This window comes from Jaculus jaculus, chromosome 4 (assembly GCF_020740685.1).
Source record: "Jaculus jaculus isolate mJacJac1 chromosome 4, mJacJac1.mat.Y.cur, whole genome shotgun sequence".
NCBI lineage: Eukaryota > Metazoa > Chordata > Mammalia > Rodentia > Dipodidae > Jaculus > Jaculus jaculus.
In genome coordinates this window covers 112,297,612-112,369,700 of record NC_059105.1, presented here as the reverse complement: position 1 = coordinate 112,369,700, position 72,089 = coordinate 112,297,612, and the positions used below count along the sequence as shown (strand labels likewise).

The following is a 72,089-nucleotide window of genomic DNA, read 5'->3' as shown; positions in this document are numbered from 1 at the left end:
AGACGGGAAGAAATAATAAAGATTAGGGCAGAAATTAATGAAATAGAAACAAAAAGAACAATCCAAAGAATTAATGAAACAAAGAGTTGGTTCTTTGAAAGGATAAACAAGATTGATAAACCCTTAGCAAATCTGACCAAAAGAAAGAGAGAAGAGACACAAATTAATAAAATCAGAGATGAACAAGGTAACATCACAACAGATTCCAGAGAAATTCAAAAAATCATAGGGACATACTATAAAAGCATATACTCCACAAAGTACGAAAATCTGAAAGAAATGGATGATTTCCTTGATGTATATGACCTACCTAAATTAAATCAAAATGAGATTAATCACTTAAATAGACATATAACAAACATGGAGATCTGAACAGTTATCAATAATCTCCCAACTAAAAAAATCCCAGGCCCGGATGGATTCACTGCTGAATTTTACCAGACTTTTAAGGAAGAGCTAACACCATTGCTTCTTAAGCTTTTCCAGGAAATAAAAAAAGAAGGAATTCTACCAAACTCCTTCTATGAGGCCAGCATCACCCTGATACCAAAACCAGACAAAGATAGAACACAAAAAGAAAATTACAGACCAATCTCCCTCATGAACATAGATGCAAAAATTCTCAACAAAATATTGGCAAACAGAATAAAAGAGTATATCAAAAAGATCATTCACCCTGACCAAGTAGGCTTTATCCCAGAGATGCAGGGATGGTTCAACATACGCAAATCTATAAATGTAATACATTACATAAACGGGTTGAAGGACAAAAATCACATGATCATCTCATTAGATGCAGAGAAAGCATTTGACAAAATCCAACATCCCTTCATGATAAAAGTCCTACAGAGACTGGGAATAGAAGGAACATATCTCAATATAATAAAGGCTATTTATGACAAGCCTACAGCCAACATATTACTAAATGGGGAAAAACTGGAAGCTTTTCCACTAAAATCAGGAACAAGACAAGGGTGTCCACTGTCCCCACTTTTATTTAATATAGTTTTGGAAGTCTTAGCCATAGCAATAAGGCAAAAGACACACATAAAAGGGATACAAATTGGAAAGGAAGAAATCAAGTTATCATTATTTGCAGATGACATGATTCTATACATAAAGGACCCTAGAGACTCTACTAGCAAGCTGTTAGAGCTGATCAAAACCTACAGCAATGTAGCAGGATACAAAATAAATACACAGAAATCAGTAGCCTTCATATATGCTAACAACAAACACACAGAGGATGAATTCAGAGAATCACTCCCATTCACAATTGCATCAAAAAAAATAAAATACCTTGGAATAAACCTAACCAAGGAAGTAAAGAATCTATACAATGAGAACTTTAAAACACTCAAGCGAGAAATTGCAGAAGACACTAGAAAGTGGAGAAACATCCCTTGTTCCTGGCTTGGAAGAATCAATATCGTGAAAATGGCAATCTTACCTAAAGCAATCTACACATTTAATGCAATCCCTATCAAAATTCCAAAGGCTTTCTTCATGGAAATAGAAAAAACAATCCAAAAATTCATTTGGAATCACAAAAAACCTCGAATATCTAAAATAATACTGAGCAACAAAAAAGAGGCTGGTGGTATCACCATACCTGATTTTAACCTATACTACATAGCCATAGTAACAAAAACAGCATGGTACTGGCACAAAAACAGACATGTAGATCAGTGGAACAGAATAGAGGACCCAGATGTAAGCCCAAGTAGCTATAGCCACTTGATATTCGATAAAAATGCCAAAAATACTCACTGGAGAAGAGACAGCCTCTTCAGCAAATGGTGTTTTGAAAACTGGATAAATATCTGCAGAAGGATGAAAATAGATTCTTCTCTCTCGCCATGCACAAGAATTAAATCCAAATGGATTAAAGACATTAACATCAGACCGGAAACTTTGAAACTGGTAGAGGAAAAAGTAGGGGAAACCCTTCAACATATTGGTCTTGGCAAAGACTTTCTGAATACAACCCCAATTGCTCAGGCAATAAAACCACAGATTAACCACTGGGACCTAATGATATTACAAAGATTTTGCCCTGCAAAGGACACAGTGAAAAAAGCAAAGAGGCAACCTACAGAATGGGAAAAAATCTTCGCCAGCTATATATCTGATAGAGGATTAATATCTAGGATATACAAAGAACTCAAAAAGTTAAATAATAAGGAATCAAACAAGCCAATCAAAAAATGGGCTATGGAGCTAAATAGAGAGTTCTCAAAGGAAGAAATACGAATGGCATATAAGCATCTAAAAAAATGTTCTATGTCACTAGTCATCAGGGAAATGCAGATTAAAACTACATTGAGATTCCATCTCACTCCTGTCAGATTGGCCACCATCATGAAAACAAATGATCATAAATGTTGGCGGGGATGTGGAAAAAAAGGAACCCTTCTGCACTGCTGGTGGGAATGCAATCTGGTCCAGCCATTGTGGAAAACAGTGTGGAGGTTCCTAAAACAGCTAGAGATTGATCTACCATATGACCCAGCTATAGCGCTCCTAGGCATATATCCAAAGGACTCATCTCATTTCCTTAGAAGTACATGCTCAACCATGTTTATTGCTGCTTAATTTATAATAGCTGGGAAATGGAACCAGCCTAGATGTCCCTCAACAGATGAGTGGATAATGAAGATGTGGTACATTTATACAATGGAGTTCTACTCAGCGGTAAAGAAAAATGAAGTTATGAAATTTGCAGAAAAATGGATGGACCTGGAAAGTATTATACTAAGTCAGGTAACCCAGGCCCAGAAAGCCAAGCGCCACATGTTTTCTCTCATATGTGGATCCTAGCTACAGATGACTGGGCTTCTGCATGAGAATGAAAATACTTAGTAGCAGAGGCCAGTAAGTTTCAAAGGAGACATAAAGGGTGGAGAAAGGAAGGGAGGAGGATACTTAATAGGTTGATATTGTATATATGTAATTACAATGATTGTAATGGGGAGGTAATATGATGGAGAATGGAATTTCAAATGGGAAAGTGTGGGGGTGGGGAGGTCGGGAATTACCATGGGATATATTTTATAATCATGGAAAATGTTAATAAAAATTAAAAAAAAAAAAGAAAAAGAAAAAGAAAAAAAAAAGGGCCAGACTTGGTGACACACACCATTAATCCCACCTTTTGGGAGGCAGAGGGAAGAGAATTGTCATGATTTTGAGGCTGCTCTGAGACTACATAGTATATTCCAAATCAGCCTAAAACCCTACTTCAAGAAAACCAAGAACAAAAAAACAAAAACAAAAACAAAACAAAAAATGTGGATCATATATATCTCTGATGTACAACACCTGAAGTTGTCCTTGGGTCTTCATAAGCATGTGCAGATATGTGCACCCACATGCAGACACATGAATGTGTACACACACATATACCCACACGCATTAAAAAGAAAGACCTGAGTTATAAGTCCACAAGCACCTGACTATTTTGAACTCTATAGTTTTGTCATTTGTAAACAGGACTTCCTATATTACAAGGTGTTTATTTGTTGATCCTCCATTCTGTACCTGGGATAGAATCTCATAATATATCTTCTTAATTTTACCACTTGATGAATTGGTGAAGTGAATGAATTTTCCCCTTTCACTAAAATTCATAAATGAATCACTAGAGTGACAAGAACTCATGGAACAGGAAGCAAAGAAGAGACGTGGGAAGGGAGTTCTTTGAGTGTAATAACATTTACTTTATAAACAAAGCATGTGTGCTTGTGTGCAGGTTTTAAGGAAAGGAAAAAATTACAGGAAACAGATATTTATATAAGGACTATCTTTCTAAAACACAACAAAACAAAAAAACCCATACTCTCCTTATCACAGGTTGCTCAGGGGCTGCATCTGGGCAAGGCTTATCTGATTCATGTGCATAAATACTGTACAATCACTGAATTTGAAGTCCGGATACAGACTAGGCTCTAAATTTATAGCTGTTCGACCAGTTGAGCCTGTATTACTTGAATCCAGGCTCACAGGTTCCTAGTGACATTTCTGAATGTGGTCATCTGCTTGGAAGCACTGTTTACTCACACAGGGAAAGACCACGAAGCTTTTCTTTGACCTGGAAGTGATTCCAAGTGCTTCACCATCCAGGACTGTCTTCACTGATAGTAATTCCACAGTTTGTTGGTTTTCCCTTTTCATTCAGCATGTCCTAGGAATGGGATTTCTCAGATTTCTTTGGTGAGAAGATTGCATATCTCACAGCTCATGTGGGAACCCATCTCTGACCTTGTATGTAGTGAATTCTGCCCTGGCTTCTACTCCGTGATCTGTCCTCAGCCATTGTCTTTGCTGGTCTTACTTAGGGGAGTCAGACCTTCCTTCTCATTTGCTGTCAAGACTGTGCATAATCACTATTTGGAGCACAGTTTACGTAAATGACATTCCTCATTCTGCTTGATTACTTTTGAATTTTCATCTTAACTCAGGCAAGATGCATGTCCTTCCCCAAATTTTCATGTTTGTTCTTAAGCTTATTTTTTTTAAGATTTTTTTTCGAGAGATTTTTAAAAAATATTTTATTTATTTATTTATTTGAGAGTGACAGACACAGAGAGAAAGACAGATAGAGGGAGAGAGAGAGAATGGGCGTGCCAGGGCTTCCAGCCACTGCAAACCAACTCCAGACACGTGCGCCCCCTTGTGCATCTGGCTAACGTGGGACCTGGGGAACCGAGCCTTGAACCAGGGTCCTTAGGCTTCACAGGCAAGCGCTTAACTGCTAAGCCATCTCTCCAGCTCTCAAGCTTATTTTTATATCTTTTCAGAAGTGTTACATTTGCACCTGAAATACTGAGAACACAAAATAGGAAAAAAGCTTGTTAAAGCCAGCTAGAGTGTAAAAACAGTGTAGAAAACAGATTTTCAAGAAACAAACTCATGCCCTTACCAGTATACACAGAATTCCTACGTAGGCAAGGAAATACTCCTCAAGGGTTGGTCTTTGGCTGTTTTTGCAACTCTCCACGTTTGATAGCAGCACCAGGCAGTGTCACAAGTCTTGTGCGGGCCTCCTCAGGTACCTTATCTCTCTACAAGTTAGAACTCTTGTGTAGGAAGAGGACATCAGGCTTTCTTAACTTTTGGGAGAGTCTGGTATGTAGCTTCTAGGCAGGATTCCCCAACCCCTAACAGAGGCCAGTGTTTCAGCTCATGAGCTTGGGGTGTCTGAGAGGTTTGGTCTCAAAAGCTTGAGAGTTTTCTGGAACTCCAGTGACCATGCCCTGCAGTTTCTCTTCTCTGGCTTTTATAGCCACCTGTACTGCAGCCTGAACTGTCCGTCCTCTCCTGCCACCCCCATTTTGAAGCAGTCAGATAGGCACCTAGTCACTCTTGCAGCCTGGCCTGCTAATAGCTCAGCTCCGCCCCTTCTTCAGATGTCAAGCATCCAGCTGCCTTGGCACTTTTGCAATCTAGTCTGTCAAGTGCTCAGTTCAGTATCTGCTTTTTTCTTCACACTAGAGCTCAGCCTTCACTACAAGAAAAGATCACTCAAGAGAAGCCTTTTATTAGCAGCTGTGAGCTTATGCAGATTTCTCAAGGAGTGTTCAAAACAGCCAGTGCTGGTATAATTATAGTCCCACTGACTACTTGATATTCTTTTTGCTCAAGGCAGCCAAGGCAATAAGGAAGAATTCAACTGCTGCAATTAGGTCACCAAATTGCACCACCCCTAACACCATTCCTTATTTACAAGAAGTGATCAGAAGAAGCACTTACAATAGTAGCTTAAAAGTTTAGCATTGGGGCTGGGGAGTGGGCAGAGCCTGAAATCCTGGGTTTTATTCCCTTTACCTATGCGAAGCACAAGGTCACACATTTCTGGAGTTCCTTTGCAGGGGCAGGAGGTCTTGGCATCCTCTCTCTCTGTCTTTGTGTCCCTTTCTCAAATAAAAAATAAACATTAAAAAAGAACTTAGCGGGCTGGAGAGATTGCTTAGTGGTTAAGCACTTGCCTGTGAAGCCTAAGGACCCTGGTTAGAGGCTCGGTTCCCCAGGTCCCACGTTAGCCAGACGCACAAGGGAGCGCACACGTCTGGAGTTCGTTTGCAGAGGCTGGAAGCCCTGGCGCGCCCATTCTCTCTCTCTCCCTCTGTCTGTCTTTCTCTCTGTGTCTGTCGCTCTCAAATCAATTTTAAAAAAAATTTAAAAAAAGAACTTAGCATGAGCACAATAGTAATTTTTAAATGCCTAGAGAGATGGGTCCTCTTCAACCATTTCAACATGATCAGGGTCTTATCCATTGGAATAGGTATTTGGGAGCTATGAAGATATATTGGTAAGAAGCACATGAGACACAGATAAATAAGGTGACACGATTTTGAGTGGAATAAAAGGGAATAAGGGTTCAGGATGTAGTTCAATCATAGAGTACTTGCTTAACATGCACAATCACCCTCCCCCCATAAGACAAAAAAGGTGAAAGGAATGCCATTAGGTAGTTGCTATATTATTCCCTGTGAGTAGATTACACTGGAAATGTTCTTAAAAAATTCAAAAGTCTGTTTGTCTTATAGAAGCAATGTTGTGAGAATAAATATAGAAATGTCTAAAATGTATAAAGAAGAAGAAGTTCCTCATCCCCTTTCAACCTAAAGATAATCCTGACATTGAATTATCATCCTATGGATGTTACTGAGATCATACATGTAGCTTAACATTCTAACTTTCAAAAACAACACAAATCCGTGACTCTATTGTTGCTATATTTGAAGGCTGCTCTGTGGGTTGTGCTTAAGGCTAGACAATGGAAAGCACATGAGTTTGCATTCTGTTTTCATTGACTATCTAGATTATTTGTAGTTTTTAGCTATCCAAGACAAAATGATGAAGTCATCCTCGCCAGACTATCTTTGGCCTCTTTCTCTGGTAATTTGCTCTCACTATAATCTCAAAAGGTGATGAGCCTTTTCAGATCCCTAACTATATTCCATAGACTTTGCTCTTATCTCTCAAAATCTATGTGGCAGGCAATACAAATATTCATTTATAAGTCCCTGCTAATTTGCTAGACAAGATAGCCTCTGATATGGACATGTACTTTTGCTAGTCAAAATTAATATGCTTAAAAGTTTTACTTAAAACTGTCTAGTCCTATGGAAAGGCAGACCTCCTCACTATTCAACACAGCTTTTGCTAGTGAGCAAGCAGGTGTTCCAACTCCTAAATACATAGATTCTCTCTTTAATCATCTGTTTTCACTGCATTGCTTTAACTAAGGATAAATGTGAGGTCTGTCATGTTTGGTAAGGAAAGTATGTGCGAATAAGTAGACAAAGTGTATTGGCAGTAGCAAGTACATAATTCAGGGTGTTAATAAACAGAATCCCTAAGAGAATGAGTATAAGTGTCCACAAAATCAAACTAGAACAAGCTTCACAAGCATGAGGCATGTGAACATGAGTGTCACCTAGAGAATGAAGGGATCCTCTGAGCTTGAGAGGCCTGCTGTCAGGTGAGTGGCCTTTGAGGTCTGTTTGCACCTTGATTCTTTGTCTGGAGTAGAGGATTGTATGAGGAACCTCAACAACATTGGACTCACCACCATGCCCTGCTTTCTAATGGCCCAGAGGATACAAGAGTCCCTAACTGAAGCCATAGCACAAGGTTTCCTCTTTCCACAGGATGGAGTAATTTGCTAATAGGACTTTAGTTTAGAATAAGCTATCTTGGAGGCAGTGGATTCCCTCAAGCCTAGGCTGAAGGAACAGTCACATGTGTGGGTGTGTGAGTGTATAGATAAGCACAACATAAAAAGCAGTACATTGTGAGGGCTTAATAAGCTTAGTATTGTATTATGCAGTGTCCCATATGGTATATCCAAGAGGGGGCCAAACCTTAGGCTCTACTTCAACCCTGCGGTTTTGTAATTAAATTGGATTAAAATTGAGACATTTAAATGGACTTCCAATGTGTCAATATATACTCATCCCCACTATTACTGATAAGCTCCAGTCACATAACCTTTTGCTTTTAGTATTCAAGAGCCTCTTTAGCCAGAGCCCTGATTCCTCTTCTTGTCACCTAATCCCTCACAACTAGTTATTCACACAGGATTTTCCTTGGCATTATGGAAGCAGGTGCACATTTAAAGGGAGCCCATGTTATGAGTGAGCACATCCATGTCACCACCGTCCAGATTGAGAAGGGATGATGACCAGCCTAACATATTGGGTCTCCTTGTAAGCACCCACACTCCTGTCCCAAGGGAACCCACCATCCCTATGTTTAGCAGCACACACTAATTTTGCCTGGTTGTAAGTGTTAGGTGAATTATTTTATAATTATGTATCATGATATCCCATTTATCCATTTCTCTTTTGCTGGATATTATGTTTGTGACTACATAGTGTTTCATCGTGACCACACCTGTTTCAGCCATTCTATCGTTGATGAGAATGTTACCATTTCTTTTCTTTTTCTTTTTCTTTTTTTTTTTTTTTGGCTAATCTGAATACTGTAGCTAAGAACATTGCAGAAAGTATATCTTTTGGTTACCATCTCCACATATTGATATTTGAAGTAGCTTCCAAGTTTTATTTACTAAGTTAGCTTTAGTAGACCCTACTGCTAGAAAAAAGAGAAAGACAGGTAGGAATCTCTACCACAGAGGGATTAGACTTTATTTGAGCTGAGACTCGGCAAATTCAAGATGTCCCCAAGCATTGGGATGGGGGTTATGTTTAAGGAGAGGGGATGGCAGCAGCATTAGTACGTGTGAAGGCAGAGGACTTCTTTGAACTCCTTTCTTCCCAGATCCTCAGCCAGGCATCCAGCTCCCCTGGGTTCTATTTCAATAGAAGAGGGGCAGTCTCCAGACAAACTTCTTGGCATTCTCCAGTTGTATTTCAGACATGCTAACTCCTTCAACTACCAGATGGTTTGCCTAGGTGACTGTGACAACTTCTACTCCGGGAAGGTGCCATCAGTACCCTCATATGTACTGAAAGCTCTGTTGTTCCACGACTCCATCAGCACTTTACAGTTTTACCCATGTTAGTGATCGTTAGTGGTAAGGACAACATTCAAACAATGCAAGCGAGTAAACAGTTTTCCTGCTTTAAATCTTCTAATAGATTTCTTTTTTTGAGGCAATCCCAACAGACCGGATTTTTTTTTTTTTTTTTATGAGAGAGTGGTGGCACATCAGGGCCTCCAGCCAGTGTAATCGAACTCCAGATGTGTGCCCCACCTTGTGTGCATGTGTGACCTTATGCACATGGGTCGCCTTGTGCATCTGGTTTACATGGGATCTGGAGAGTTGAATATGGCATACTTCACTGGCAAGTCTCTTAACCCTCCAGCCCTCTGAATAGCTTTTTAATTTTTCTTAGAATCAAACCCCTCTGTATTTTTGCCTACCTGATACTGTGCTCTCTAGCTCCTTCCTACCACACTGGCCTTATTTCTATTATTTGGAAATTCCCAAGCTCTTCCCTTCTTCAGAGATATGGCACTAGCCATTCTTTCTTAAAGAGAGCTCTTCCTCCATCTATATGGTGGGGCCTATGCCATTGTTCAGGTGCTACACTGAGACTGCTGGCTCCCTTCTGTCATGGCATTGTATGTGACATCTAACATTACCAGGCAAAAATTGCTCTTGAGTTTTCTTATTTTCCACACAACAGAATGACTGTGAGCTTCAGTAGGACCTGCCTTCTCTACAGCTGTGTTTCAAACACTCATTATATCATCTCGCACAAAGCGGGGCCTGTTTTGACATATAAGGAGGGAGTGAATGCAGTGGAATTCAGATATTATAGAGGCCCCAACAACCAAATACTTTTGCATTGCTCTGTGGTCTTCCCTCTGCTTCTTCTCTCTCCACAAGTTCATTGCATTCCAACAACCAAAGAGTACCAAGGAACTGCTGCTATATATTCAAACCTCATGGGGTGGGGGGATCAGATGTGAGAACTCAAGGTACAAGGATTCTGATGGATCCTAGCCTAATGCTGGGCTTATAACATTCATTACATTATACATTGAATTATGTAATTTGGGCATTTCATCAGAACCTGATTACATTCTGAGTATGCTTACTCTGAGGTTCATGTAGAGTGAAGGCAAAATTAAACCATTCAGAATTCTTTGATGCCCCCATCACACAGATATGTGTATACCCCTATTATCAACAAGAGGAATGAGTCTTAGAAGAAGCCGATGTACTTTATAAAAATCACAAAATAATTGGAAGTGTCAATTACTTATTACTAGTGACTAATGATTTAAGTGAGACTAAGAATATTGATGTAAGGCTCATGAGTGACCAAAGACCACGCAGGACCACTCCGAGGCAGGGAAAATGCTGTTTATTGGGCCCCGAGCTGCCAGGCTGTCTCGTGAGAGGAGAGAGAGAACAGCTGGCTTGACTCTGGATAGTTTGTGTTTTTATAGTTCTTCATTTTGGGAGGGGGATACAGAAGACAAAGGACTGGGGACTGCAGGGAACAGCAGGGACCAAACAGAGAAGCTAGATAGTCAAGGGGACAGAGATCAAATGGAGGAGGAGAGATGTCAAGAGGAGAGATGTCACCCGGAGAGAAGCCAGGCTAACTCAGATAAGATCAGCAGGAAACTATGGCTGAGGCATTGTTTAGGTCAGGGGAGTAGAGGTTAGGCAGTATAAACATCTCAAGTTGTATCAATCAGGTTGCTGTTGTTATTTTCATTTTGACTCCATCTGGGACTCTTGTCCTCCCTAACGCTCCAGCATTTTATTAAGGATAGGGAGATGTGGTCAGATTTCTCAGTGCTGTTTCCTGCTGTGGGGAGCGTGGTTAGGTATGTCAGGGGAGGCTGTGTCAGTGGCAGCTGGCAAGTTCCTCCTGAGCAAGCAACAGGGAGTCTAGTCTGAGGCTAAAAGTTGGTCTTGAGTGGAAAGGACATAGGTAATAAAAGTTGGTCGAACAAGTGATGTGTGAGATTTTGTACTTGGTTTTGGATGTATTTCTAAAGACGGGGCTATCAAGAGTAAAAGAAATATCTCTATTAATGGCCCAAGTAATGGTAGTAGTCAAGGCCAAATGGTTCCAAAGATATCCCATGGTCCTGAGGACAGTGAGGTGCCAGGATAGATTCTTTCAGCCAGAGTTGGAGTTTTTTAATCTCTAATTTTACATTACCTGATTGGTTTATATGATAACCTTTTTTTGTTTATGAAGAGACAGTTTCCTCCCTTCTCAGCTGTGATGAAATTGAGGGATTGACCACTCTGAAGGACTACTGAGGCGAGTGAGGTGATCTGCTGCTATAGCAGGTGAAGGGCTGTAGCAGTTGTTAATGGCTGTACTCAGTTCTGTGGAAACTGTTGAGAAGAGATTAGGCTGTGTCCCAACCCACCTGCAGCCAGTCCTGTAGCTGTTATAGAGGAGGCAAGACTTATTTATTGGTATAGGTAAACGGTTGTGACAAGTTCAGTTATTTTGGAATGTACTTCCCTTAAATAAAGAGCCAGTCATCTAAAACAACAGCATCTCTTGTTATTAGAGACCCTTGTGGGGTGGTATGTACCAAGTGTGGCTAGGGTCAGGAAGGGGAGACAGTGAAATCCTGGGGTTGTGATAGGTAATATTTTTAACAATATTTTTATTTATTTATTTGAGAGTGACAGACAGAGAGAGAAAGAGGCAGATAGAGAGAGACAGAGAATGGGCACGCAAGGGCCTCCAGCCACTGCAAACTAACTCCAGACGTGTACATGCCCCCTTATGCATCTGGCTAACGTGAGTCCTGGGGAATTGAGCCTAGAACCTGGGTCCTTAGGCTTCTCAGGCAAGCGCTTAACCACTAAGCCATCTCTCCAGCCCGGGAAAAATTTTAAAGTCTCTAAACAGGAGTGTTTAAATAGTTTAGGTAGGAGTACAAGGGTAGCTGGGTTAAGTGGGAGCCAGGAGTTTGAAGCAATGTTTGGGTTGTCTAGAAAGGTAGCATGAAAAATTTGAAGTTTGGATGGGGTTAGGGTTTAAGTAGTCTCTATTTGAACCTGAGTTTTTATTAGCATTTTAGGTCTTGAAGGGCGATCCAGGAGACCCAGGTAGATGAAGTTGGATTGTCACAAAAACATGTGAGTGTGGCCTAACTATGCAGAGAGGTTATAGGTTAAGATTGTAGTTAAATAGACAATCCCAAAGTTCACTGAATTATTACCAGAGACAACAAGCATTATCTATCATCATGAAGATTTAGAAATTTACAAAATGGTGTGATTTATATCTGTTCTTATTAAAGTGAGCATATCTATCTAAAGTTACAGTCTGGGCTGTGATGGTTAAATCTTTTAAGATATACCTAATATTTGGCTGCACTTTTCTACTGAATGTTTAAGACCAAGTAGGTGACCAAAGTTTAATTTTATATTGTAATTTTGAAGGTCTGCTCTGGCTCTTTAGGAGAAACTTTTAGGGATCTGGGAGGAGCTCTAGGGCTCTCTCAGAGATGAGTCAAGGCCATACTGACCATGCAGCTTCACTTCCCTTGGAAGTATGAAGGGTTTTTCCCTCTGTTCTGACTCTCTTTCTGCAGACTGTATAGTGATTGAAACCCATTTTTTGGGTTCTCCATGTCTTCTCTGATCAAGATAGGTGGCTTCCAGGAGCTTTAGGGTCCTCTAGAGAAAGAAGTGTCTTGTTGTTTCTTGAGCCCTTCTGACCTGGAGGGGCTGGGACCAAAATATTGGTTACCCCATTAACCCCAAAGTCCCCATTGGTTCTGGCCACTACATCTGGTTGTTAAGCATCCAGGATAAAAATGGGAATATAGAGTATGTCTGTATATTTTGTCGTTAACAAAACAGATCTAGTTAAAGCATAGTATTAAAAAACCTTAACATTTTGTTGTAACATTTAAATTATGTTGTTTGATGACATGGTAAGCCATATCTGAAAGATAGAAAAAATTTTATTTATACACACACACACACACAAACACACACACACACACACACATATATATATAAAATTTTGCACTTAAAAAAATATATATATGGGCTGGGGAGATGGCTTAGCAGTTAAGTGCTTGCCTGTGAAGCCTAAGGACCCCGGTTCGAGGCTCGGTTCCCCAGGTCCCACGTTAGCCAGATGCACAAGGGGGCGCACGCGTCTGGAGTTCGTTTGCAGAGGCTGGAAGCCCTGGCGCGCCCATTCTCTCTCTCTTCCTCTATCTGTCTTTCTCTCTGTGTCTGTCGCTCTCAAATAAATAAATAAAATTAAAAAAATATATATATATATTAAGTGCAGACAAAATATATTAACAATCCTGGAGACCATTTTTATTAACCAAAATATAAATATGAACTCTGACTTTTATTTTGGGTTAGAGCCAGTTGTGTTTTTACGTTAGAGGATCTGAACTTGAATATGAGAAAAATCTATCAACAAACTCAAATGAAGCAATCTGTCAGAAATTAAGTTAAATTTTGACCGTTTAATTGAATCTATTAATGTAAAATCAGAGTTGAATTTCAGAAATTTTTGAACTTAAAAATCTCTGGCTATTCTAGCAGATATAAATAAGAACTCTGGTTTTAAAGTTGAAAATCTAGAAGTCTGTCTTTAGTAACTTAGAATCACCTTTAAATATATCTATATACCTATGTACATTTTAGTGGCTTTAATCTTTTTGTCTAAACTGGATTGAGCATCAACTTAATCCTGATAGAGAAATCTATAACAATTAATCTGATGCACATTGTTTAGGGTTACCTTGATTAACACAAACCAATTTTATGTCTCATTATTTTTGTTAGCCATGACTATTAAATGAAGCTTGGATTAGATATCTGATGGCTTTATAACTCATTTTGGGCCTAAGCATTGTGAATGGAGCTCCTCAAAAGTTGAGAAAGCACATAGTTTACATAGTTATCAAAACATGGGGAGTCTTTCTTATCTCCCTCAGAACAAAAGTTATAATGAAGCTAGATTATATCTTTTACAAAACTTGAGTTATAAACACAATGACTAATAGAATTCATTTTATAAATGAAAAATCAGTAACTAATAAGTAAATATTAATCTTATTAAGACTCAGATTTTGTAGTTAAAACAAGATAGAAGCATTGCCAATGTAATTAAACATTTGAAGGCAATTTTTATAACTGTCACCATGAGCAAAACAATATCAATGAATCTAATTTTAGATTTTGGAATCTGTTGATATGAGGTTTTTTATCCTATAAAACACATTTTAAAAGCATGGATTTGTAAATGTAGGTAAAACTTAATAACTTGCCCTGGAGATAATATAACATACTTGGAAATTGAGAGAAAAACAAATGACCAATATTCTGAAATACATTTATGATATAACAAATTAAGATTATCTGTTCATAGTGATCTTACACAAGAGAGAAATTGAGAAAGATCAAAGTGACAAATCTGAACTACATTTATGATATAAAAAATTAAGATTAACTGCTAATAATGATCTTACACAAGAAAGAAATTGGGAGAGAATCAAAATTATATGCTGCTTGTCATTTTCCCTTTCCTTGTACAGAGGCAGTAGGACAATTTGCCTAAGGACCAGGTGTGGATGACACAGGGTTTTAAATGTGCTTGGGGTATGAGTTAGGGTGGCCAACCCATTTTTCATAATCCAGTTTAGCATGAATTTAAGTAGCATATCACAATTAATATAATTTACATTACAGTGAAGTAGAAATAATCATTAACAAATAGCTCTAAACATTGAGCAAACCTACCAGTTCCTAGGTGTCTGGGTTTCAGCCTTTACCTGGCAGACTTTAGGATCTAACTTGTTTCTTGAGTCTGTGTGTCTGGCTGTGGCATGGGGTTTCTGTCACCATCCTGTTGTTGTTTGCCATCTAGCATGGGTCATAGCCTTGCTGTGTTTGTGCGTCCCATACACATTATATGCCCGTGTGCACAGTTGTCAGTGTGACTGTCATGTTGTTCGAGTCTATGTCTCAAAGCATCACTGCAGACACAAACCAGGACAGCCAGAATCTGCAGTTTCCACAGATTAGCAGTGGTCATTAGTATCCGAAATTTAGGTTATGTTAAATCTCACATTCAGGCACAATCATTTAGAGTTTAAAATACTTTTTAGCTATTTTTATTAATTTTTGTTGTTTTATCTAAATGGGGTCTATCTCACCTTGGCTAGAAGAGTCTGGTGGGTAGGGCAAGCAGAACAGAGAGAACAGGTGTATAGAGCGAAAGATGTTTGAATATGGAGAATCTTGAACTAACTGCCAGTGCTGTGGTGTTTGTTTAGAATTTGGAAATCAAAAAATATGGATCTATTTTCTAACTTATATTGAGGGTAGGCACTGTTGTAATAAAAGAGTAAATGGCAAGGTTATATATAATCTTGGCGCCTTAATTTCTTTAAGTTTTGAAGTAGACAAGGGGGTAGTGGTGATAGGGACAGTTTTGGGAGTTTTATTTCCCATCTCAGATGAGAGAGAGAAGGAAAGGGTATAGGAAGAGACTCTTGTAAGGTAGACAGAAGGAGAAAAGTAAGGTGTGGTCTTGAAGGAGTAATTACTAGTTTTGGAGAATGAGATCTCATGAGGAAGGGAGGGGGGAGAGAGAGAGGGAGAGCGAGAAAGAGAGCGAGAGAGCGAGAGCGAGAGCGTGAGAGAGAGAGAGGAGAGAGAGGGAGGAGAGAGCACGTGCAGGCAGCTGCGGTCCAGCCTGGGGAGCGCAGACCAGAGCGGTTTTGGAGATTAAACTTTAAGCCAGCGGGAGCATATAAATTACAGTGGTGACTGAGAAACCCTGCAGAGAGGACAGAAAGGAAAAAAAAAAAAAAAAAAAGGAAGAAGGGAGGGGCGAGTTGGTCCCTCTTTGTGCCTGCTGATCAAGCTCACCGGGTACTGGGAGGAGGGGCAAGAAGCTGCAACTCTCCTCTGCGCTCTGCCGGTAGAAGGAAAGGACTGAGTGTCCCTAAGCCAGGGAACTGATCCTACACGTGCCCCTCTGGACTAAGTGGGAGAGTCCCGAGGTGTTGAGAGTGGGTCTTTCTCAAGACCTGGGGAGCCCAGAAATGGTCGAGGGGTGTGGCCTGATGCACCAGTAGGGTTTAGACTAGAGCGAGGGAGGACGACCAAGGAGAGAAGAGAGCAGAGAGCAGGCCAACCCGGATCATGAGAGACATTCCGAGGGGGAGAGGGGAGAGGGCGAGGGAAGGTTTAGAGGACAGAGAGAGACAGAGGGAGGCAGAGGGATGGAGGGAGAGTACTTCTGAGAGCAAGCCATTTGGTGGAAGACGCTTACTGAGGATAGAGGATGAGGCAAGTAGGAGTGAAGCTGAATCATGCTGGTGGGAGAGCCTTCCCCTGGCAGATGGTGTGCCTTGAGAGCGTTAGTGGCAGCTCCGCGGCCTGATGGGGCTGTGGTGGGGGTGAGGGGGGAAGAGGTCTGGCTGCCCAAGAGGACAACTGGGAGCCTGCCTCCTATCTGAGCCACAACCCCAGATGTAAGGTTCATGAATGACCAAAGACCACGCAGGACCACTCTGAGGCAGGGAAAACGCTGTTTATTGGGCCCCGAGCTGCCAGGCTGTCTCCTGAGAGGAGAGAGAGAACAGCTGGCTGGACTCTGGATAGTCTGGATTTGTATAGAGTTTTTCCTTTTGGGTGGAGGATACAGAAGACAAAGGAATGGGGACTGCAGGGAACAGCAAGGACCAAACAGAGAAGCTAGAAATTCAGGAGGACAGAGAACACATGGAGGTGGAGAGATGTCACCAGGAGAGAAACCAGCCTATCTCTGAGATAGGATTGGCAGGAAACTATGGCTGAGGCACTAAGTCAGGGGAGTAGGAGTTAAGCAATATAAACATCTAAAGGACTATCAATCAGGCTGCTCTTTCCCCTCCTTCATTTCGACTCCATCTCAGACTCTTGTCCAACCTAACAATTACATTAATTTATCTTATATCTTAAGATTATTCATTTTAAAAGGGCTATACTCTAATGAACGCTCTTCCCTGTCCCTATTCCACTGGGATTCTCCTCAGTGCGGTTATTGGTATTCATTATGGGGCCCTGGAGGCCTCAGTCAGTCTGGTGGGAAGGAACTGTGCCTCATGCTAAGTCCACCCGCTCTAAGGCTCTTATGGCCTTTCTACCCCTTCTTCAATGTTCCCTGAGTCCTTTACATACATACATGCACACACACACACACACACACACACACACACACACACACATATGTATATATCTCCACATAAGATTTCTGAGGTAAAATCACAAGAAAAGCAAATGACCAAGCCAGTGAAAGGAGAAACATAGGGGAGGGAATTTTCCACACAATACACTCAAATGGCCAATGCACATGGGTGTACTGTTACCTTTCTCATTGCTGTGAAAAAATATCTGACTGAAACAACTTCAGGAAAGAAAGGTTTATGTTAGCTCACAGTTTGTGGGTATAGTTCATCATGGTGGGCAAGGTGTGGCGGCTGGAATTTTCCACAGCTGGTTTACATTGCATCTGCAGTCAGGAAGCAGAGAGAGATGAAGAACACTGGTGTTCCTTTTTATACAGTTTGCGACCCCAGCTCATGGAATGCCGCTGGCCACAGTTAAGGTGGGTCTTCCCACTACAATTAACATAATCTAGAATATCCCTCAGAGACCTGCACAGTGGTTTGTTTCCATGTTGTTGCTAAATCCCATCAAGTCAACAATATTTACCACTACAATAGGCAAGGATGTTCCACCTCACTAGAATTTACAGAAATGCCTTTCTAAATACTGGTAAGAACATGTGAGCATGAAACTCCTCCTCCTGTAGAGAAAACAATTAGTTTATTATGAAAAGTGAACAAAATGTTATATTTCTCTACATTTCTTTATACTTAGCTTAGAAAAAAAATAGAAGTCACTTCCTTGTAGGAACTCGTAAAAGAATGGAATGTAACACTTGTTTAAACGGATGGGGATGCTAAATAAACAGGAGGTTCTGCTGGTCTGAATAGCATTACCTGGGCCTGCACTGTTGAGCAAACTCCTGGTGGCAGGCCTACCTCACACCACCCAGGCACTTCCTGTAATGACCAACAGACCTGTTTACAAGTTCCTTTTGTCATCTAAGATACACCAAATTCCTCACCATGTTTAAGATTACTTTTATGGCTGTAACTGTTGCATGTAAATTGTGATTTATGGTTTAACTCCCATCCTGTTTTTTTTTCTATAAACGTCAGTATTTCTAATAAAAGCTGACACTCCAAACAGTTTGAGGCTGCACTCTGAGATTCTGGGGTACAGAACTGATATACCAGACTTTCTTCTTTTTCTTTTCTTTCTTTTATACCCAATACAACTTTGCCTCACGTTCTGAGTGTTGATGGTCTTACTTGTGTGACACTGGACTCCATAACAACTACTGCAGGCCAAGACCACTGATTCAATGACCCTGTAGTTGCTTTCAAGTACACGCACAAGAGGACATTACAGTAACATTGTTTATACGAGTGAAATATAAATCTGAAGCAACCAAATGGCCAAAGGGATGGACACATAAGTTAGGGCATGCTCATACAATGGGGTATTCTATAGGAGTGAGTGACCTTATGTTATGTACAGCAACTTTAAATCTTACAAATAGTGTTTTTGAATTTGTTTTGTAAGTTATATATACAGGTATACAATACAGCACTTTTTACATGATGACTAGTACAGAAACCTATATAAGAATAATCTTCTACTGCTCAAGGAACACACACACACAGTGATGAGCAGCATTTAGGACAGGGAGGCTGGGAAGCAGAGGTTGCACACAAGAAGCTTGTAGAATTTTTTTTTTTTCTATGACAAGGATTGCTTGGAATAATGTAACTCGTAACTACCACATGACACTCATTCAAAAAGAAAGAAAAAAGCAAGGTGTGGTGGTGCACACCTTTAATACCAGCACTCAGGAGGCAGAGGTAGGAGGATCGCCATCAGTTCAAGTCCACCCTGAGAGTACATGGTGAATTCCAGGTCAGCCTGGGCTAGAGCGAGACTCTACCTCCAAAAAAAAAAAAAAAAAAGAAAATTAGAAATTTTCAATCTAGAGCATCGTTTCTCACAAAGCAAAACTTAAACTTGCCCACTGGGAACCTCTGTAAAATAAATTTTGTTTGAATTCCTTCCTTTCACATTCTCATTGAATTCCTTCGTGCCCCATTGCCATGGGCACACAATACTGTCCAGTTTCTGGGATTTCTCAGAGTAATTCCTACTGTGCATATGTATTACATATTTCTATTTAAAAATATTTTTTTTACTTATTTATTTGCAAGCATGAGAGATAGAAGAGAGACAGACAGAGAGAATGAGTGTGCCAGGGCCTCCAACTGCTGCAAACAAATGCCACATACGTGTGCCACTTTGTGCATCTGGTTTTATGTGGGTCCCGAGGAATTGAACCAGAGTCATTAGGCTCTGTGGGCAAATGCTTTAACTGCTAAGCCATCTCTCCAGCCCTATTTTTAAGTGCTATTTTAAATTTTTATTGGCATCTATTTGTTGTACATAGTACAGTGAAAGGTTCAGCATACTTCAGTCCATACATACAATGTGCATTGGTCAAATTCAGCCTCCATATTCCCACTGCCCTCCACACCCTCAGTAGCCAGTGTTACATACATATTTTAAACTTCCACACAGACAGAATATACAGTGTATTTCTTGTTTCTGATTTATTTTGCTTAACACGATGTTTTTAATTGTAGGGTCTACAATTTGCTCCACCCACAAAGCCTAGTGACTTATTCTCTATGCATCAGGAAACTGGAGACGTTTTTCAAGTCCTGATAGCTGCCAGCAAAGCCAACAAAGCCCACGTGAAGCAGGCATTGCAAAGGGCTGCAAGCCCAGCCGTCTTAAGTTGCTCAGCTGTGGGGCAGTTGTCTCACTGGAGCTGGCACAGGCCAGTACTCAAACAGTAGAAACCAGGAAGGGCATACGTGAATACGGTTTTCCAATTCCCTATCTTTTTAGGCAGCAGATTCAGAGATTGCTCATACCAATCGTTCCATATGTGTGATATTTTTCAATGGTGTCACCTTTGTTTTGTTTGGAGTGGGCACCCAAACTCTGAAGAATGCAATGGACAAAGAAGTCTCCTTCGGTGTTAGGGGACAATAATAAGGTTCTCCATTAAGTTTAAGGAGGAGGTCCTTGGAGTGTTCCAGGGTGCTTTCCTCTCATTGTCCCTAATCCCACAAAGATCACCAGGGTAAGGGCCTGCTGGATGGAGACTGCATTTGAAGTTTTCCCCTTCCTCTCAGTGCTCGGTGGGAGACCCCTGGTGCCTCTGGCCGCAAGGGCGGGTCCCCTGGACATCGTTCTGTGGAGGGTGTCGGCAGCAAGACACCCCAGCATGTGCAGAAATGCTACTCTGGCAGAGCTATGAAATTCCTCAGAAGCCACGTGAGACGGCTTTTACTTTTGGGACATTCCATGTAGGGCGGTGCTGGGCACATAATATTGTCTGCTCAAATAGGATGTGGAAAGGGGCAATCTGGAGATGCAAGCAGATGTTGCTGATGAACTTGTTGGCTCTCTGGGCCCGGGGCGAAACCGACTTCTAACGCACTTCCTAGTGTGCCATGCGGGCTTCGTTCCTTCCTGCGCTCCGCCCACGGCGGAGAGGCGATGCCAGGTCCCGGAATGTCATGACAGGGTCCGGGTCCCCGTGGGCCTCCGCACGCTCCTCCCCAGGACCCTGCGCGCTCCGATGCCCCAAGCAGGTAGATCTGCGTCCTGAGTCCGCAGCGAGCCAGGCGCGGGCGGGAAAGGCTGGAGGCGGAGAGCTGGCGACCACGCGCCACCGCGAGGCCCGAGATCGCGGCACGCGGGCGGCTCCCGACCGGCTGGGCGACCGAGCTCGAGCCGACTCGACTCTGGCCCCTACCCGGGCGCCGAGGCGGCGTCTGCGCTCGGGTGTGGAGGCGCCGGGACAGCCTCCCTCCTGCCCCGCCCGCGCTTCTCCCGCAGGCCCGCGCTGGCCGCGGGAGCAGCGCACCGGCGCACCCCGGCGCCAGCCGCAGGCTGCCGAGGTCCTCGGGGTCGCCTCCCCCTCCTGGCAGCTAGGGGGCAGAAAAGGATGCTGCCGCGGCTTCCCACGGCGCCCCAGCGCTCCAGGTCCCTCAGGTTGTAAAGGTCGGCCTCGGAAGGGGTTGGGGAGGCGGCCTTGTGGGGAAGGGGAGCGGCGCGAGGGCTCCGCAGGAGGGAGCTGAGGCTGGTGGTCCAGGAGGGTAGTCCTGGCTCGGCGCCTGGCAGGACAGTGCGCTCCCCCGCCGCCTTGCGCCCTTCCTTCTCTCACCCCCTTCTTCTGGTCTCCTAGCACAACATGGGGGTGCGGTCCCTGCTGCTCTGCGGGGTGTCTATCGCGTTTCCACTTCTTGTGACAGCAGGTACGTTCGTAGCATCCCTCGTGGCCCTTCTCCTGGCCAGGTGTGGACCCTCTGCAGCATCCCCTGGGCGACTGCCTAGCTAGTTATTCTTTGCTCAGATGGTCTGGAGGCAAAATTCAAGGAATAAGGACAGGACAAATGTCAGCCCAGGTTCTGGAAAGCGCAGTCCCAGTTGTCACCTTGAGGTTTTGTGGTTGCAACTTAGTTGATGGGACAAATGTGCTAGTCAATTCGGTTTCCAACGCTCAAATGGATATAGGAGTACTGTCTACATGTGATATATATATTTTCACAAACTATCTATCTGGGACGAGAAACCCTATTCAAGGCAGTATTGGTGGCAGAGCAGGAATAAAACGCGACAGTGTCTTAGTGTGAGGAACAAAAGAATTAAGAGGAGAATAGGAGGGAGAGGGGACAACGTCACAAAGGGTGAGATGGTTTGTGGGGAGAAAGTTGAAAAGCTCTGTCCTCAGGATGCAACTTGGAACTGTGTTTTTAAACCAGTGGGCTAGGAAACTCCCAAATAAATTTTCAAATTGCCTAGAAAATGGAGGATGTTCTTGTTAAAACTAGTAACAGACAGCGCTGGTTTTCTTTATGATGGCTCTTGCTTTTCCCTTTCTTTCCTTAGATGCATGCAAAGATGAAAATGTGCAAAATGAAACCGTTGCAGAGGACCAGCCTTTTGCTTTCAATTGCACACTCTTTCCAACAACGAATGGGGTAGTAAATGTGACGTGGCATAAAACTTCTAGCAAGATTGCACTCTCCAAAGACATACAGTTGAGAATTCATCAGGAACATACCTGGATTTTGTTTCTTCCTTTGGCACAGGAGGACTCGGGAATCTACCATTGTGTTATAAAGTAAGCTCCTCATTGCAAGGAGCTAGTTCAAACACATTTCTGTCTCTCCTTTTTCGTATAAATCTTTTAAGAAAACTGGAATTAATAATCTGTTTTTTATATGAAGCAATCTTGTGATATAGCCCAAACTGGCCTCAAACTTGCCTCAAGTCCCCAGAGTTCTGGGATCATGGGTGTGAGCCACCACAACCAGCACAAATATTCTTGATAAGCCTAGAAAATGCATTGAGACAAATAATAATGTGTAGTTTTATAATTTTCACAGGACACATTCTAAATAGCACATTTTAAGTACAACAGATTTACAAACTCTTTTTTTTTTTTTTTGGAACATGAAGTACATCATTTCCAATTGAAATGATTCGTGGGTCATCTTTCTCAGAATGCCAAGAGTGATGTACCAGGTGGCTCATCTACATAGGAATGAGCTCCTTCAACTAGCTTATACTATAAATCTGCTTATGTGGGATTAGAAGATGGTAAGCATAGCAACTATAGTAAGTGTGGTAAGCTTGTACAAAGCCCTGAGCTGAGAAGTAATGTCAATGGAGTGGCATAGAGTTATGGTAGGCCTTCTGACTTGTTTCCAATTTTTGGATATTAGAAATAAAACCAGAAGGAGGCAGTTGAGCTTTAAGTGAACTATGGCTAGTTGGACCAAAATTCATTCTCTTTCCCTCCCTCTCCCTTTTTCCTCTCCCTTTCTCTCTCTCTCTCTCTTGGGAGACTTGAATAAAAACCTTATATAGACCAAATTTGACCAAAGGCTATAATTCTGTCAAGTAGTTTTCTTGACTTTAATAGCCTATTTTATCTCTGAATTGTTTTTCTTATCTGCAAAATGGAAATATGAGTGTCCTGACAATTGAAGACCACTGAGCTCCTGTGTGAAGTACACAGTCCATTCTCCCACTCTTGTTCTGGTGTTGTGACTCCTTTCTGTGACCATGATGGCCTTAAACCCACTGATTTAGGCCAGATTCCTTGTTCCCATGCATCAAGCAGATTCAGTGTCCTGGTAGTTTCTCTCTTTACATAGATGTATGCATGTAAGTTAGTATGTGTGTATGCATGTGTCAGATCATGTTTTTTCTACATAGTTTATTTTATGTACCGTATTTCCAATACCATATGATATTTCAGTGTGTATTTACCAATAAGAATATTCTCTCATGTAATCACTGTATAGTTATCAAATTCAGGAAATGTCCCAATCCTACAAAAGTTGACCCTTATCAATGTCAGTGACCTGGATAGCTTTATCATTTCCTTTCCAGTATGAGATAATGTAGTGTAGTTGGTTTCATAAATCTTTAATCTTTTTAAATCTGGAACAAATCTTTAGCCTTTTATTTTCATGAAATTGATAGTTGAAGGAATATAGCCAGTCATTTTGCATTCGATACCTTCTTTGAATCTGTCAGGTATTTTTGTAGTGATTAGTTGTGGGTAGCTAATGGCTGCAACACTGTGTGTTTTGTGACATTTTCCAGAGTAGCAGCCCTGAAGGCCCATGGTGTCCATGTGCCTGTCCATGATTGACCATGTTGGTTTTGGTCACTTGATGAATGCAGTGTCAGTTTCTCCTCAATATAATTGTTACTTGTCTTTTGGTAATGAGGGATGTGTTCCATTTGAGAAAGTTTAGACAGCATCACAAAGACAATTTGAAGATATGTGAAGATGAAGTGTTGATTCCCTAAGCATGCATGTGGTTTTAACCTGCTGTTTCCTTGCAGGAACACTGATGGTTGTTACAGAATACCTCTAAACCTAACTGTGTTTAAAAAACATTGGTGTGACCCCTCCAGAAGAAGCCCTGCAAACTTATCAGATGATTATATACAAATATTACCCACTGGAAAATCCGGCAGCCTGACATGCCACATGCACTTCCCAAAGAGCTGTGTTTTGGATTCTGTAAAGTGGTATAAGGTAAAAACAAATCTCTGTTGATGTTTTTCCCTCTTATTTAAAATCCTCTTTGATTCCCAAGGCAAGGTGAATCATTCAAGGTAGCTTTGATAAGGATATCTGTGTGCTTAACATAGATTGGTTAGTCTTAATAATTACCAGTGCTACCCTGCCAATTGTTATCTTAAACATTATGATTATTATTGTTTTGACCATTTTTTATCTGTATACCCTTACCCCTCCCATTGTCCTATTTTTTCAGGCTATTCTTGGTATTTTTTTTTCACTAATATTAGTTTGTATGAATGGCTCTACTATGCTTCCAATTAATAAAAGCTACACAATACACAGAATTACCTCAAGAAAGTCTTTGTCCCACTCATGTTTCAGATTTGCTTTGGGTTTACCACACATTTCTTAGTAATGGGGCCATCACTGTCAATCCCTTGTAGCTTCCTTGTTTAATGCAACACCAGGGGATTAAAAATACATTTAGCTTTTCATTTGTTATGTGAACAAAGCTTGTTAGCCTCATCTTACTGCATCTCAGTTTTCACGTTAACATTTTCTTTTCTTGACTGCACGGGTCTGGTATGTATGCACAGGCAAGACAATAATCCACAGCCCAGAGCAGCTCAGGCTATTAAGATCAGAGATCAGTTATTCTTAACTACTTTTCTGGCAGGCAGTACCACTAAATCAGTTGTGAGTTTCTTCTGTTGATTCCATTTCACTTTCATGGCAATAGGATTGTGTAAATGTCTTACTGTTTCATTAATTTGGTAAGGATTTGTTCTCTAGGAAAATGGCCCATTTCATTAAAAGTTGTATATATGCTGGCAAATTATGTGTCACCTCTTTCATATCTGCATCAGGGTGAAGTTTACCTTTAGTCCTTATTCCATACATATATATGCGTGTGTGTGTGTGTATAATGTGTGTGTTCTCTTTCTTCCTAGTTACCAGTACAACCACCTTTACATGGTTGATTTCAAGAGAAACTTATCTTTTCTAGTGGTGTTCTCAGAAAGCCTCTTTTGTTTTTGTTGATTGGCTCTTTTGTGCTTCACATTCACTCAGGTTGTTTTCTCCTAAGGTGGAATATGGAAATGAGCATCCCTATACTGCCTGGCTAGTGTGTCCTTGAGGAAACATGCCTTTCTCAAGGGCATGTGGCCACTAGACCTAAAATTGCTAGACAATATGTATGTATATGAAGAAAGCATTCTACTTTACTGATGTTGCTAAGTAGATCTCCAAATTTGTTTAGTTTTACTCTCACATACTCTCACAAAGAGGGTTTGAGATTCTTTATAACCATGTGTATGTATGTATGTATGTAAAGTTTGTATTATAAAAAGTTGATTTGGTGGGTACAAAATGTTGCCATGTTGTTGTTTTAGTTTGATTCCTTTACTTATTGGTGAGATTGATCACTTGTGTTCTTGTTGATTTTTGTTGGACACTTCTGTGTCTTCTGTAGATGGCCCATATGACCTTTGCTATAATGCTGTTTTCACTTCTTTTGTCATTTTCTGGCTGGCTCATAGGAAATTTTTTATCTTTGTGCTTTAGGTACCAGTAGGCATACATTGAAAATCTTTTCATTGATGTTTAATATCTGTACAGAAAATGGGTAAATCATAAAAGGATAAGCATTGATGGACAGCTGGAAAGTAAACTTCATTTATTTATTTATTTATTTTTGGATTTTCGTGATAGGGTCTTGCTCTAGCCCAGGCTGACCTGGAATTCACTAGGTAGTCACAGAGTAGCCTTGAAATCATAGTGATCCTCCTATTTCTGCCTCCCTAGTGCTGGGATTAAAGGCCTGCACTACCACACCCAGCCCTAAATGCATTGTTTGATTACCACTAATCACCTGAGTTAAGGCATAAACTTTACTAGCAGCTCCAAAAACCTCTGTCTATTATCCTACCAAACTATATCTCCCTTGTTCCTGAAGATCACTTACTTGACCTACATTATTACTAATTAAATTTGTCTATTTTTGGACCTTATATGAGCCATATGTATGTAGTATTTTATATCTTTTGATTCATCCATGCTGTTGCATGCTCCTTTAATGAATCCATTTTTGTTTATGTGCAGTATTTCATAATTAGAAGACTTTGCACTTGCTTCCAATATTAAATATTAAAAGGAAAGATATTATTCTTTGGTTCACGTATACATGAGGTTTTTGGAACCGTTTTGCTTAAGAATGAAGTAGTTACGTCACAGGTAATGTGATCAAAGTTAGAGGACCAAGCCATTTTTAGATTGATGTGTCAATACACAGGTCTTCTACTAGCAGTATATGAGTTAGTTGTGCTTCTACATCTGACAACACACAGGTGACAAGCCTTCATCACTCCTTTCTTCCCTTCCTCCTTCACCCCCTTTATCCCTACCTCCCGTCCTCTTTTCCTTCACTTCTTTACTGCTGGAGATGGACCCCGGGCCTTGCATATGTGCTGTGTGTACACTGACGCACTGCCTGGTCTTTGTGTTCTCTGTTATGCAGAATGCTATCTATATTCCACTTTGACTTCAATCAATCAATATTTCCTTGATAAATCACAAAGTTAATTCCTTTTAAACTTGCCTGTTATTGGGCATATATATGTACTTGTGTGTGTTTGCTTTCCTATAGAGTTTATTTGAAAGTATCTTATTTGTTTTTCAACTTTGTTGCCTTGTCTAAGAATTCCCTGTAAGGAGCTAGGTAATGAACACTTTAGACCGTATGCGCCAGGTGATCTCTGTTTCAACTACCTAGCTGTGTTTTAGAGCCTAACTACAGTTGCAGGAAATATCTTTCTTTGTTTTGGGCATGCCTATTTTAAGCTGCACATATTTGGACTTTTTAAGGTTCTACATTGATATTTTTTACCCTTTGCTTGGAAGGTTCAGTCAGTATATTTGACATGTTTGCCAATGCAGTGCCTTGAAATTTGTTCCTACTAGAGATTTCCTATTTATCATTACTGCCTTGGGTTTTCCCTCTTTATCTTACCTTTTTGTTGAATCATTATCATTTTTATTTTTATTGGTTTGATAGATATTATTTTTTTAAACTTTTTGTTTATTATTTTTATTTATTTATTTGAGAGTGACAGAGGGAGAAAGAGGCAGATAGAGAGAGAGAGAATGGGCGTGCCAGGGCCTCCAGCCACTGCAGACAAACTTCAGATGCGTGCGCCTCCTTGTGCATCTGGCTAACATGGGTCCTAGGGAATTGAGCCTCAAACTGGGGTCCTTAAGCTTCACAGGCAAGCGCTTAACCACTAAGCCATCTCTCCAGCCCGATATGTTTTCTAAACAACTACTTATTGGTTAGTTCAACACCTTTGTCCAATATGAAGTAGTATTTCAATAGTTTTCTGATATATGCACCACCAAGCTAAGCCAGACCTAGCATTTTAATCATTTTCTAAACAAAGGAAAGACCATAGTTTTCAGATTCCCTTTTGCAATTTTTGGCTTACATGCTATTTTGATTTTCTGCTATTTTAAATAACACCAGGGGGGCTGGAGAGATGGCTTAGCAGTTAAGGCACTTGCCTGGGAAACCTAAGGACCTGGTTTCTGTTCCCTAGGACCCACATAAGCCAGATATACATGGTGACACATGTGTCTGGAGTTTCTTTGTAGTGGCTATAGACTCTGGCATGCCCATTCTCTCCCTCTCCCTTCCTTTCTTTCTAATAAATAAAGAATAAATAAATTAATTAAAAGAAATACCACCAGGAATTGTTATTACTACAGTGAATCAATTTTCTTGCATACTTCCCCACATGTTTAATTTTTGCCTTGCTTTCTATTCTAATCAGTATCTCTGGACTTCTGGGTGAATTTTTAAAAATATTCCTTCATTTACTTATTTGTTTGCACATGTATGTATGCACATGACAGTCTTGCTACTCACTGCAAACAAAATCCTATCTGGCTTTTTGTGGGTGGCTGAGGAATTAAACCCAGGCCAACAATTTTTGCAAGCAAGCACTTTAAGCAGCTGAGCCATCTCCTCAATTCTATCATTGTTTTAAAAATGCTTGACTACCAGCCAGACTGGTCCTGGTTTTGTGGCTCACACATTTAATTTCAGCACTGAGTAGGCAGAGTTAGGAGGGTCCCAGTGAGTTCAAGGCAACTTGGGACTTACAGAGTAAGTTCCAGGTCATCCTGGCTAGAGTGACACCTTGCCTTGAAAAGAAGCAAATAAATAAATAAGTAAATAAATAAAAATAAAATACATGACTTCTCTTAAAATTCTTTTAGTGTAAATTTTCTTATAAATTATCTCATTTATCTGCAAGTGTTTTTATTTCACTTTAAATGTTGTGAGCCATTTTTAGTGTCTTGGCCTTAATATTCTTTCTGCATAGTGAGCATATTATTCTATGGTTACCTAGTTTCCAATATTTTTCATGTACAGTGGCCAGAGGCTGTCTTTCTTATTCCTGATCTTTTGAAGATGATAGGCCTCAGTCTCTGAATTTTAAAAGTTTCTCTTTAACTTTGGATTTTAATAGTAAACTTTGGTGAGTTGGGATATAGATTTCTTATCTATTTCTTATCTATTTCTTATCATCATGTGTTTTTAAAATTATGGCTTCTCATCTCTTTTCTTCATTATTTTATCAATTATTAGTTCTTTCCATAATTCAATATTGCCTTATCTCACATTATTTTTTGATGTCTCTTTTGAGTCTCAAATTAAACATATATTTACTCTTCTGTTGTAACTTGTGCAGTTTTGAATCTCACATGCATTTTCTTTGTTTTCAGTTATTTTGTGCATATGCCTTGATGAATAGTTCCTCCTGACCTGCTTTCCAATTTTCTGCTTTTATCTCAGGTGTGTCAAACCTTCTATTAAATTTACTGCTTTATATCTTAATGTTATCCATTGTAGCTTTCAATTCTTTTTATTTGCCTTTTCCACAATTTATCCATACATGGTTTGAACTTTTGAGCATTGCCTTTAACCCCGTGTTAAGTTAAATACAATTACTTTGAAGGCCCTGTATGATGATTTCCTTACTAGGTTTTCCTGTGTGTCTGCCATTTCTCTTAGATTGTGTGTAAATTGGGGCCATGGGGGTCCTGCTTCCTTTCTGTAATCTCCACCCCTACAGGCCACTTCTGCCCAGACTGTTTCCCCCATCCCCTGTTAAGAGCTATATCTTTAATTAGCTAATCAAGAGGAATCAGGAATTAATTAATTTAATTAGCTAATCAAGAGGAATATTTCTATCATACAGATTCATGCCATCATTAATTTTGTGTATTCCCCTTACCCTCCTTCATCCCCATCCCCTCCCAAGGCCCCTCCACCCCTTATAGTCTGTCACTCCACTTGCCTGTCAAGCACTTTTCCTTCTTATCTCACCCTGATTTCCCTCTCTAGTCCTCTGTTGGGCCTTGAGAGGCCCGGAGGCGAGGCCTAGTGGAACTTCCTGAGCCTAGCTAAAGTTTGGCGACCTGTCTCTGGCCAGTTATGACGCAGCAGGATGCCTAATGGCCTCTGGCCTGCTACTTCCTCGTAGGAGTTAGAGTTCACGTGTGCGCGTGCACTTAGAACCAATCATCTCAAAAGTCACGGTATGCTGTTGGCCCTTACACCTTATCCCCTCCTGAGATCCCTGCCTTCCTTCTCAACAATATATAAACACCTGCTTATTGCAATAAAGCGAGTTCCTGCTTTGACGGACTCCCAGCCTGGTGGTGTGTTCCTGGCCAGATACACTCACCCTCCTCCTCAACCCCTTGGGAGGAAACAGTGGTCTGGTCCTTCCTCAGCACTACCTGAGGGGCGGGGGGGGGGGGAGCTCAGCAGTCCTCATTCTAGTTCTTTGTCGCCATTACTGATGCTTACTACAACTTATAAACAAATTAAGTTGTTCCATGTTAAGAACCACATATGAGAAAGAACATGCAATGTTTGTCTTTCTGAGCATATGTGACCTCGTTTGGTATGAATTTTTTCAAGTTCACCAATATTCCTGAAAATTTTATTATTTCATTTTTCCTTACCACTGAGTAGAATTCCATTGTATAGTACATCTTCATTATTTATTCTTCCACTGATGGACATCTGAACTGATTCCAGTTCCTAGCTATTGTGAATAGAGCAGCAACAAATTTGGCTGAGCAAGTATATCTTGTAGGAAAAAAAAAAGCATCGTTAGAGAATATCCCCAGAAGTGGTGTAGCTAGATCGAATAGTAGCTCTATTATTAGAATTTTAGGAACCTCCATACTGATTTCCATAGTGTCTGTACAAATTTGCACTTACCAACTTTGCCAAACCCCTGGCAGCATTTGTTGTCATTTGATTTTTTTTTTTTTTACATTTATTTTATTTATGAGAGAGAAAGAGAGAGAGAGAATGGGCATGCCAGGGCCTTCAGCTGCTGCAGCAAACAAACTCCAGACACATGTGCCACCTTATGCGTCTGGCTGATGTGGGTCCTGGGGAATTGAACCTGGGTCCTTTGGCTTTGCAGGCAAGTGTCTTAATAGCTAAGCCAACTCTTCAGCCCATTTTCTTGGTTTTTATTTTTATTTTTTGAAGTAGAGTATTGGTCTAGTCCAGGCTGACCTGGACTATGTAGTCTCAGGTTGACCTTGAACTCACAGTGATCCTCCTACCTCAGCCTCCCCAGTGCTGAGATTAAAGGCATGTGCCACCATACCCAGCTCAACTGATTTTTTGATGACAGCCATTCTAACTAAAGTGGTATTGAAATTCAAAATTCTTTAAATTTGCATTTAAAAGAAAGATGTTGAACATATTTTTAGATGAATATTTGTCTTTATTCCTTTAAGAACTCTCTGCCTCCCTCCACCCAGGTATTTTTGTTTTGGTGGGGGAGGGTATGGGTTGCTTGATTTTTTTTAAAAAATATATATTTTTAAAATTATTTATTTATTTACTTGAGAGCGACAGACACAGAGAGAAAGACAGATAGAGGGAGAGAGAGAGAATGGGTGTGCCAGGGCTTCCAGCCTCTGCAAACGAACTCCAGACGCGTGCGCCCCCTTGTGCATCTGGCTAACGTGGGACCTGGGGAACTGAGCCTCGAACTGGGGTCCTTAGACTTCACAGGCAAGCGCTTAACCGCTACGCCATCTCTCCAGCCCGGTTGCTTGATTTTTTATTGCTTAGTGTTTTGAGTTCTGTGTTAATTCTAGATATTAAATCTCTGTCAGATGTATACATGGTGAAGACTTTCTCCTATTTCTATAGGTTGTCTATTGATTCTGTTGATGGTTTACTTATCTGTGTAATAGCTTTTTAGTTTCATGAGATCCAAATGGTCAAGTTTTTGTCTAATTCCCTGGGCTACTCAAGGCTTATTCAAAAAGTCTTTCCCTACATCTATATCTTGGGTGTTCTTCCTATATTTTTTAGTCCTTTTAGAGATTCAGGTCTTATATTAAGGTCCTGGGTCCATTTGGAGTTGACTTTTGTGCAGCGTGAGAGAAGAGGGTCTAAATTCATTCTTACACATGTGGTTATCAGATTTCTTCAGCACTATGTTGAAAATACAGTCTTTTCTTCAGTGTTTGTTTGTTGTTGTTTAATATTTTATTTATTTGAGAGAAAGAGGGAAGGAGAGAGAGAGAGAGAGAGAGAGGAAGAGGCAGATAGAGAGAGAATGGCATGCCAGGGCATACAGCCAGATGTGCATCTGGCTTACTTGGGTCCTGGGAAATTGAACCTGGATCCTTAGGCTTCACAGGCAAGTGCCTTAATCACTAAGCCATTTCTCCAGCCCTCTAGTGTTTGTTTTTAACCTCTTTGTCTGGTAGCTAGAATTACTAGAAATTATATTTGGATATTCTATTCTATTCCATTGTTTTATGTGCCTTTCTGTGCTAGTACTATGCTGTTTTATTACTATGAATTTGTAGTATATCTTGAAATTGGGTATGTGATAACACCAGTGGTTTTCTTTTTGCTAGGAATATTTTTAGCTATCCAAGGCCTTTTGTGATTCAATATGTACTTTGAGACTATTTTCTTCTATCTCTGTGAAGAATACTGCTGGACTTTTGATTGAGTTTTTGATTGAGTTTGCTTTTGGTAGGTGATACTTAATCTTGATTGTCAACTTTAGTCAATTGAGAAATGCCTAGAAGATTTAAAGCACACCTCTGAGTGTGTCTACGAGGGGGGGTTGAAGATAGGATTAAGGGAGGAAAACCTGCCTTAAGTATCAGTGGCGCCGTATCATAGGCTGGGACCCAGATGGACTAAAGGAGGAAGGAGAAAGCCTCTTGCTGTAGGCATTCTCTCACTCCTTCCTTGCCTCCGTGTTGCTCTGTTCTACCGCACCCTCTGCAATACCAGGGACGAGACCTCTGAGGCCACAATCAAGGACAGCCCTCACGAAAAGAAATCTTTTCTTCCTCAAGTTGTTGATATAAAATATTTTGACACAGTGACAAATACTGACTAGGACACTAATCATCCATCCATCCATGTGCTTGTTTGTTGTTTGCATATTGTCTCCTGGTGAGCTTATAAACACTAAGGTCTAGGGGACCATACCAATGTCTTATTTTTGCTAAATTCATAGAATGATGCTAACTAGGAATGCAATATTCCTGAAAAATCATTGAATTATTTTGTGTGTGTTTTAGGGTTGTGAAGAGATTAAAGCAGGGAAGCAGTTTGCTCCTTCAAGAATGAGGCTTCTTGTGTACCACACCTCTGCTGAGGATGGTGGGAGCTATGCATGCACAGCCAGACTGACACATGCGGGGAGAACGTACCTTGTTAGAAACAGCATTATTGTGAGCACCAGTAAGTACGTTCACAGGGTTCACATCTTCTTGCCTGCTCTTCCTTTTGGCTTTGTATGAACTGGCTGGCTCAGGCTTCATAATTTAGTGTTTTGGATCTTGATCTTTCTAAAGTTCCTCAGAGGTGTCTCTGTTAGATTAAGGGTTAAGGAGTGAGACAAAAGGGTGCAAACCACATAATTTTTATATCCGAAAAAAAGCAAGCCAGAATCCTTAGAACTCTTAATGTATTTCTGTAGATTAACTATGATTATATAATAGGAGGATTCCCAGAGAACTTAACATGGTGTAAGTATTCAGTACATGGAAGACACTATTTGTGTTCCCTTATTCTCTTGTCCTTTACTGGTGTGAACATCATGCTGGGCCATTCCAGTCTTGGCCTTCCTGCCTCAGGTTCTGTAATACCCCGGGTCTCTGGATGTGGCTCTTAGATAACCTACTGTTCATAGGACATAAGTTCTCAACACAGAGCAGCCAATTCTCTTGAGCATATGATACAAAAACAGGATCTTAAGGATAGAAGAAACTCCCAAATAATTTAACTCAAACATTAACTTCATAGGTTCTGAGAAAGTGAGCAATTAACAGCATTCAGAAAGCTGACTAGTATCAGAACCAGGTCATAATTGTGGCTATTAGTGCCCAAATAGATACTTTTCCTTCAGAGCACACTGGATGGAATTCATTCATCACCTTCACATAGTCTTTCCCTAGGGCTTTAGTGTTTGCCACTGACTTCTAGCATTGAGGGACACGTAGCTAGCTCTTGGCAGACTTGTTCCTTTGTGTCATATGTTTCACATGGTGGTTCCCTGCTGCCCTTCTTGGGAGGACAAAAGGCAATTCAGCATGGGCTCCTTATACATAGGACCAGGCACTCTCTGAATCTCAGCTCTATTCTTCCCATCATGATCCTTCTGTTCTAATTCTCAAATATTCTTTGTTTCACTTATGTGATTTAAGTGTTTGGGGGGGTGCCTTCAGTTTTAATTTCCTTTATTAAAGAAAACAAATTGCACTGGATTTTATACTGTTCATGCTCCTGGGTTTTCCTGCTCATGTTGCCTCTGAACATGGTTCCTCAAGGTGTTCATATTTGGATCTCAGTGCTCTCTCCTAGGTACAGATCCATCTATTAACTGAATGACTGACTGCCATAATGCTTTAGTTTTATATTGGTAGCTGAAGAAAGCTTTTTAAAAGGTAAAATTTCTAAGAGGTTGCTGGAATGAAGAGTCTATATTTTATTTCATTACAATCAGCATTTATTTATAATCTGTTATATGCTGAGAATTGTTGGATTTTAATAATTCATTTTTATTTATTTATTTTTACTGACAACTAGTATGGTTGTACACAATATCCCATGGTAATTCCCTCCCTTCTCCCACTTTCCCCTTTGAAACTCCACTCTCCATCATATACCCTCCCCTCTCAATCAGTCTCTCTTTTATTTTGATGTCATCATCTTTTCTTCCTATTATGATGGTCTTATTAGGCAGTGTCAGACACTGTGAGGTCATGGATATCCAGGCCATTTTGTGTCTGGAGGAGCATGTTGTGAGGAGTCTTACCCTTCCTTTACCTCTTACATTCTTTCCTCCACCTCTTCTGCAATGGACCCTGAGCCTTGGAAGGTGTGATAAAGATATTGCAGTGCTGAACACTTCTCTGTCACTTCTCAGCAACATACCTTCTGAGTCATCCCAAGGACACTGCTATCTGAAAAGAGAAGGTTCTCTAGCCAAAAGTAAGAGTAGCATTAATATATGGGTATGAACATTAAGAGAAGTTATTACTGGGCAGTTTGATGAGCATAGTATATACATTTAGCCAGATAGAAGCTGACATTACAACCCTAGGGCTTGTGACTACCTCTGTTGTAGGTTTTCAGTATCAGGGATGTATTCCTTCCCTCCCATGGAGCAGGCAGATGGTTTCTCTTAAACAGATGTGCTATTATTGCACTTGTTGACCCATTTGGCCTGTCTGGCCAAATATAAGGCTTGCACTGTCCACTGTTGAGTATCTTCACTGGTGATTTCTCTCTCTCCCATTGAACTGCATGCAGTGTGGCTTTTCCCAGCTTTCTGTCAGCTGGTCTACATGGTGGAGGTTTTCAGCTCAGTTCCAGCAGGATTTCTCAATGACCTTGCAGCCCAAGTATGTGAAGTCTTCAGCAACAGGGTCTTACCATCTATTCCTGGTGGGAAACCAAGAGCCTCGGCAATGGCCTGTAATATTTTAGGGGCATCAGGGACCTCCCTGGCCAACCACTCACTGGAAGGTATCCCATCCCTGGCACTGAAAAACTTCTAGCAATAATCTGTGGCTCCTGAGTGTTCCATTGTCCAAAAAAGTAGGTTATCATATGACTTATTTATATCCTCTTGGATTTTTATTAGCCATCCCTCCACCTTTCCTTTACTCAATCTCTTCCCCTGACCTCACTTAGGCCCTTTCATCCCCATTAATCAGTTCTTCTACTTACATATGTACAATATCATCCTATTAAGTACCCCTCCTTTCCTTTCTATTCCCTTTATATCTCCTTTCTAGCTTACTGGCTTCCTTTACTGAATTTTCTTCCTAATTACACAGAAGTCTAATCATTTGTAACTAGTATCCACCTATGAGAAAGAACATGCAGCAATTAGCTTTCTGGGCCTGGGTTACTTCACTTAGTATAATTCTTTCCAGATTCATCCAGAGTAGAATGCATTTTTTTTTTTTTATTTAGAAACTCCCAGGCAGGTGGTAGTGAACTTACAGGTACAAGTGGACCATTTTAGTATGATTTGTTAAGGTTAGAATTATAGATTTTGTCTAAGGGACACAATCATAATTGTGGCAAGCAGATGGACTAGGCAGGCTTCCAAGTGAAAATGAGTTCTCAGCTAAATTTTGAAGGAAGAATAGTTTTATAAACTTAAGAAAAGTGAGAAGGGGTCTCTAGGCATTAAGATCACATAAGGCAAGTGTGACAGAGTCAAGCATCATGGTTTATGTTGGTTTTGTAATGAATTTCATTAGAGCAAAAATGTACATGGGGTGAGGAGTGATGGGAGCTAAAACCACAGAGTTTGTCATAATCAGCTTCATGCTGCTGGGACAAACCAGGCACAGTTTATTGAAGGTTATAAATCCAAGGGAAGTTCCATAAAAGCCAAGAAGAGAAAATCCACCACTATAAGAAAAAGTAAAAAAAAAAAAAAAAAAAAAAAAAGGCAGCCAAACAGCAGGGAACCCAAGAAATCAGACTGCTCTCTGCCCCCAAACATACCTTAGAGCTGGACCCTAGGATCCATCCAAAGTGACTCCTCCAAGCCATAAGCTTGAATGAAAATCCCATATCTACTGGGGGCCATCCATTCAAATAACCACATAGTTCAACTTGAGCAAGCTGATGGTGGGATTTCTATAAGTAGCCTTTAACCATGTGGCCATACAAATGCAGAGTTACAAGTCTGCCTTGTGATGGGAGAAATCCATCGTGTGTGGTTTGAAGTGGAAATGTTTGGGTCTGGAGGACACCACAAGATGCTGCTGTGACAGCCAGAGTACCAACAGTCTGAACTTGGGTGGAATGACTACTTAGGGATACTTCACTGAGTACCTAGCAAGGCCAGAGAGAATGTGGTGATGAAGAACACAGCTGTAACTACAGCTGTGATGAAGCTTGAGGCCTCAGAGGGAGAGGAGACCGGGACAGGAATGAGCAGGAGGTGACTGCACTGAAAGAATGGAAAACATGAGATTCAGTGACAAGGAGTAGCTGAGAAGGTGGTGGCTCAGAGAAAGTTTCCTGACAATTGTCACACTGATGCTCCAGTAGCATTCATGGCGTAATAGAATGCTCAAGATGTTTGAGACAGAAGGGAGAGAAGCTGTGGAGGGCCTTAAAAAAGAGGGTCCTTGTGTCTGAAGGATGGAAAACAAGCAGGCTTAAGAGTAAGGCTGAATTGGGGAGACCATGGTAAATGATGAGGTTGGAGAAATAGCCAGGAGTCAGAGTCGGGTGGAGCCTGGAATCCAAACTGGGTAGCTGTGTGTTTTATTTTGGGAGCATGGTGTGACCCTCATTGTAAAGCAGCAAGCTGGCTGCTGTGCACCTAAGGATAGCTGTTAGAAGGGAGGTAAAGATGTGCAGATGAGACATCAGGAAGGCAGGCACAGGGTGCATGGCGAATGGAAGAAGGAGTGATCGAGATGTTTGCAAGGGATCTTTACTGTCAGCACTTACAGGTCTATGAGTTAGATTGAGTGTAAGAAGTGAGGAAGTGGGTCAAAGATTCTGGACCTGTGGGAATTTGCTCCTGAGGAGGATGGAGCTGTGACTTAGAGAAACAAGACAGGTCTGGGGGAAAACAGATATAGGAGAGAAAGATTATGGGTTTGACCATTAACCAATGGAGTGTGAGGTGATTGTGAGATTTCTAAGATGGAATATAGCCTCTGCAGGCCTGGAACTTAGATGAAGGGCTGACTTTCAGTCATTGGCTCTTAGGTGACAATTGCAGATGTGAATAGATTAGATTGCCTGGAAAGAGTAGAGAGTAGAGAATAGATGGCTTAGAAGTGAAGGCAAGGGCATAGGCTGCTAAAATTTGTTGGAAGTGGTGATTGATACATTGAAGAGGATGACAAGAAAGCTATTGCCTAGAATGACCTGCACATTTGCCATGTGTGTGATCTCATAGACGGTGGTCTACTGGCTAGCTGATGATAACTTCTATTTGACTGAATTAGAGTGCTTTACAAAATCCACAGATATTATGAGCATCCTAAAATATATGGCTTTTGATTTTTCCAGTTTCCCTCTAATACCTCTTTGCCATTCTACAGCAAGAATGGAGGAGAGATATAAGACTAAACAGGTGATTTGTAAATTCTGATGGATAGAGGGAGCAGAGGAAAGAGTGGAGAAAGACTATGTTGCCATTAGACAGTAATAAAGGGGATGAGAGGATGAAAGAGTTGGAGAAAAACCCCACAAGATATGAAAGAAGAGAGAAACATAAGGTAGAAGAAGGAGGAATGTAACAATAGACAATGATGAATACAGTCATCATTTTTCTTTACCTACAGTATTGGCCAGAGCATTGCTTACAGACAAAAGTGTATTTGAATTGTAAATTATACCATGTCATATGAAGTAATATTATGATTACAGTGAACTCTTCAGGTAGCTTAGCTTGTAAGATTATCCTCTTAACAATTCAGTTACTTCAGATGAAAAATATCCATCCATGGGTGATATTTTGTCACATTTTGGGATTTGTCTTTTGACCAATGTTTGTTGAAAGTCTTCTGTGTGATATGCTTCATGCCAATGAATTAGATTTCTTGGGCCTGTGTCAGGCACAATTTCTCATGAGTATGATTACTACCAGCAGGAGTGGGAAGTGGAAGACGAATCCCCAACATCACTTATCCAAGGAATAATTCCATTGAAGTACGACTCGGTAAGTAAAGCTGCTGGAGCTGTTGAAGCGATCAAGGGGAGAGCTCGCTGTGTTCACATGTTCTCGTGGATGTTCTAGATGTTAAGATGGAGACAAGCCCCCACACCCGTTTCTAGCTTTTGATATGCCTGAGTTTATCCGGAGAGGTATAAGCTAAAAGTTAAAGGCTGCAGCTTGGAAAGCTGTTACACTCACTTCTGGCAGTGAGCACAGTGGGTCTCAATGATTATTGTAAATTTAGTTATACCAAGGCAATACAAACATAAAAACAATTCCTAAAAAATACATAATATAAAAGTACTGCTAACTTATGCCAGTCAAGAATTCTGGATTTTATTGTTTCATACTGTAAAGGAATAGGGGAAATGATTATGTTTCATCCTTCATTTGTATATGGTAGAAGATCAAAAAGCATTGCCTCAGTTTGTGGACTAACGAGAGAAAATAAGCTGAAATTATTTCATAAATCTTAAAGGTAGTCACAAGTAAAATACACATACTGATTCCCTTCTGTAAAAAAATTAAAAACAAAGTTTCCAGTAAGATGACTTCTGAAGTTCAATCAAATGTAAAATCCAGTTGGAGTTTTATAAATCCAATCAGATACTGTGTAGAAAAAACCCATACAAATGCATAACTTAAAAGATTAAAAATGATATTGGTCAATTAGCTTTTATACAGTTTAACATGAACTTTATCTCTCCCTCACACATTGTAAAAATAATTCCTGATGGAATGGAGAGATGGCTCAGTGGTTAAAGGCACTTGCAAAGTTTGATGGCCCAGGTTCAAATCCCTAGTACTTAAATAAAGCCAGATGTACAAAGTGGTGCCTGCGTCTGGAATTTTGTTTACTGTGACAAGAAGCTCTAGTGTGCACCCATTTTTTTCTCTCTCTCTCCCACCTTTCAAATAAATAATAAATAGATAAATAAATATTTAAATATATACATAAAGCTGGGGTTGGAGAGATGGCTTAATACTTAAGGCAAAGCCAAAGGACCCGGGTTGGATTGCCCACATAAACCAGATGCACAAGGCAGTGCCTGTGTCTGGAGTTTGTTTGCAGTGGCTAGAGGCCCTGGTGCAGCCATTCTCTCTCTCCCTCCCTCTAGAGGTAGAGACCTGTCTCTTTTTCTCTCAAATAAATAAAGAAATTATATATATATATATATATATATATATATACACACACACACACACACACACACACACACACACACACACACACATACATATATCATTGACCAATATATGTACATATAGCAGAGAACATTAAAAGAAAATTTCTGCATATCAAAATACAGCATTAGAAGAATGAAAAGGTGCAGCACGGAAAAAGATATGTATAATAACTGATCAAAGGCATACCCAGACTGTATGAGGAATTATTCCAATTTCAAAAGGAAAAGATGGACTAGTAGCAGAGGATGGATACATTGGCACATAATTCACAACCATCTCTGCCCCCATGACCAAAAATATTGAAGGTGACTGCTGGTTAATGTGAAGTCTAGGGAAGTAAAGATGATTATTACTTTTTTAAAAAAATATATTTTATTTATTAATTTGAGAGAAAGAGAGAAAGGGGGAGAGGCAGAATGGGCATACCAGGGCCACAAGCCACTGCAAACGAACTCCCTTGTTCATCTGGCTAACATGGGTCCTGGAGAATTGAAACAGGATCCTTTGGCTTTGTGGGCAAACACCTTAAGTGCTAAGCCATCTCCCCAGCCCTGATTATTACTTTTAATTTTTGTTTGTGTGTGTGTATTGCCATGTGCACGCACATGTTCACATATGCGTGCACATGCCAAGGTCTCTTGTTGCTACAAATGAGCACCAGATGCTGGTACCATTTTTTTGCCTCCGGCTATGTAGGAGGGTTGGGACTTGACCCCAGGCCAGCAGGCTTTACAAGCAAGCATCTTTATTATCATTGAACAATCTTCCCAGCCCTAGGGAAGTACAAATTACATTGAGAGTTTGGTACCATAACAGACACATCAGGGTTGTTAAGATAAATGAGACTGACCAAATATCATTGAATGTATTAAGTAACAAGCAGGCTCATACACTGCTGGTGCATTTGTTGACCAGGCATTAGGTAATTTAAAATACTGACAGCTGTAGAACTTCCACTCAGTGTTTATCAACTTGATTGCTGCAGGCTCCATCCTCACTGTGGATTGCAATATCACAGACGTGAAGGAGAACACAAACCGCCGGTGCTGGAGAGTGAACAACACCCTGGTAAATGACAACTACAGCAGCTCCAAGCGCATCAGAGAAGGCATCGAGTAGGTGCTGCTCTGCCTGTCTAAAAGCCAGCAGGACCTTGTCCCCACAGTGATTTGTTGTGACTACTGCCTTGTGTGGACTGCTCCAGGTGGCTCTTCGTTGCTGCTCTTGGCTTTGTCTTTCAAAGACTTCTGGGCATCTGGCTCAGACGAGTGTGAGATATTCACATTATCAACGCAGTCAGGACATGAGACAAAATGTGAACCATACCTTAGAGAGACAGCATGCATTTCTCCAACTGTTACTCAAAACCAGTTCATCCCATGATCTCATGTATTTATATAGGGAACCAGAAGCCTTCAAGGCAGAAAGTGCAAAGCAAGGACTGGCACAGGGTTTCTTGAGGGAGAAAAGTCACTATATAGTCAGCAGTGAACTGAGTGGGTCAAACTCAATTTATGGAATTATAATTTGAGTGGTATAAAACAGGACTAATGACATCAGAAAGTGGGATATGCTTTGCTGATGACGTTGTTCAGGGCTGGAAATGTGTTATAGTTAACAGAGCTACCCTTTCTTATGATGGTCCGGATAAAAATACAAATTTGTGGCTATACAATCTACATACATTGAGGTACTCCATAACGTATTTTTAGGGCAAAATAATAGTCTAGTGAGATCTTTAGAAAAAATATATCTCCAGAAGAAACACTTTCTAATTATTCTGGGTAAGAATGACTCATGTGTTAATGATTGATTTTTCTCTTTTATAGATCCAATGTTTCTTACACAGATCACATTTTTTATACGGTGAACATAACCTTCTTAGAAGTGAAAATGGAAGACTATGGCCATCCTTTCACATGTCATGCTGGAATGTCTTCAGCCTACATCATACTCAGACTCCCAGGTAATGTACAGCGCATCACCTGCTGGTCAGAGCATTCAAAATAATGGCCAGCGAAGACTTATGAAAGAGAAGTGACATCATGTGCTTGGTAGGAGATGAATGGTGAACTACACAAAGAACTTAGATGTGACAGTCAGTGAAAAACTAGTGTGATTTATTCATATGCATTGAGATTTTTAAAAAAAAATTGTTTATTTTTATTTATTTATTTGAGAGCAACAGACAGAGAGAGAAAGAGGGAGAGAGAGAGGGAGAGAATGGGTGTGCCGGGACCTACAGCCAATGTAAACGAACTCCAGATGTGTGCGCCCCCTTGTGCATCTGGCTAACATGGGTCCTGGGAAGTCGAGCCTTGAACTGGGGTCCTTAGGCTTCACAGGCAAGTGCTTAATTACTAAGCCATCTCTTCAGCCTTAGATTTTTTTTAATGCATACAAATTTTAGAAAATTGGGGTTTCCTTTATTAGTATGACTGTACAACTTTTATACTCATTTTCTTTTAATTCAACTTTTAGTTGATTATAAGTAACTTGGCATACAAATAAAATGCTTTTACTTATTCTGCAAAATTATTTATAATTTTGATATTTGATCAGGAGGACTTCCAATTCCATATGTATATACAAAATGTACTCCATACTTTTTTTTTTCTTTTTTTTTTTCGAGGTAGGGTTTCACTCTAGTTTAGGATGACCTGGAATTCACTCTGTATTCTCAGGGTGGCCTCGAACTTATGGTGATCCTCCTACCTCTGCCTCCCAAGTGCTGGGATTAAAGGCGTGCACCACCACGCCCAGCTTCCATACTTTTTTTTTTTTGGATGATCCACTGGTGGTAACAAGGTCAGAAAACAGAGGGAAAAATCAGAGGAAAACTTTAAATTCATGTCATGCCAAGAGATGTAAATGATATACCATGTAAAATACTCTGTGAGTTACCAAGGCAATCTTTTTTTTCACTTTTTCTTCTCATCTCTTCCCTTTTCCTCCCTCCCTCCCTCCCTTTCTCTCTCTCTTTCTTTCTTTTTCTCTTTCCTTTCCCTTTCCTCTTTGCCCGCATTTTTCTTATTTATTTATTGTACTTAGTTTTGGTTAAGGCTTCCCCCTTTTCTTGATTCTATTAATCCCTTTCTCCATCTCTCTTTGTAGTTATGCGAGAAGGAAAGGAGTTTTCTAGAATGCACTGATAATAAGTTAACCATGCATCGACGGAAAGCTCTAGAACTTGGCGGGAACCCAGGAGCTGCTTCATAAAGACAGCAGAGGTGGCTCTGCTCTTGCCAGCCCCCCGACCTTGCGCGTGTTCTTTACCTCCCTTCTAGTAGCTGCGGATAGAGATCTGTCCTTAGCAGCTTGCAGCTCTGAGTGTGTGTGCTTTCCCCTCACATCTGTGACTTAGAATGGCCAAGGTCACTCTGTCCCCCGCTATCTCAACTATGGTGAACATGGGACATCTACTTTCTTTGCCTTTGTCTCCTGGGAACTCTTGAGGGTGGCATTGGTGGGATGAGGGTTAGGCTCACCTGCCTCTAGAATCCATTGTTCCTCTTGTCACTGCCGCCTAACTGGTCTTATCTTTCTGAATGGCACCTTGGGAGTTCACGAGGTTCAGTTGTCAGTACTGTTTTTATTTCTGCACCCACACCTCCCCCCTTTCCCATCATTCAACTGTCACCCCCATTCAGGTACACACAGATTCCAAATTTCCCACTCTGTTCTCTTCTCCCATGGCAGTCCTTCCTTCCCAATGTGTCCTGGACCACAGTTAAATTGGTTAAACCTAAACTTCCTGGTTCTCTTTCTGTTTTTCTTACCTTTACTAGTTATACCTCCATGCCTTCCAGAGCTTCTGACTCAAAGTCTGATGTCATCTTGATCCTTTCTTTTGCTTCCCTCATGACAGTGCTCTCATTCTAGTCTTCCTCCACAGGCCTGCCTGTAGCAGCTTCCTCCACCTGCCCACTCCTTTAGCACGCTAGCAGGTGGAGTGGTTCCAACCTAGAAAGTCAACATCAAGGCTTTTGGGTTCGGATCCTGACCTTAGAATTTGTAAGCTGTGTGACGCCTCTGTGTCCAAGTTTCTTTTTCTATAAAATGAGTACCATAATAGTGCCTTCCATACAATCATGGAACCAAGTGGTTTTGTAAACAAACTGGAACTTCTTTTTACTTTTTTATTGTGAAACATAATATACACATAGGAAAGAACAAATGCAACAATGTACATGAGAATTATGTTGCAAGTGTGCATAAAAGTTACTACTTACATTATGAAAAACAGACATTGTCGTACCCAAAGAGTCCCCTAGATCCTTCCTGGCCAAACTATCTCTTTCCTGCTTTGATATGCACTTCTCCAAATTTCTGCTTTTTTTTGTGAGGTAGTGTCTCATTCTAGCCCATGCTAACCTGGAACTCACTCTGTAGTCTCAGGCTGGTCTCCAGTGTATGGTGATCCTCCTACCTCTGCCTCCCAAGTGCTGGAATTATAGGCATGTGCTACCATGCTCGGCAGTCCAACTTTTAACATTATAATTTATTCACTTTCAATCTATGTTGGTACCCCTAAAATATGGCTAGGTTTTATCTGTTTTTGGGTTTTACATTAAGATGATTAGATAGTATGATTTCCACTATAATTAAGTTCTTTTTTCAGGAATCTGGAATATGTTGGTGCATTAATAATGTAGCATGTTGCTTTTCATTCATTTTCATTGGTGAAACCATTTGCATTCAATAGCTAGGTCACCACTTATCAATTCTACTACAAATGTGGGGCTGAACAGTTAGCTTAGTGGTTAAGGCAATTGCCTGCAAAGCCTAAGGACCCAGGTTTGACTCTCCAGAACCCATATAAGCCAGATGCACAAGGTGACACATGCACACAGGTTACACATGTGCACAAGTTGGCACATGCATCTGGAGTTTGATTGCAGTGGCTAGAGGCCCTGGCAAACCAATTCTCTCTCTCTCTCTGTCTCCCATTAAAAAAAAAAAAAATATTAGGCTAGAGAGATGGATTAGCAGTTAAGATACTTTCCTGCAAAGTCAAAGGACCCAGTTTTGATTTCCCAGAACCCATGTAACCCAGATACACAAGGTGGTACATACATTTGTAGTTTATTTGCAGTGGCTGAAGGTCCTGGCATGCCTATTCTCTATCTGCTTCTTTCCTTCCTTCCTTCCTTCCTTCCTTCCTTCCTTCCTTCCTTCCTTCCTTCCTTCTCTCTCTCTCTCTCTCTCTCTCTCTCTCTCTTTCTTTCTTTCTTTCTTTCTTTCTCTCTCCCAAATACATAAATAAAATATACTAAAGTTATTATTTAAAAATAAATAAGTAAATAAATGGTCCATTGGTTTGGTTTCATTTTGGTACAATTAACAAGTAATGTCACTATGACAATTCCTGTACGTGTATCCTAGTACTCATGTAGGAACAACCCTTCATGGTACATTGTTAACAGTAGACTTTTCAAATGAGAGACTGTCATTACCTCTTCTATATGCCATATAATTTGATCATACGGATTTCTATGCCTTCCAAAGAGTAGTGCATGAGAGAATCAAATGAAATAACATTGCAAAGCAAGCCCAGAGCTGGCCTTTATGAGGTCTAAAAACTTGGCTTTATTTTTATTAGTATTATTTTGGATTTAGTCATTGTTACGTGCTATGTGGATGATTTTTTCAGTTTTCCACATGCTGTTCTTACTTGAAGAACTTTGTCTAGTCAAGTATCTTATCTCTAAACATGGCTAAAACCTTGTCTATCCCCTGACTGAACAGTAGCACCTACCTCCTTACCCTGGGATGAAACTGACACTCCTGGCTTGGCCTCCACAATCTCTCTCTCTCTCTCTCAATCACCCCTGGCCACCTCCTTTGTCTGCCCTGCAGAGTCAGGTCAGAGGACAGAAGGGTCTTCTAAGGGGCACATGCTTTTGATGAAGGATATGACTTTAAAATAGCATAGTTTTCAAATCAGGGAGCAGGCAGAACTGGTAGGTGCTCCTTTCATCTGGCACTCCTGTAGCACCAAGCAGGAAAAATATAATTAAAAACCAGCCTGACTTAAACCAGAGAGTGAGATTCAGGCTCCACATCAGAGAAAAGAAGGAAGCTAATTGCCAGACACATCTTGGAGACTCCATGGAACCTATATATGTTACAATCAGCCTCAACCTGTACATTTGAATGCTTATTTACTGACACCCCCAAACTGCCCTATATAGCCTTCTGCCCCCTGATTTGTGGGTGTTGTTTATCCAGAACCACTGTGCTTAGGAGGATTCTGAGGCCAAACCCAGGCTCAGGGGCTGATGCTGTCATGTGTTAACACCTGTAAGTCACTGGGAGAAGGGATCCTTTGTTTCCTTTTAGACCTCCACTTGCTCTCACTTGCTAAAGATACGTGGCTTCTCTCAGCACTCATTTCTTTGCTCACATGCAATGTATGTTTGGTCATGTGTTCTTTGTTTTCTTGAGTTCTTAGGAACCCATCCTCTTAAAGTCAAACTTGTTGTTCACTTACTTGGGAGGAGAGTTAACATTATTGCTTTTTCATATGGCTTCTTCGCTCTTGTGGAAGACACCATAGCTTTGATTCTTACTTGGACCATCTGAAACAGGGTCACGAGGAAGCTGTCAGATAGGTGGAATCCTTCTCTTTCTTTCAAGCTCATCCTCAGCTTCCATCTTAGTTGAAGGATGCATGAAAACCACAGATGCTATTTTAAATAGGACATCTGTTATATCTCAAAGCGTTTTCTATTTATTTGTATTTTAGAGCCTTTGCTCCCTCCCTATTCAGTTATTCATGAATACCCCTGTTCCAGTGTCACGTCATTTACAGTAGAAGGAGGGATCACCATCCCCAAATTCAGTTCATCATGAACTTCAGATCACTACTCCTGACTGGTTGCCAAAGACTCTTTGCATCATATAAGTCTTGTGGGCATAGTTGTACACAGTGATATAGTTTGCCATTCCAAGATCTCTGAAATATACATTAACACTCCCCAGACACAGATCTTCCCAAAGAGAAGAGGTGGTGTTGCTTCCACAACTGTGAGCAGTAAGACCTGGCAAAGAGAAGGAATGGATGAATAAAAAGGGAGACTCCCTTTCATAGAAGGCAGAAGATAGAGGTTATAACAAAAGGATAGTACCAGGCTGGGCAACAATACATGGAGCAGGTGCCCTTATTGTACTGGGACTTATGCAATGGATTGTTTTTATTTAAAATTATCTTTTTAATATAATTGTCTTTTCCCATGTGCCAAATGCTCTTAGTGACAAGGAGAGAGGCAAAGGTCAGCCTTATTAGAAATTAGGATTTCTAGATTGTGTGGTTGGCTTTAGTGAAGGCCAAGTGTGTTTTTTGTTATTGTGCTGCCTATCTAGTACTAGGCAACACTAAGCAGGCAGTTAGGCCTCAGACGTTGACCATATACTGCTGTGGCCCAGAAGCAGGCTGTGAAAGTGCTTGCTTTGATAGTTCTGAACAAAGGTTCCTCCCTCCTCCCTGCTGCCAGCACTGAGTGAGAATGGAAGAATCTGGATGGGGGATCAAGGAAGTGATTGGTGAGGTGTGTTCCCAGAATGGGGGACAGGGATTTCTCTTCCTCTCTCCTTGTTCCTCTTTCCTCTTCCCACCTTGGGGACTCCTTTGGTGGTGCAGGATTGGGCTGTGGTGAGGCAGTTGCTGAGTGCTTTCTCTTCTTGGTGTGTGGGAGGTGTTCCTGGGACCTGCACTTCCAGAGGAACTGGTTCGGCTCCTTATGCATCTTCTGCTTATTGCCTTGCAGTGTGTCCGTAGAACAAAGCAAGGACTCTCAGGTGGGCACCCAGCCCTGACTCCAGGTGTCCCCGAGCCTGGTCTTGTGGAGCCAACAGAGGTAGTTTACGAAGATAGCCAAAGGCTCTTTATGCCAGGAATCCTGCCACTTGGTTTTGAGGACTGCAGGAGAAATGTGATAGGACTGTAATCAGGAACATGCAGTGAAGCCACCTGGGGAACAGTCCAGAAATATGACCCTCCTGAAGGAGAGTCAGTCTCTCCTTCAGGAGGGGCTCATGCTGGCCTGCTGAATCAACCTGAGCATGCCTGCTCTGAAAGCAGTCTCCATGGATGCAGCAACACCACAGCTGTATCCAGGCCTTTGCAGGCTTTTCCCCCTGGCTTCTCAAACTATGGGCTTCCTTAGATTATGATCTTGTTCAGATTACTCTACTCCCATATCTATGTTGTAATGTGAAGACGTATTTAAGCAGTATCCTGACATTTCCCCCTGTACTTTTATAAAATGCTGTGCAGATGTGAAGCATGAAACTCACTCTTTGTATACAAATATTTATATATGTATGTATGTATGTGTGTGTGTGTGTGTATATATATATATATATATATATATATATATATATATATATATATTGTTTTTGTTTTTGCTATTTTTTATAGCTCCAGATTTTGAAGCTTACTTGATAGGGGGGCTTGTCACTTTGGTCGTCTTGGTTGTACTCGTTCTGTGCATTTACCACAACTTTAAGATTGACATTGTACTGTGGTACCGGCGTGCCTTCCTGTCTACGAGGGCTATAGAAGGTAAGTGCATGTAGTCTTTGAAAAATGCCTTTTTGTCCACTCATCGGTATAACCATTTTAAATGGACTTAGTCATAATTCACAAGTGTGGCTTCCTTGTTGGTGAATGTAGTGTACAGTACCTCTGTAGAGCTTCCTGTGCTTCAGATGGTGTGACTTGCAGGCTAGTAATGTGGAAGAAACTGTTATGAAGCAGTGCGGCAGGTCATCTGGGGCGTGCTGCACTGGCTGTAAGAGAGGTGCTTGCACCCACTGCTCCTCGCAACAAGGACATTTCTCCACAGCAAAGGGCTGCCCAGGATGTCTCCTCAGCACCGTGAAAGCTTGGGTGGGACTCATGCTGCCTGTGGTGGCAGCTCTCTCTAAGCCTTGTACTTTGTACCCAAGGGGTTTGTATCTCCAACCCTCCAATCTGGGCAACCTACCTGAATTGAATTTTAGTTCCTCCCTGGGGTCTCTGGGTGAAAATAGAAAGCTACTTAATTTTTGTCTATTTCTCAGATGGAGAGACTATTAAAAGAAAGAGTGAGGGACAAAACAACAGAAGAAAGGGAATGGGAGAGAAAGGGAAGAATGGAGGAAGGAAGAAAAAAAAGAAAGGAGGGATGAAGGGGGGATTAAATTCTACCCGGCTATGCTGAGGGAGTAAGGCAGTTGAGGGTGAAGAATGCCCAGCAGCAGTCTGAGGTAGAGACTCCGTGGGTAGTTTGGAAATCAGCCAAGCTGTCTTCCACTGTTCTGCTCTGTGCTGGTGCCTGCGTCCTGCCAGTGCAGAGGACTGAAACTCTCACACACAGGCATTTATTTCCAATGTGGTTGTAACTCAGTGCAATTATTGTGGGTTTTCTGTTGTTGTTTGTTTCTGGTCTCAGAATAAACATTATATATTAAAGCCTTACAAAATAGCAGTAAATCTGCTTAAATGTCCCCTATTTACACATAAAAATTGATATCAAGTCAAAGGACACCTGTCTAGCCAAATTAGGGAGGATTAGTAAATTTAATCTTTTCTAGTCCAGAGAAGTGTTTATATCAACAGGAGCAGGTAAGTGAGAGGACGTGAGTCTAAGGACACCAAGGAGCTAAGCCATGGGGAGTGTCATGGGTTCTCAGTGCTTGCTTCTCCATAAAAAGTGTGGCACAGACTACTATTCACATAGCTGATCAAACTCAGATGCTCTGACATGAACTCTGGATTAAATTAAATGTCAAAATCCAGAATTGGCAACCAGAGACCAGGGTGTAGCCCATGGAAAGGCATGTGATTAACATGTGTGAGACCTTGGAGTTAATTCCTAGTACCAGAAAAACAAAACAAAACAAAACAAAACACCATAAAATTTGGCAACCTTTGAGCACCCCAGAAAGCAGGGAACCCCTGGGCAACGAGTTGTGCCATCTCCTTCCAAACTCAACACAACTGAAGTGTTCATGCACAGCACCAGCCCAGTCCCCACACCCTGAGACTGCCACCCTGGCCGCCTGTGAGAGAAGACGACTCCGCCCTCCACTCTCTTCTGACACAGAGAGGAGTGGTGTGCTGTTTTCTAATTTTGACTAATAGGACATTGTGATTCTTCATGTGGTCTTTCTGGAAGCTCTGGCTTCTCTGTCCTCTCTGGTTCCTTGATGTCTGTACCTCTGACTCACTGTAACTCTCAGGAGTGTGACTTCAGCTGTGACTTATATGTATAGTGTTTGTAGTAAAGTAGCCTATCAGTGAGATCAAGTTTTCAAGAAGGAATAGTGACTCCCCCAGGCTGAGTGAGGGAGCTCAGCAGATGAGACATAGGGAGCCTCACCCTCTGCAGAGAACAGTACAGCCCAGATTCTGCAAAACTGGAATGCCAGGGCGTAGGAGTAGCTGACAGGTGGCCAGCTGGCTTCATGTTTCTTTTCTTTTCTTTTCTTTTTTCTTTCTTAATCCTGGAAAGTGAGTATAGTCTGTGATTGAGTTTTCTATATCTTCATCTATGAGAACTACCCTGCAGTAGCTCTTTGAATGCTGGCTTTAAAGTGAGCTAAGGATGAGCTTCTGAAGTTAAGACTGATCCTATTGACAGTGTGGCCACCCTTGAGAATTTCTAGAACCTATTGAGTATGGCAGACATGAATGTGGGAGAGAAATCATGTCTTTATCATAAGCCGTTTACTTCAACCAGGTTAGTCAAGCTTTGCCACACTATTCATAGGTGTATATAATTCACCTATGAGCTATTGTATGAGAGTCATTCACAGGCCTGGTGGAAGTCAGGGAGTTCTGTGTTTCTATCAAGTCATAGGTACTTTCAGAGCTCCCTGGGTGGTATGTCTCTAAGCAACAGGCAGAGTTGATGACAGATCTTGGTCTTTCTAAGTCAAAACAAAGTTGATTCATGATGTATTGTCCCCCCAAACCTTTCTGCTGCTCATGAAAGAATGTGAGTTCTTCTGGGATTTGTTTCAAAAGGGGATTTGTGGTAGAAAGTACTCATGTAAATGATGTGATGTAAACTATCTTGCCTGTAATATTCCATGGCAAATGTATTTACATGTTTTACATGGCTTTCCTTCTAGTATGTTGGGGCTAGACACACCATTTCTCATGTATCTTAGTAAAGGCTCTTACATAGTCATTGACATTGGTGCCTCCATTTTAATGGGTAATTCATCAAATTGAATCTTTCTGACTGTTCCACTGCTTTAGGTTGATTGGTTGTCAAATATAGTGATGTCATATTAAGAGAAAGAAGAGAATTGAATAATCTTTCACAAGTGTTAATTTATTTTTTAAATTTTTATTAGCCAACTCCATATATATATCCAATATATCATGATCATAATCCTCCTCTCCTCCACTGAATCCCTTCTTTCTAAGTAGTCTCTTTCCTAGTTTGATGTCATCATTTTTTCCTCTCCTATTATGCAGGCCTTACTACTTATGTAAGTGTTGTCAGGCACTGTGAGCTTATGAATGCCGTAGCTACTTTGTGTAAAAGACAGTATTATAAAGCACTCCTTTCCTTCGAGTCTTACACTCTGCCAACCACATCTTTCACTGTGGTCCCTGAGTCTTAGAGGGTATATTAGAGATGTCTTACTTAGTGCAAAACACTTCACTGTCTCTTCTTTGGTGAGTTTTGACTCTACTTAGTGGTCACTGCCATATTAAAAGAGAAGCTTCTCTAATCAATACTGAGAGTAGCATTAATATCTGGGCATAAACATAAGTATTAAAGGGCAGTTTGGAGGGCATAATATATCCATTTAGCCAAATTGCAGTTTAGTGAGCATAATATATCTATTTAGACCCTTAAAGCTTATGACCTCCACAGTTATAGGCTTTTGATTAGATTTTTCAGTATCAGGCATAAATTCCCTCCCATGGAACAGACCACAGATCCAAGCAGAGAGCAGTTAGTTTCCTCATCATTGTACCAGTTGGCTCGACTGCCCAGGTATGAAGCTTGCATGGTCCACTGTAGGTTAAGACAGGACAATAATTCCTTCCAGCATCTTGACAACTAGTCAACAGGGATGAGGCTACAAATATTAATTTATGCAGATTGGTTTTTGTATGTTTTGCAAACAATAAATAAGGCCATGCCATATATAGATGTTTTAACAATGAAGGCATTGTATAATATCCTCAGAAAATAAAAGAGCATGGCCAGACATGAATAAATTGTTACCTCCCATTCTAGAGAGGTGAATGTTGTGAGTGGGTACCAACACAGCCCAGATTGCTCAGAACAATCACTACATTTCTGGAATTTTCTTGATGAAATACAGTGGTAAGGTATCTAACTCATCATTATTTACTGATATCTATTGTTTTCGTCTCATTTGTTTGGTTCTAGTAACTGTGGTTGGCAAATAAATTACCTCAGAAATGTTATGGTATAAAACAACCATTCACTGTACTCATGTTTCCTGTGGGTTGCACATGTGTATGGCCATAATAGAGCCCCAGGATGTCCGAGGTCTCAGCTGCATGACTGGCAGGTGCCTTTGCCTATTAACACTTGGCTTCAGCTCCTCTCCACAAGGATCTCTCTCTATGTGGCCACATTTGGGCTTCTTCCCTGTGTGATAGCTGTCTTCTCTGGGTGAAGCTCAAGAGTAAGAAAGCTAGGACAGAGCTATCTTTGTTTATATAACCCAGGTCTGGATTTTCTTGTGTCTGTCCCACAACATCCTCCTTGTTAAGGCAGCTGTGGAGACCTACAAAATTACATTCTAATTCTTTCTGGGGATATGGAAAAGTTCTGAAAGAACATGTGTACCTGGAAATGCTATTAGAACCACATTTGGAGAGTTAAGTCAGAATTGCATAAGACTAGTCAGGAACTGAGCTTTCTGAGGTTTTCTGCTTTGGAATCCTATTTTGCCACCCTAGGTGGGATTGGTCAGCCAGCCTAGGTTTACGTCAAACCTGTGTACCTTTGAGATCTCATGCACCCTTATCTGTCTCGGTTTCCTTTCTCAACATCTTAGGATTCAACTGTATATTTCACAGTAGACTGTGAGAACCAAGCATGCAAATGCTCTGTGATGTGTTCATCAGTAGATTACAAACTGGTCATTTGAAAGTGATGGAATCCTAGTGCCTTTGAACATCAAGTCAGCTAATCATTTCCATTTCCAGAGCTCTGTCAGAGGGCTGACATATATAGCTCATGGGTGGGCATATACCTGCCATGTAAGACCATGGGGTTTGGTACTCAGCATGGTGATGGTAGTGGGAAGTGTAGGGGAAAAAAAGATGAAAAAATTTGGAGCATTTTCAGATTTTGTGGTTTTAAAAGATGTGGGAACTCTTGCCACTCAAATCTTTCTCTTTTGTTTTGGAATTTGTGTCCTCAGATGGCTTTCTTAGATGAAAGGAACATGGAATACTGTCAAAAAAGAAAAAAAAAAATTGGCAAGGGCAAACCCTTTTTTTTTTTTTTAAATCAGAACCAGTGGGAAAAATAAGAAACAGTGAGAGAAGGGAGAAGTCAGTGACTACAGTGGGATGGAGGACAAGGCCTATGCTGAGCACAGCTTGGTAACTTTTCTGCCAAGGCTCTTCCAGCCAGAACCACACTTGCTCAGAGACATAAAGATAAACACAATCAGATCTGTATATCAGAAAATGTCCTTCCTTCCTAAAAAGTTGAGAAATAAAAGAACCTTGTGAAATTTCTCTCTTTCTTACCTTCTTTATTTTTTTCTCTATCTCCTCCAGGTGTGGAAAGTCAAATATATGGCATTTAACTTCATACAGAAAACTATTTTCTTGTTGGTCCAGTCTACCATCTTTTAAGATTCCATAGAAGTTTTAGCTATGTTGAGTTTCATTCATCTCCAAACACAAAGCAGTCCTCCCTTTAAGACATGTCCTATGGGCCCAGGGCTGGGTCTTCCCATGTTCCAGAACCTTCTTCTCTCCATTATGTCCCTTCAAATCTCTGTGAAATGAAGCTGTGTTAGATGTCGAGAAAGCACCAACAAACAACTCCCTTGGACAGGGTCCTGCTTAGTTTTCACACAGCTTCCTTTCATGAAGAGGTAGGAAGACAGATCGAAGGATATAGGTGTATAATCATGTGCCTGGGTGCATGTGTGCAGAGGCATGTGCATGCATGTATAGGTGTTCATGTATTTATACATAGGTGCTTGCATGACTATGTGGATGTGTGTGTGTGTATGAATTGGCATGGTTAGCAGCATGGCTGGGGGTGGCGAGCAGAGACCTGAAGGCAATGATGTGGTAGAAAAAGATGACATGTAACCATGTTACATATACGTTTTAGTTACTGTTAATTAGACCCAATGAGGTAAAATACAAGATTTAGTCTTCTCTTGTCCATGCTGGAACCACTCCATTCTCTAAGACTATTTATCAAAGTTCCTTGAAAGAAAAGGAAAAGCAGTGATGTCTTCCAGGAACCCCATTATGTTAGCTTTGAGTTTCCAAACAGCTCAAAATTCCAATGAGATGCCCACAACTGGGCTTAACTGCCTCTTCTCCACTCACACCCTTCACCCTGCAGGCCAGGCTGGCTTGTTCCTAGCACTCTTGAGTAGGGTCTCAGTGCTGCCTTGCCACCTTGTCTTAGACTTCTTCCTGCCCCACCTGAAATCCCCCATACTTAGACCTTAACTATTTTTCAAAATCCTCCCCTTACTAAAATCCAGGATTGTTGCATGTCTTTTGTGAGTTTAATTTAGCAAGAATTCTGAACAAAAAGGAATTTTGTTTCCTTTCACCTGTTGTCATTGTACAGTATCTCCTGATGTTGCATTTCTGAGTGTGTGAATAGTGTGCATGCTCAGATGGCATGTCATGTTTATCTTTGCCTTGGTGACAAGCACAGTGACATTTCTTGTGACTGCTCAGTAAGGAAGTATGGTGGACGCTAAGGGAACATGTGTTGTTGCCTTATACTGCTCAGTGCTGTGTGGCATGCTGAGAGTCCACTTAGAGCTTGTTCTGTTTGTGATGAGTTTATCAATAGACATGAATTAGGAGGAACTTAGCCTGTTTTGCTTGGTGGAGTTAGTACAGTCCTCCATTGCCCAGGCCTGCAAGGTTAGCATGGGTGGAGTCTTAGGCTCTCAAGCCTCATTTTTAGCCCCATTATGGGCAGCGGGGCACTTAGAAGACATGGGGTGGAATCATGAATTGTAGAAATGATGCCACCTATCCTGGCTGAGTTGTGCTGCCTTGCAGTAGGCATCAATCAACATCCCTCATAAGTAGACTATGGGAATGAAGTGTGGTTGTATATCATTGACAACCAGCCAGTGGGGCATGTGGCTTGTTGCAGCTCCTCAGGAGTTCACTTTGTTGCATGAAGAAATTTGGGAGAAATCACTCCATGGGCCTGTCCTTTTTCTTTTTCAGATGGGAAGCTGTATGATGCCTATGTCTTATACCCCAAGTGTCCACAAGAAAGCCAGGGACATGACGTGGACACACTGGTACTGAAGCTCCTACCTGAGGTGCTGGAGAAACAGTGTGGATATAAGTTATTTATATTTGGCAGGGACGAATTCCCTGGACAAGGTGTGTTGTTAAGTGAAGCATAAGGCAGATGAGATCATGAAAGGGCCAGAAGCAATGGCAAATACTTCTAGGCCTTCACTGGGAAGCTGAGGCGGGAGGATTGGAAGTTTAGCCTGGGTTACAAGGAGATCATGTCTCAAAACAGAAACAAAAGGCAATGAATCTGTTTCTTCCTTCTTGTTACAAATGTTTACAAGTCTGCCCGCCTTCTTCATGGAACCCTGGGAAGTCTATGCTCAGCCTCGCAGGCCCACCAGAACCTACAGTCAATGTTAAGATTCACTCTTCTCTCCTTAGGCTCATTGCTAAAACACAGTGTTCGGCATTATTGCATGTAAACAGGTGGCCAATGACATAGTCTTGGCCGAAACACCAGAAAGAGACAAGTGATCATTTGCCTTCCTTTCATTGAGACTAACTGCCATGGGTTTCCTGTTGTTTGAATATGCAAATAAGATCATATTTAAAGCTGAATTTATAAACCATGACTCCATAAGCTCCTTCTCTATAAAATAAGATAGAATGTTTTTATCTACATCTCCCATTTAATAAGCATGTGGCTTTGGACAGTTCATTCTGCATCTCTGAAAACCAGTGGTCTCACTGAGGAGATGGGGATGAGAATACTTTTCTGGGACTAGAGCAGCTGGACTTATCTCATACAGCCACTCAGTCTAAGCCTCCCTTCTCCTCTTTGTTCTCTTCCTTGGAAGGCTTCACAAGGAAGTGACTGAATAATAAATTATTCACTTATTTAACAAGTAAATATTGATTACCTGTACATGCTGGGCACTGATTTTGTCACTAGACATATAAAAATAAGCTAAACAGATAAAGAAGTTGTCTTTGAGGAGGTGACAGTCTCTTATTCCCATGAGAGGCAACTGCAGAGGTGGGTACCTAGAAACCACTGTGCTTTCCTCCTCAAGAAACCGTCGGGTGTATTATTTCATTTCTAGGTTAATCACACATATCCTGATTATGTGAACAACTTTAGAGAACATGAGGACAAATTAAAACATAATACTATAAATAGAGACACAATATTTGGCTTAACTACCTTTTCCCTAATGTTAAAATATACTTAAAATATGTCCATAGTTTAATATATAGCAGATATTCTGCTATTTTGGTGACGGAGAAATAGGCATGATTACATACTTTGGGGTTTGGGAAAGAGACATAACTGCAGATTACCACAAACCACAAAGGACCAGTTCTTTTTGGAAATCAAGAAGACTTTAGCACTCTGTGTTAACCCATTCTTGTTTACACTCTGCACATTTTAAAGTACCTTTTCCCAGTGCCCATTTCCTGTGGGAGCATTTTCCTTGTAGCATCAGACACTGCTGCATTCATGCTGGGATCTTCTGAATTGTCCTTCTCTATTTCCAGCTGTTGCCAATGTCATTGACGAAAGTGTGAAGCTTTGTAGAAGGCTGATTGTCACTGTTGTCCCTGCATACCCCAGTTTTGGCCTGCTTAACATGTCAGCAGAACAAATTGCCATCTACAATGCCCTAATCCAGGATGGCATGAAGGTCATCCTGATTGAACTGGGGAAAGTCGAAGACTATGGCACCCTGCCCGAGTCCATTCAGTACATCAGACAGAAGCATGGGGCCATCCAGTGGAGAGGGGACTTCACAGAGCAGTCACAGTGTGCCAAGAGCAAGTTTTGGAAAAAAGTGAGATACTGTATGCCACCCAGAAGGTATTCACCATCTTCTTCAGTCCAGCTGCAAGAACACACACCCTGTGATGGCACAGCTGGCGAGTGAGATACTGGCATGGGGGCTCATCACCCACGGATGGAGAGTTGCCATCATGGGGAGGATCACAGCTGGATGTGGATGGATTTGCCCCTGAAGCTTGCCATTTGTGCTTGTGACAGAGCTTAAATTCATGTTTTATTGTTGTTGTTTTGCTCAGAGCTGCTTCTTTAGGCAAAGTGCATCTTGCATGTTAACTCCATGGCTCCTGAACATTCACAACCTCTCTTCAGATGGGGAAGCTATAGCATCATGGACCTGTGGGAGTAACATGCAGAGGACTGTAGAGATGGCAGTTCAGGCATCAGAACCTTTGAAAGCTTGATATGGGAACTTGGGCAGTAGGACATGCCAGGACGGTATCCTATGGCTTGGGAAAGGTTGGTAAGGAGGATAACACAGAGTTTGTACCTGTCCAGTGTCGACAGGACTCTGGATCACAGGCTATTAATACTTGCTGGGTCTGAGTCCACCTTACTCTCCACTGTAGATAGAGAGCTGTAACCACAACCTTAATATAATGCTCCTGAAAGCCATTTAGAGGCCACCTGGACCTGTGGGCTCCAATCTTTGATGAGCTTTTCTTCGTTAAACCAAATTAAGAATTTTCTACTTTTCCTTTTAGACGCCGGTGTCCACCAGAATGCTGAAGCACATTTGTGAGACAGTCACCACTGGGGTGGTGTCATTTGATTTCAAGTACATCTGTATGAACTTTATTTTCCTTTATTTATTTCAGAGAGAGAAAGAGAGGAAGATGGGGCAGGGGAGAGAGAGATAATGGGCATGCCAGGCTTCCAGCCACTGCAAATGAACTCCAGATGCATGTGACACCTTGTGCATCTGGTTTACATGGTCCCTGGCGAATCAAACTGAGGTCTTTTGACTTTTCAGGCAAGTGCCTTAAACACTAAGCCATCTCTCCAGCCCTGCATAAACTTTTGATTAGTGATAATACCCTCATCATAGGTCAGTTTGTGATTTTATTCTAAAAATTTCCTGTTAACCTCTGTCACTACTACCCAAGGCATTACCTTGAGGAAAACAGTTATAGCCATATATGTTAAGCTGAGGTTGACACACAGTTCTAAGAAATGATCTACACAGCAGTAAGGAAAAATGACACAATGAAAGTTGAAGAAAAATGGTTGAACCTGGAACAGATCATTCTCAGTGAACTCACCCAATCACAGAAAGATAATCATTGCATAGTTTCATTCATCTGTGGCTCCTAACCTCAATCTGCCTGAGATGCTGATATACCTAATAAACATATTGAGGGCCAGACAATAGGGAGGGTGGGACAGGAGGAGAGGGTAAGAATGGGGGTAGGGAATACAAAACTGGACCCACATGGTAATGGTACCATAAAATTCTACATCATAAAAGACAGACATAAAAGACAGGTCTTTAGAAGGAACACCTGAATCACAGGGCCCTCGAGAAGGTATGATGAAGACTAATCTTAATTTTCTCCTATTTCTCTCTCTCTCTCCCTCCCTCCTTCTTTTCTCTATCTCTTTTATATTACCTATCTTTTTCTTCCTTCTTTTCCTTGGCACTGGCCTATAACTCCCAGCACCATCATGTGGTTAACATCACAATGAGCTGTTAGTCAGAAAGACCTACAAGGTTTCCCAAAAGAAGACAGATTTCTGTCAGAGTACTTGGTGACCCACCAAAGGTTAGTGGTAAGACCCTAATGCTGAAGACACCATATACTGTTGATACGGAACATGGAATGACATGGCTGGAATCTGGAAAAGAGTCAGTTCCCAGATAGTTAGCTCATCTAGTGCCAGAAGGTGTTACAGGAGTGACTGGGGGAAAGTGACCAATATCTGCCCAAGTAACTCATGGTCTAAACTACTCAGCAGCAAACAACCTGACATGAAGCTTACACAAGTGCAATAGTGGCACACAGCCAGGGTGGGTAACCAACTGCTCTTTATTTGGCTAACTGATCCACTCAGTGAAACAAAATGCATAGCTGGTTCTGGGAAACAAGTCAGAACCATATCCAAAAAAAAATGAGCCTGCTCTCCATTATCAAGCTCCCACCGATTGTGGGCTATAAGAAGGCCTATGCCTATTAAATTTTCTTTAGAATAATAATGGTTTTTCCATTTATCTGGTGCTGACTTCACTCTTCATTGGAGAACCTGCTTCTCTTTTTTAGCTGGATGCAGATCCTGAGGAGAGAATCAGCCTGTGGCACCTCACCAGGGCCCTAGCTGAAACCAAGAGTAATTGGCGAAATGAGCAAGAGTGCTGCTTTCTTGGTGAACCTGGTACCAGCACAAGGGTAAAAGGGGTAGACACAGAGAACACTGAAATCCTGCCGAGGCAGATATCCAGAGACATAGAGGCTCCCAAGACCTCATCACTGAAGTAGACCTAAAAGGAACCTGACATGGGTCAGGGAAATTTGTGGAGAAGGAGGTGGAAAAATTGTTTGAGTCATATGTTGGGACATTATGCACAAAGACATTGCCTCTTACCTATAACTAATGGCTACCCCCACAATGCACAACCCATATTACCCAATGAGGAGGGTCCCTGCAGAGGGTGGGAGGAGGCTAATGATGGTACCAATATGGTTGTATGCACACTGTGTACATAACTAATAAAAAACTGCAAACAAAGAACATTAAAAAAAGAAATGATCCTTACTGAGGAGGAGCCAAGTAGGGGCTGTGAGGCCACAGGCAGCATGGGGAGCCTGGCCGGGGTGCGGGCAGGAGGGACAGCTGGGAGAGATGCCCTGTGGGAGATGCACCCTAGGTTTTCAGAATCCGAGTTCCAAGGTGGTGTAGCATTACATCTTTATTTATGATGATACTGAAATCCTGACTAAACATTGGGCAACTCTTTATTTTGTTTATGATTTGTTTTAAGTAAAAGAATCATGGCAGAATATATTAATGTCATTTATACCATCTTAGCCACTTTTAAACAAACCGTTCGGGAGCAGTGAGTATATTTGTGTCACCATGCAGTCATCACCAGCACCCTTCTTTAAACCCTTCCCGTTTCCCCAAGCTGAAGCAGCATTCCGAGTAATACATGACTCCCAATTTTCCTCATCCCTCAGCCCCTGGTGACCTTCCCATCTCAATGAATCTGACTACTCCAATCTGACTATGGACATAGCTGTAAGTGGTAGCATGAGAATTTTTATAACTGGCTTCTTTCATCTGCCACAGTCTCCTCAAGGTTCATCCACAGTATTTGCCTTTGGTCTCATCATCCTTGCCTGGTCCCACTCTGCTGTTCTTCCTTTTTGTTGTTCCTTCCTGTACCTATAAGAGAGGAACACAGATACTCTGCTTGTGGACTGATCTCAGGGCCATGAGCTCACCAAGGGTATTTCTGGTCACACGAATGTCATTCCTTTGCTTCTCAGTTCCTTTCTGCACCAGGAGAACCATAATATCTCATGGAGAATTTTCTGGCTGATGTACAATAAGCTGTTTGTTGCATCAAAGATAAAAAGGATTGTCACTGAATAGTTCTTCACCCAGTCTCCTCACCACTTCCACTGTCTTTCCATCCGGTTGGTTCCTAGAGATTATCAACAGTGATGGAGAAGGCTGGGGCCAGGAGCTGGCTGCTAATGCTCTGCCCTTCCTACTGCAGCCAGTTCTGGCCACACCAGATGGTATCGTTGACTGCAGGCATACCACCTCTGATCTTTTGAACAGTGTCTACCGTGAGTGAGACATGTCTCCCCATTCTGATTTGGGGCTCTTCCTTCCCAGTCATTTCCCTTCAAAATATGCAGAGGGTAGGAGCAGTGGCTGGGTCAGAAAAAGGAAGAAACCATCATGTGTCTTCCCACAGAGGAATCCTACATGTCTGTGAACTTTAGGATAGGATATGGGTCTTTCAGTGGCTGCTCACTTAACTTCACTTCTTTTGGTGGCTTACAGAATGACAGTTGAGGCTGTCAGCCAAAAAATAAAAAGTTAGAAAATAAAAAAAAAAAATAGGCATCTCATCAGAAGAAAGGATTTTCTGAAAATCCCTTACTTATAGGAAACCAGCCCTGTTGAATTCTTCAACTGGAATTTTCCTTGTAAGTTAAAAAGCATCCTTCTCACCAACACGTGTTTTCAATTTCCTTTTGTCTAAAAGTATTCCAGGACGTACTATGATTATAAAAATTTTAATGGGTTTTATAAGCACATTCATTTTTTTATTAAAATATAGTCTGTGTCCTACTTAAGAGCTCTTTTGCTTAAAGGGAGTGCCCCTCACATGTTTGAGCATGTGGTAGATGTTCTTGGGTAAATACACTCTTACTTTCAGGTCACTACTCTGATGTGGGATTTGGAAAAATAGAGAGCCATATTTTCATTTATCTACTTGAGTTTTATTTATTTAGGTTTGCATGTAAACGTGTGTGTGCATGTATGTATGAGCTCATGTGTGTGGGTCCACGTCTGCGCCAGTGCATGTGGAGCACAGAGGCTGACGTCCCTTGTCTTCCTTACCAGCGCTGCTCTTTACTTACTGAGGCCTCTCACTTGAGCCCTGGGGCTCGCTGGCTAGCAGGCAAGCCCCGGTCTCTTAACTCTGGAGCGCTGGTATTGCAGACAGGCCAGCACGCGTGTCCAGCATTTACATGGGAGCTGAGCAGAGCTCCTGTCCTCATGCTTGTGTAGCAAGGGCCTTATCCACTGACCACCTCCAGCAGACCTATATTTTAAAGATAGATAAGCCTTGTCGAACAATACTGAGCCCCACCCTTTTTGACAGTGATTCCCCTTTTATAGTTTGATAAAAGCCACGAGTAGCTTTCCAGAACTACCCATATGCATAAAATCTTGACTATTTGCTTTCACAAGGTTGACAGACTTTTTCATGCTTTTCAGTGAGAAATTGTGGCAGGTCCATAGACTTAGGATAAAGGACTCCAGATGTAGATGTTTTTTGTTTCTGTATTTATAAGAAGTGATTTCACAATTTTATAGGAGTCTATATTGAGGCCTAGTGATGAGCAAGTGTGTCATTTAGAGTCCTTCTAAGAATTAATTGGAAAATAGCATGCTTGGAATTTTAGCCCTATATGAACAATCATCTAGCCTAGAGCTCCCCAGCTAGTGTGCCACAAATGAGTTGCAGGTCTCCCGGATTACAGTATCTCCCTCCCCTTATTGGCAGGAGAGATGATCCAAGAACCTCACTAGATACCTCAAACCATTGACAGTGCTGCACGCTGGAACATATACATACTTATAGGAAAGATTACTGTATGAACTAGAAACAGTAGGAGGTTAACAACAGTGCTATAAACCTTGGACATTTCTTTTAGGATACTATCATAGAAGGTATGTGAATGTGGTCTTTCCTCAAAATATCATATTGTACTGAACATGCACTGGCCATTCTGGACTGATGTGAGATGATGCAATCCTTCCATTGACCATGAGCCCCTAAAAGCTCAGACAATGATGCTGTAGATGAGGTGGCTGCTGCCATGCTTCCTGGTCAGTTCCTGGTGTGGGCCTGGTGTTTGGTATCAGCCACCATCACGTCCCAGCACTTGAGGCTCACTTAATGATGATCTCAAAATGGGAATAGTAGTATGCATGTGCTGAAGAGACTAAGAATGTCACCTCCTGTAAATATCGTCATATATCACCCCAAGACAGGTAAATACTGTGCAATCAGAGCAGAGAGACTGTTTTCACATAACTTTTATTGAAGTATGTTTTATTTTATTATCAGTTTTCCTAGTAATCTCTTAACTGTACCTAATTTGTAACTTCAACTTTATATTGGGTATGTAGATATAGGAAAAATCCATATATATATATGTGTGTGTGTGTGTGTGTGTGTGTATTATGTATGCATATATATCATATATATACATACATGCATCACATATATATAAACACATACATACATATATTTATATGTGTGTGTATGATATGAAAGTTGGTACTGTTCAGTTTCAGGCATCCACTGGGATTTTGGAATGCATCTCTTATGGATAAAGGAGGACATCACTTATAGCCTGATACCTAAGGTAGAGACATCATTAGTCACACATACCAAAATAAATTGGCTTCATTAGGTGTGAAGGGATTGGTCCTGGAATTTCTTTCAGCTAGCAATCACTGACATCATTCAATTTTACCTTCAAAAGAGGAACAAAATGTGCCTCTCCAATACTCTGTCATGTTCTTTAATCTTAATTTTCAAACTCTGGTGAGAATGTAGGGGAATGTAAACTTGTGCAACCACTATGGAGCCCAGTGTGGAGTTTCCTCAATCAACTGAAGCCAGAATTACCATATGATCAGCTACATGACTCTTGGGAATGAACACTGAGGATCTCAGTGAGTGTGTGTGGTGGTTTGAGTCAGGTGTCCCCCACAAACTTAGGTTTTCTGGGTGATAGATTCCCCAGAGCACTTCCTAGAGGCAGTGTATTGTTGGGGTTGGGCTTATGGGCATTATAGCCAGTTACCCCATGCCAGTGTTTGGCACACTCCCCTGTTGCTATTGTCCACCTTATGTTGGCCAGGGGGTGATGTCCACCCTCTGCTCATGCCATGTTTTTTCCCTGCCATCGTGGAGCTTCCTGAAAGCCAAAATAAACCCCTTTTCCCACAAACTGCTATTGGTTGGATGAATTCTACCAGCAATGTGAACCTGACTGCAACAGTGTGCCACAGAGATGCCTGTTTGTTGCTGTGCCCTTCACAATAGCCAAGATATGGAACCAGCCTAGATGTCCACGAACAGATGCATGGATAAAAAAATATAACAGACACACACATGAGTGTGGAGGTTATTCAGCTGTAAAGAACTATAAACATTATGTTTTCTGGAAAATGGACAGAACTGTAGATTATCATGTTAAGCCAGACTCAGAAAAAGACAAAACACACATTTTTCTTATGTGTAGAAATCAGATTAAAATATATATGTGACATAAAAGTAGAAGGGTGAGAAAGAAGTGGTGAGGAAGAAGGTTAAATGGAAAGAGCAATAAGAAAGGGTTATGGGGAAAGAAAAACAAGCCACATGAAGGGGGGTGAATCATTTTGGGGAAAGAAGGGGATGAGTAGGGGTGCTAAAGGAGATAAGGGAGGATAATGGGGTAGGTATGAGCAAAGCACAATCATGTGTATAACACACACACACACATATACATACATACATACATACATACATACATATATGACTCATTTTGTATCTTAACTAAAAAGTTAATGAAAAACATCTTAGCTGGGTGTGGTGGTGCATACCTCTAATCCTAGCACTCAGGAGGCAGAGGTATGAGGATCCCTGTGAGTTCAAGGCCAGCCTGGGACTACAGAGTGAGTTCCAGGTCGGTCTGGGCTAGAGTAAGACCCTTCCTTAAAAGAAAAAGACACACACACACACACACACACACACACACACATACAATCTCAGCAATTAAGGACATAACCAAGCTGCTTAACACCAAGAAGTGTAATCCTCATACCATATATTTACTATTTTGTATCTCCAGCAAATTTTATGTCATTTTCCTTTTCATTATCACTAGCTGTGCATTTTTTCAGCCTTTAAATTTTGGCCTTTTTTTTTTTTTGAGGTAGGGTCTCACTCTAGCCCAGGCCGAACTGGAATTCACTATGTAGTCTCAGGGTGGCCTCAAACTCACAGCTATCCTCCTACCTCTGCTTCCCAAGTGCTGGGATTAAAGGCATGCGGCACCTTACCGGCTAATTTTTGCTATTTTTAACAACTTAATAGGACTTCAATGCAAAAAAACCTGAAATATTTCAATTGCTTTGGCTTGGTTGATAGGTCATGGCTCAAACTACAAGCAGATGGTCTCATGTCTACAAGAAATGGTTATGTGTTCAATGGTTAATAGACAAATAGGTTGTCTGAAAGTAGAAAGTCACTGTTGAGTTTCTCCTGTTTCACCAGCTGGCCTGGTGCAGATGTGCAGGAGGTCCACGGGGTCTTCCCCCGTCCTTGGAAGAGAGCCCCAGTGCTGCTGACCAGCGTGATCTAGAGCTGACCGAGGGGTGCGGCTAGGAGAGGTGAGCACGTGAGTGAAGGGGAAATGGAGATGGAGATGCTCTGTAACGACGGAGTCAGGCACAAACCCTCTTCCCCTGGTTTCTTCTCTCAAACACTGAGTCTGCGAAGACACCGAGTCACATGCCGTAACGCTTCCCCAGAAGACCAGCTGAGACACAGACATATGTGCAAGCTCCACATGGTGGTGCTGGAGAGGCTGAGGCAGGAGGATTGCAAATTGCAGGCCAGCCTGGGATACGAAGGGAGACCCTGCCTGTAGTAAACAAAGGAACCAAAACAACAAGCATGTGAAGTGTGTGGCAGGCCCCTGACGCACGAGGAGCTAGCAGCTGTGCGACGGACCTGCGGAGTGGGGAATTGGGAGAGGCGCCATGTGGATGTCTTCTGCCCATGCGGACGCTGCGGTGATTCACACAGCTTCCTGCTGAGTCCCGGGTGACCTTCCCTTAGTTCCTCATCCTGCTTCATGTTTACGAACTTTCCTCCCACGCCCGCTTGTTTGGTTTGTTTGGTTAATGAGTCCAGTGTGTGTGTAACACAGTGCACAACTCCGCCTGTTGTATGGATGACAAGCCCACTGGGTCTAGAAAGAAGTTTTTAGGGTAACCGTAGCACTCAGAGCTGCAGAGCCTTCTTCTGAAGGACTCAGCTCAAATGCAGGTCCTTGAGAGTGGGGCTGTGTGCCTGGGCCCCGCCTCTCCCATGCGCAGAGTCCTTCAGGGCATCTGCCTTCTGTCTAACTCTGTGAAGCTGTCTTGTAGTATCCGCAGCAGGCTTCCCACTGCGGCTGCGGGTTTGTGCTCCACGCTCCCCTGTCCTGGGCTTCCAGGAGTTGCTGTCCAGCCGGGGGACTTGGGTGAGGAAGTGGAGAATTCCCTGCTCTTCTCCTGAGTTGCATGCACAAGCCCTACCTCCCACCTCCTTCAGATAGGAGGACGCATCTCATTCCAGAGTTGAGACGACCAACCCCCCTCCGCCAGCCATAGGGCTCGGGCCACAGGGAACACGTCCTGGCCATGAGGTTTGGCTGAGCACGCCTTGTTTTACCGTCTCCTCTGTCCTGTTGCAAAGCAAGGCTTGGCTGGAAGGTGGGATCGATCGTGACCCAGGAGCAGGACTGGGATGGTGATGTGAGGGGGGAGTGGATATGCTCTTTCTCTTGTCTTCCCTCGAATTACCAGAAATCTCAGAAGCTTCTGAAATGAGATTCTACTTTTGTTTGAGAAGCAGAAAGCACAGAGCTATTTGTTCAGCACCCATGTGAAAAATAAAAATTTCTGCCAGTCTAGCAAGTGAGAACTTGTTTGTACTACACGCACGTAATCAGCTTGCTGACACTCACATACGTTTCACCTGGATTTTACTTCCCTGGTGTTATCTGAGAAACTGAGCAAAATCCAAAACGAGGTTGTGGTTATGAATAAGTGAGGGTAAGTCTTGGGCGTGTCCTTGAGGGGGTCTAGGCCGGCAGCACAGAGCAGATGCCGCAGCGCCGTGTTTATTGCAGCACTGTTCTTACACGAGAGCCCAGGTGCCCATCAACCGAAAAGTGCACTGAGACACATGGAACATGTACATGGAACATGTACACAACACAGCCACATTTCCAAAAGATAGATAGATAGATAGATAAAAAGGAATAGAACTAATGATCCTCACCTTAAGCAATAAGCCAGAGTCAGGAAGATGAATACTAATTTGAGCAGGTGGGGGCTATTAGAGAAAAGAAGGACAACCAGTGGAAGGGACGAGGGGAGTACATGAGGATAATGGAGGTGAATATGATCAAAGCTTGTATACACACACACACACACACACACACACACACACACACACACATATACATACACATATAATCTCATAATGAAATCCATTGTTCTGCATAATTAAATTGCCCTAATAAAATAAATGAACAAAACAAAAGAAACAGGTGAGGACAAAGTATAATACCTTTGTTTTCTCCTCTGAGTGAATTGTTTCTAGAGGCACTGTCATCTGCTATTGGATTATTCATGTGTCCTTGTACCTTTAGCCTAGGGAACACTGACTAAGGTCGAAGCTTTACACTTTGCTGGGGTCTGTGGTCCCCACACCTCCCAATCCTCTTATTTCTCCCCCTGTTCTTATCATTATCGTAAGGTTTACCTCCTCCCCCTGTCATTACAGTTAGTACCATTCTTAAAAATGACATTTCTAAGGAGAGAGACTTGGGCCAGATGTGGCTGCTTTTGCAATAATTTATAGTGTGGTTAGGCCATAGACCACGTTTTCTTTCTTTGCTAGTTCCAGGTGGAACCACAAACAATCTCATGGTGTAGAACGCAGACTCCAGTTTGTTTTGAGGCAGGTCTCACTCTAGCCCAAGCTGACATGGAACTCTCCGTAGTCCAGGATGAACTGGAACTCATGGCCATATTCTTACTCCAGCCTTCTAGCGCTGCCAGGGACTCCAGCCACTGCATCAGAACTCCAGACGGGTGCGCCCCCTTGTGTATCTGGCTAGCGTGGGTCCTGGGGAATGGAGCCTCGAACCAGGGTCCTTAGGCTTCACAGGCCAGCGCTTAACTGCTAAGCCATCTCCCCAGCCCCATACTCCAGGTTTTAGTTAAAGTACCAGCACAAACCATCAGTGACCTTTATTTTTCAAACTATGAAGAAATGCACAGGAAAAATGCATTTTACTTTTTAACTCAGTATACACGAACAGACAAACAAAGGAAACACAAAAGCCTGCTCTATGTTATTTATTTTATTTTGTTTTAGAACTTAATAACCAACTCCTGCTTTTCCAATGCTATTTGGAATCTTTTAATATCTAACTCTCCAGGAGTTCTGTCCTCCCAGAGCACAATTTCCTGCGTGTGTAAAAGGATGACGAATGACATAAAGAGGAAAATAAAGCAGTCCCATGGGTGAAGAACCTTGAGAAAGAGAAAATCATTTCCTCTCAATGAGGCCATGGATAAACTGTCCATGCCTTGGTAAAATAAACACGTATCCTTTAGCGCCTCCCCACGGTGCTATGGCGCCCTCTGGTGGCAATTGGGGAAGTGCTCTCCCAGAGCCAAGTTCAGCGATTTAGACCTTTTAGATGGGTGGGCCGGTTTAGAGGTGGGGTTACCTCTTTTTTCAGAAGCACGTCCAATTTAAGGCCAACAGTACCTTTCTTCTCCTTAGGCTGTGTAGAAAATAGACTCAGCGTCATTATCTAAGCAAGTCGATGTGGACTCTGATCACAGTTCCTCCACTTGTTAATTGACTACAATAGCTAAACTTGATTTCTTCTCAGGTCAGTCATATAGTCTCTTCATCTGTAACGGGGGCGGGGGGGGAGGGGAGCGGATAACACAATTCTATCCCGTGGGATACCTTGCAAGTAAAGCGCTTAGCACCTAAGACGGCCCTATACATTATCATTACAGATCCCTTATACAAAATGCTTGGGACCATAACTAAGATTTCTGATTTGGGGTAAAGGATGGATCTTCAACAACATGGATGTGTATAATGAGATATCCTGGGGATGGAACACAAGTTGGACCATGAAATCCAATTATATGCTTTATATACTCCTGATACTCATAGCGTTATCTTTTATGGTTTATGTTTGAATTTTTTAAAAAGTGGTTAGAAATTAAGTAGTTAAAAGAAAGATTAAAACAAAAGACAAACCAACAAAAACCTAACTCAGGCACTCCAGCAAGTTTGTCTGAAAGAAAATATTAGGTACTTTGAAAAGGATGATGAAGGTAGAGAAGGAAAAAAATTGATACATTTCTAAAACATAAACACATTTTCCTGCTTGAAAATTTCTCTATTGGAATAAGTTTTCTAAAATCAGGAAATAAAAAAAAAATCATTAATCTGGGTGTAGTGCCACAAGTCTTTTAATCTTAGCACTTGGGAGCCAGAGGTGGGAGGATGGCTCAAGGCCAACCTGGGACAACATAGTGAATTCCAAGTCAGCCAATGCAGGTAGAGTGAACTCTACTTCCAAAAAAAACTAAACAAAACAGAAAGAAATAATTTGGCTTTTGTTTAATAAATGAATGTGTTCAAGTAGATTTGATCTTGCAATATAAACTTATTTTAATCAATCCTGGGCCTATAGATTTTATCAATTAGGAAAAAAACAAACACACACACACACACTGTCCTGTGAGTATGATGTCTGAGTTGCCACAGTCTGCTCTTTGCAAACTGCAGCCCAGGAAAGCCAGTGAGATACTTCTTCAGTGAATCCAGAGTGGGGAGACCTAGGAGATCTGATGAAGTAAATTCCACGTGATGGCAGGAGATGAGAGCAGGCATCTCAGCTTTCACAGTGAGGGAGACAGGTGACAAGATGCAATTTACTTCATCTGCTTCTTGTTTTATTTTTCTTTGTTCTGTTAGCTAATGCATGCCCAGTCTAGGGAACACCATTTGCTTTGATGAGTCTAATATTTATCCAGAAATATCCACTGGACACACTCAGAAATAATGTTGAATATGCTCACCCAATGGCCTGATCAAGTTGATGCAAAAAATTAAAAAGAAGAAGGAGGAGGAGGAGGAGAAGGGGAAGGAGGAAAGAAAGAAAGGCAAAAGCAAACATCAGTGCTTTGCTTGGGATAAACTGGAATGGAATTTTCAGGTTAAGACATGTGACACACATCCAAATTCCCCTTCAGAAAGTACTTATTTATTTATTTATTTTGGTTTTTTGAGGTAGGTTCTCACTCTGGCTCAGGTTGACCTGTAATTCACTATGTAGTCTCAAGGTAGCCTTGAACGGTGATCCTCCTATTTCTGCCTCCCGAGTGCTGAGATTAAAGGCATGTGCCACCATGCCTGGTTGAAAAGTTCTTATTTTGATTCCAATTACTATTAACAAAAGTGCTAGAAAGTAAATTTTTCCTGCATTCCAGTGAAAGGTTAAAGACTCGAGTTTTCGTTCAGTAGTAACCATGGGAAATTTATTGGTTATATACATTTAAAAATGATTCAGAAGTTGGGATGGTGCTTTTGGTTTTGAATGCCCCAGTAATGTTTCAGGATGTGGTTTGATAGTTCTTTCTGTTGTTCTGCTCTTATGCTCCTATTGCAAGGGTTTTCTGATGGAGTTGGAGGCATTTCTGAGAGTTTAGGTTCTTCATGGCTTCCACCTAGTTGAGAGCACCATAGACACTTGACAGGCCATAAAACAGGGCCAAGAAAACCCAGGATTCCAGCAGAAATGGAAAGTTATCATGCCTTTTGTAGCAACCATGCCGGCAGAGGAAACCATAACCTAATTGATGTCGCCTCCTTTCCTCACCACGTTGAGTGGGGAAAAACCTTATGACATGTTGAGTATCTTTTGTCTAAAACACTTGGGACTAGAATAAGTCTTTGGGATTTCAGGCATTTTTAAATTTTGCAGTTTTTATATGCTATAAACTATAAACTGAGATGAGATTGAAAGCTTAATATAAAACCCATGTGTTTAATGTACATTTTGTACATAGAATGAAGGTAATTTCTTGTGGTATTTTTGCTATGCCTGTGTTTTAAAAAATTAAATTAAATTTAAAAAAGCAGAGAGATGATAGATTGATATATGATAAATACATATGTAGATAGATAGATATAAAGAGAGTGTATGGGCATGCCAGGGTCTCCTGCAACTGCAAATGATCTCCAGGTGCATGTGCCACTTTGTGTATTTGGCTTATGTGGTTACTAGGGAATTGAACCCAGTTTGTTAGGCTTTGCAGGCAAACACTTTAATCATTGGGCAATCTCTCCAGCCCTATGCCCGTGTTTTGATGTGACCTGTCCCATGAGGTCCACATGCAAAATTTGCTATTTGCAAGATCATATTGGCATTCACAAAGATTTAACTTTTTACTATTCATATTTCTGATGAGGGATGCTCATCCTGTAATGTGTGTTGAGGTCTTTTGTATTTAGGGTCTTATGCGGAAGATGAAGCTGTGTGGACCCAAAGAGGTAGAGGACTGAATTCAGCTATATCAGAGACCTGTCCCTCTGAGAAAGTTGAAGGTGAGCTGGTCACAGTGTCCAGAATGAAGAAGCAGGGAGTGGTGGATGCTCGTGCTCAGTCAGCCCACTCCTTTTTACAGTGCCGGACAGTTAAGGTGGGTCTTCTTCTACTTCAGTTCATCTGATTAAGATAATCCCTCACAGGAATGCCAGAGGCTAACCTAGATAGTCCCTTACAGGCTCACCCAGAGGCTGTTTTCTAGGTGAGTCTATAAATATAAACCCTCACAGTGGGCATGTATGTGTGTGTATGAGCACACAGGTGACATGATTGTGCATGTGGAGAGCAGAGGACAACCCAGGGTACATTTTTTCCATCTTGTTTGAGACAGTGTCTTGCATTGTTGTTTTGTCCCTGTAAAGGATTAAGCTGGCCTGAGAGCTTTGGGGTTCTCCTGGCTTTTCTTCCCATTTAAGTCGGCATGTTGGGATTACAAATGTGTGTGCCACTTAGCACCCAGCCTTACCTAGTTTCTGGAGATCTGAGCTCCAGTTGGCAGGTTTGAAAAAGAGGTATCTAGGCACTGAGCTATTGTTTTCTTTCTTTCTTCTTTCTTTAAATGAAATTCAAGTCAGGAATTCAAATAACATTTTTTTTAACATCAAGCATTTGAAATTATACAATCCAAAGATATACCGACTTGATACCTGTTGAGGAATGACAATAGGAAATTTTGACTTTCATAATTAAGCCATTCTGCTTCTAGAAGCTCAGAGTACCCTGTATATACAGGAAATACAAAGCAATTCATAACAGATATTGGTCTCCAATCTGACTCCTCGTGTTTCAGGCAGTGTTTGTTGCTGGCACGATGCACAGAGCAAAGTGCATGTGATGGGTGCTCAGAAACAAGGCTGCAGTGATGTGGTACCACACAGGCGAGGCTGGTCAGAGACAATTGGGACTCATTGTGTATCTGAATTTGAATCAGGTTTTGGTCATTGTGTGTTCAGAAACATTTTACTTTTGCCA

General features: G+C 41.5%; 1 protein-coding gene across 4 annotated transcripts; it reads left to right on the top strand.

The window, feature by feature from the left end:
• The first annotated feature begins 20,658 nt into the window (after positions 1-20,658).
• On the top strand, positions 20,659-58,468 carry Il1rl2 (interleukin 1 receptor like 2). 4 transcript variants are annotated; one of them, XM_045146716.1, is made up of 11 exons: positions 20,659-20,745; positions 21,342-21,411; positions 22,046-22,280; positions 24,020-24,215; positions 32,853-33,015; positions 38,414-38,482; positions 40,653-40,782; positions 41,497-41,633; positions 48,090-48,233; positions 55,104-55,265; positions 56,661-58,468. In XM_045146716.1, exons 1-11 carry the CDS (start codon positions 20,671-20,673, stop codon positions 57,044-57,046), a joined length of 1,767 nt encoding a protein of 588 aa, XP_045002651.1. In that variant the 5' UTR covers positions 20,659-20,670; the 3' UTR covers positions 57,047-58,468. The 4 variants fall into 4 exon arrangements, with proteins under 4 accessions (XP_045002651.1, XP_045002650.1, XP_045002652.1 ...); XM_045146715.1 differs by having other exon boundaries at positions 38,411-38,482; XM_004651782.2 differs by lacking the exon at positions 20,659-20,745 and adding an exon at positions 21,057-21,148 and having other exon boundaries at positions 38,411-38,482.
• The last annotated feature ends 13,621 nt before the right edge of the window (positions 58,469-72,089 follow it).

Bases quoted from the DNA above. Each gene is read 5' to 3' on its own strand.
- Il1rl2 (XM_045146715.1), top strand. From the start codon at position 20,671: ATGACAGGGTCCGGGTCCCCGTGGGCCTCCGCACGCTCCTCCCCAGGA. The intron at 20,746-21,341 runs GTAGATCTGCGT...CTGGTCTCCTAG, and splicing joins CGCTCCGATGCCCCAAGCAG to CACAACATGGGGGTGCGGTC. The intron at 21,412-22,045 runs GTACGTTCGTAG...TTCTTTCCTTAG, and splicing joins TCCACTTCTTGTGACAGCAG to ATGCATGCAAAGATGAAAAT.